Source organism: Schistocerca piceifrons, chromosome 4 (genome assembly GCF_021461385.2).
Source record: "Schistocerca piceifrons isolate TAMUIC-IGC-003096 chromosome 4, iqSchPice1.1, whole genome shotgun sequence".
Classification (NCBI taxonomy): domain Eukaryota; kingdom Metazoa; phylum Arthropoda; class Insecta; order Orthoptera; family Acrididae; genus Schistocerca; species Schistocerca piceifrons.
The window spans coordinates 298,301,030-298,373,118 of NC_060141.1; positions in this window are offsets into that span (position 1 = coordinate 298,301,030).

The following is a 72,089-nucleotide window of genomic DNA, read 5'->3' on the forward strand; positions in this document are numbered from 1 at the left end:
AAAGTAACTTGCGACCGACGGAGCACGAGGGACATAAAAAGTAGACTAACACAGGCTAAAAGGTAATCCTGGCCAAGGAAAGTCTACTAGTACTATACATAGGCCTTAATTTGAGGAAGAAATTTCTGAGATTGTACTTCTTGAGCACGGTATTGTTTGTAGTGGAACACGACCTGTGGGGATACCGGAACAGAAGAGAACAGAAGCTTTGGAGACGTGGCGCTACAGATGACTGTTGGAAGGTGGACTGATAAAGTAAGTAATGAAGAGGTTCTCCACAGAATTGACGAGGAAAAGAGTATATAGAAAACATTGACAAGAAGAAGAGACTTGTTAACACTTCGGGAAATAATTTCCATGGTACTAGAGGGAGTTGTGGAGGATAAAAACTGTAGAGGAAAACGGAGATTGAAATACATACAGCAGATTAAGGACGTGCTACTCTGAGATGGAAAGTTTGACACAGGAGAGGAATTCGTGGCTGTCCAACCCGTCAAATAACTGATGACTTAAAAAGATGATGCGTTCTGAGACGTCAACGAAACGTCAACTTGTTACTGGAAGTAGTGGTGGTCTAAAATTTATTGAAGGAGACCAATATTCGATTGAAATAGGTAGCAGATAGTTACATTAGAATTAAACCTTCCACGCGACAGACAAATGTGCTGCATCAAAGTAGTCTTCGGACTGAAGATAACAAGAACAAAATATACAAAAAATCAACCGAAAAATTGACAACAGTCACTACATAAAATAAAAGAATGGTGTTCACCAGCATGAGAGTTTTACTTAGGACTAAAGTTGTACATACGTGTCTGCAGCCCTGCAGCCCATGGCTGTGGGAGCGACGTTGTTGCTTTCAGTCATTTTCGCCTATTTTACAGAAGTTATCCTGTTGTTATTATCGTAATGCAGGTTCTTTCCCTTTTCCTACTCAACTTCTTGTGCTTTGCCCCTTATGCGTGTTGAATCACGAACCTTGTCAGATTTGTTGTCAGCAGTAGATATGGCTACCCCCTGAATGTTCTCCTTCCTCTGGCTGGAATGTTCTCTGAGGGCTAATGCCCACCCAGGTGTTCAGCCACGCACGTGACCAATATAAATGTGAGCTGTGTTAAATGTAGATTGTAGTTTGTGTGATGTCCAGCCAAGCAGCCTCTCACTTAACTATTAAATATCTCGCAAACTGAGGTAGATGGGCGGGTGTGAAAAAATACATGTTTCGTGTGAAAGTTGCAAGAACTTTATACAGATGTTTCGGAATAGTTCGAAAAGCTGCTAACTGACAGCGCTGTAATCGCAATATGTAGTGCCTGTAAGTAGTACTCCGTAAGGAAGGAGTTGACATCACCACTGAACAACGTGTTTTTCTGGTACTGGAATATCACATATTAGAACAGTCTTTCGGCGACAAGGAGCAGTTTTCAAAAATGACTTATTTCACCTTGTACGTTAGTGTTTATGCGTAGATTTTTACAAGACAGGTGAATAGGACACAAACAACGTCTCTGTGGAAAAGAACTCTCTGAAGCCACAACTGCAGTGAAAAGAAACGCTCACGACCTAGCGCTAGAGTAGGACTTCCTGGTGGATTCCACAATTCAATCCATATCTGCGATGTGTCAACCTGATAAATCTCGCCTCCTTTACCCGGTCTGCCCTCGTTCTGCCGTTGTACTTTAACTGGCAGCACACACACAGTCTTTATGTGAATTGTGGGCACGAGAGGAGCTTGGTTGCCCAGGAAACCAGCACCTACACTTTCAAGGCTTTGGTTGTGCATCATACTAGAATTCACAGAACCTACCAATTCAAAGTAATCGTCTCCCCAACGTAACACTGCCAAACTAACGACCACAATGGGATATCAAACAAAATATGTTGCCATGTGGGGTCTTATAAGAGAAACTTGAGAACAGTTATGGGACTGCTTAACACCTCGACAACCAAGATTCTCCACCAAAATTAAATTTTCACACACAGTCACTGCCAGAAAGTCATTTGCTACTACTTACCGCAACACTGACTATATACACAGTTGATAGTAAGCACAGGCAGCATGAGTTTTGATGATCTAATCTAACCACACCTAGACCTATAATTATTGTCCCAGTTACCAATATGTCTTGCGACCAGCAGCCAAAGTCACATTCTACGCCACTGCACACTCAAAGAAAGAGAACTGTTCGTACGGAAAATGGGAAAGTCTCGCAATGGATATTCTCGGCGTATACAGCCACGTAGAAATTTTTGGAAAGACTTTCGCCCGTTAATGCGTGTTGCATCATAGCGGCAACATATTACCATACAACCGAGACATACTATACACCACATTGCAAATTAGTACCAACTAAACATTATACACGGAAGTAGGTCCTTAGCATGTCAACAGCGATTGCGAAAAGTAAAGTGATTTTACCGACAGCGCTTGATGCTGCCTGAAGATGTTAGCGTCGTTCTGCAAGCAGCCCTCAGTCAAAGTACCTGATTGTCACTAGTTGAACCACAGTTCGGTTCCAACACATATACGACATTTTTTTAAGATCCAATTGCAGAAGGAGCCAACGACCTTTCTATGATAATTTCTCTTGTCTTGATGAGTACACAATGGACCATATTATTTCTAATCTTTAACGAACCCAGTGTATTAGGAGCTAAGAAATACTATCAAGAAACTCACAAAATTATAGGTAGAATTATAGAAGTTATTTTATAGAAACTCATATAGGCATCAAAATAACCAATGACGGACGGAGCAAGGACGACATCAAAAGCAGACTAGCACTGGTGAAAAGAGCATTTCTGGCCAAGCGAAGTCTACAAGTATCAAACATAGGCCTTAATTTGACGAAGAAATTTCTGAGAACATACGTTTGAAGCACAGAATTGTATGGTAAGCAAATATGGACTGTGGGAAAACCGGAAAAGAACCATTTGACATGTGGTGCTACACGATGATGATGATGATTATTATGATGATGTTTGGTTTGTAGGGCGCTCAATTGAGCGCTCATTAGCTCCCGTAAAAGTTCTAATTTTTACACAGTCCATTTTCTTTCCACAATCGAATCTAGTCAGTCTCACAAATGATGATGATGATGAAATGATGAGGACAGCACAACCACCCATTCCCCGGCAGAGATAGTCCCAAATCTGGCCAGGAATCGAACCTAGGACCCCGTGACCAGAGGCAGTAACTGTGGTGCTACAGATGAATGCTGAAAATTAGGTGGACTGATAAGGTAGGGAATGAGGAGGCTCTGCGCAGAATCAGAGAGGAAAGGAGTATGTGAAAAACACTGACGACGAGAAGGAGCAGGATGATAGGACCCTTGTTAAGACATCTGGGACTGATTTACATGGTACTAGACGGAGCCGTAGAGGGTAAAAACTGTAGAGGAAGACAGAGATGGGAATACATCCAGCAGCTACTTGAGGTCGTAAGTTGCAAGTGCTGCCCTGAAATGAAAAGGTTGACACAGGAGAGAAATTAGGGTGGGTCAGTCAGAAGACTGATGAAAAAAAAAAGTGTCATGACTTGCCGTTGGATGCCAGTATTGTTAGCGCCATGTTGAGTTGAAATATAAGCACCAGTGTGCATAACAGTAGCAAAACGCCAACATGGGTCTGGACAAGGTGACCAGGGCTTTACTCGTAAAGCTGTTTTACCAAAACAACAACAGTACTGCTGCTGCTTCGCGTACGTACCCACTCATTATTGGATCACTGAGAAGTCATGGAGACTACGATCCGATATTTCGAATCAACTAGCAATTTTAGAATTGCTCCTGGGAGAGGTTGACGGTGAACTAGACCACAAATTACTGAAGAACTGCAGTTTTCATGGCTGAGAATACTGGCCACAATATTAAATCTTCAAGAACTGAATCATGAAAGATGAACATTACATGGTCCACCGTTCGAAAAATGCTGTTCAAAAATTGCTGCGGTTCCAGGCTGTCGTGAATGCAGCTGGTAGACATACGGAGCGATGTTTGTAATCTGGAACGTAAACATGGTACGCAGTTACACGAAGGTTACCTTCCCATGAACAAATTAACATGTGTTTCTGTCAATGATTTATCAGTTATTTCTCTTCCGCGTGTCCTTACAAATTTTTCCACATAGCTTCAGCGTCCTACAATCACTTGTTTTACATGGGTGAGGGGTGGGTCTCTAGAGTAGCGAAAGTTTCTTTTCTTTTTTTTTTCTTTACTGAATTTCGATTGAGCCCCACAGGGGGGCGGGCTGGCAGCAGCGTTATATCCCGCTCTACAGCCAACAAAAGAGGAGATAACAAAACAATAAAAACAGGCGATGAAACGGTGACTGTTTAAAAATGTAACATGGCGAAAAGTTGCGGATTGAAAATATAAAAACAAAGGATTGGTGATGCCAATTAAAACACACATTAATTAGACAGGCACAATTAAAAAACACAGTTACAGTCTGGTTTCTGTTTGCAAGAGTTAAAAACACACCTAGCGACAGTATGGTGTCTGTTCACAACACTTAAATAGGGGACCCACAGCACTGAACACTCACTTAAACACTACACTATAGAGTAGATACGAAGGCTGGTGGGGGGAGGGGGGGAGAGGACCCAGACAGATAAGAGGGAACAAAGGGGGAGGAGAGTAAAAGCAAAAGGGAGGGAGGGAGAGAACTCCGAGAAGGGGGGCAGGGTGGACGCAAGAAGGAGTGAGGAAGGCAATGGAGGGGAAAGCAAAAGGAGTCAAAGAGATGGTAGGCAGGGAAAAAACAGGATGGAAGTTAGGAAGAGGCAGCCCGGGAAAAGGACAGGGGGAGGGAGGGGGAGGTGAGGATGAGTTTATATGAGGAGCAATGGAGAGGGAGAGGGCATCATCTGAAAGGGGGAGTTGATGGAAGCCACCTTGGGAAAGGAGATGAAGGGTGTAGAGGTAGATGGTAGGGGGGACACAATGACACAGATGCAGCTGTGGGAGAGGAGAGGAGCGACCAGAGGATGGGGGGGAAACAAGTCTGCGGTAGGTGGAGATGCCTCTGATATGTTCAAGGAAAAGGAACAGATGGGGGACAGGAGGAGTATATGAAAGGTGAGGCAGAGTGCATGGTGTTTGAGGAACTGGAGGGACTTATAGAATTGGGGGGGGGGGGGGGGCAGACATCCAGAGAGTACTGGCATAATGAGGATCGAACAGATCAAAGATTTGTAGGTGTGGAGGATGGTTTAGGAGTTCAACCCCCATGTCAGCCCAGACAGGAATTTAAGGAGACAGAGGCGGTTGTAGGCTTTAGATTGGATAGAGCGGATATGAGGGATCCAGATGAGGTGATGGTCAATGGTGAGTCCAAGGTAGATTGTAAGGGGAAGATCAAGAAGGAGGGAGTGGTATGACCTACGATGATTGCCTGGGGCTTGGAAGGATTGATTTTTCGGATCCACTGGTTACACCATGTGGCAAAAAGGTCAAGGTGATTCTGGAGAAGGCGTTAGGATCGTTGCAGGGTAGGAACAAGAGTAAGGAAGGCGATGTCATCGGCATACTGCAGGAGGTGGACTGGCCAGGAGGTGGACTGGCGGGGGTTTTGAGGCATATCAGCTGTGTCCAGGGGGTAGAGGAGAGGGGAGAGGACAGAGCCCTGGGGCACACCCGCAGAGGGGTAGAACGTGCGGGAATCGGCGTTAAGGATGGTAACGTAAGAGGGCGGCAGGAGAGGAAGGACGCAATCAGACAGACATAGTTGATAGGAATAGCGTAAATATGGAATTTTAACGGGAGACTGGGATGCCATATGCAGTTGTAGGCCTTTTCGAGGTCAAGGGAGACAAAAAGGGGGAGCAACGGGAGTTAAGCTGGAGGGAGAGGCGTAGAAGTTGGTCGTCGACTGAGAAGGAAGGTTGAAAGCCACATTGGGTGTTGGTAAAGAGGTGGTATTGGTGGAGATGGTGATGGATGCGCTGGGTAAGAATGGATTCCGAGAGCTAGTTGAACACCTAGTTGAGACAAATAGGGCGACAGGAAGAAGCATCAGATGGAGGCTTGTTAGTTTTGTGGAGCATCAGGACGCGGGAGGTTTTCCGCAGGTCGGGGTAGAGGACAGCAAGGACTGCAAGGTAGGAGGGAGGGTAGTGTTTGAGATGGCGGTAGGAAGCGCGGTCGTGGCCGGGAGTGGTGTTGCGTATAGTGCGGATTGTGAGGCTGATGTCTTGTCTAGTGATGCGAGTGTTATGTTCTGATGGTGATGAATGCCCCAAGTACTGAAAGCTAGGAGCAAGGGGAGGAGCGGAAGTATGCCTACGTTCGATGACGTTGAGTAAGAGGGAATAATCAAATTAGGGATCATCTGGAATGAAAAATACATCGGATAGGTGGTAGAAAGTTTCATTATAACCAACCTGCATTTAAAAGTGTAATGTTCTTGCAGGGGGTGTGGTCTCACTAGCCTTATGACCCTCTTGCACTAGCGACTTTGACAAAGAGCAGAACAGCTTCTTAGGACGAGAGAAAATAATTCGCTCTGTGCCATACGTTGGTCCCTTTAATTCTGTTACAAAGTGGTGGCGGGGTAAGCGAGTGACGCTGCCACGCTGCGCCCTGTCGTCCTACGGCGAACCGCGTGGCCGGCTAGAGGGCGTGCGGTGCACTTCTGGGCTGGCGGCCCGTCCCCAGCAGGCCGGCCCGTTTATCGGCCAGCCGCGGCCGCAGATTGAGTGGCGTGGCTTGCTATGGCGTGGGCGGCGACTTGTCCCCTCCCCTCCCCAGCCCTGCCAATGCCCACCCCTCCTCCTCACTTCCCCTCTCCACGCTCCGCGAGGCCTTCATCATCCTAGACCTTTTCACCGGCCGCCTAATCTCATTACGTCGTTCGCGTCCTTTCAGACAAAATCACCGCCTCCGTCACCATCGTCGTCGTCGTCGTCGTCGTCGCCCAACTCTGCCGAGCAGAATATTAAATTTCAAACTCGCTCAACTGCAGATACTGGCCCATTGATCGAGTTTTAATATTCCATGTTAAACGGACATATTTATCTGCTTTCTGAGTGCCGCGCCGTCCTCGCAGAAAGACAGCGGTGGCAGCACCGGCATTGCCACAAACGATAGGCTCGCCATTCACTCGGCAGGGGATATGTGGCAATGAGGCTGGCCGTCTCACTCGGGTGTCCCCACCCCCCATCCCCCCTCTCCGAGAGGGAAGCTCTTGTTCTTGGTTCAACGTCCGTCGTGAGCCCTCGAAGTGTAATCGGAATTGCAACAGTGCAGATTTGTTCTCATAAACAATAGCTTCTTGGGAGCTAATACTGAAGCAACTGCGCAAACAAAACGAGTCCGACCGGCGTATTGAGGCTGTTTGAAACAGAACTGACCAAAAAAATATTATAGGTGAAATAATAACTTGAAAAATATTTATACACGAAACCGTAAATAGCGTAATGTGTATGCAAATTTTGAACTGACTCGCTGGACTGTGTCCTATAAAGCAAGAGTAAGCGAAACTAATTTTCCTGCATAACCGGGAAGCTCTACACAATCACAGAAAAACACGAACCTACAGTCAAGAAACGTAATAATGCTAAATAAATTGAAAATGTATCCAGTGTCATCAAACAGCAATGTTCTAAGAAAATCGACCATCTATATGTGCGAGAATATTAAGAATGAAGTGGGAAGCAAGAAGTCTGACCACTGAATGTGCTTTGAAATAAAGCGGGACGCAGATGGCTTCAATAAGACTTTTATCATATTTTTTTGAGGGACATCATATTCGCCGTTGGCAGTAGACACTATTTATATTACTATTGCAATTTCGGTTTTTGGGCAGTTATCGAGTGATACTACAAATGATTTTTCTTCGGCACATGTGAAACTTTAAAGTATTCTCACGTGTACACATGTTATAGTCAGAACTCATCCTTTTGAATGTATGAATATAGTATAATCAAACGAGGGAGAAGCAACGTACTTCTTGAAACGATGTAAATTACGTGAACTGTTACCAGTGTCGATATTCTTAACGCAAACCCCTATAAATAAAAAATATAGTCTGTTCTATCAATGATTTGTAGTGTTTGTGTTAAGAGTGTTCACATTGGCAATAGTTCATCTAATTTACATCATTTCACGATGTACACAGCTTCGCAATCATTTCATTTTACTGTATTCCAACAGAAAAATGGCTTAGTTCTGACGATGACATGTATACATATGGGAGCATTTTAAAGTCTGACATGTGCTGAAGCAAAATCTTTTGCAGCACCTGTTGATAATAGTCCAAACGTCGAAATTGCTACAGTAAAATAAGAGTAAAGGCATGGAAGAAGTTTAGCAGCAACAGAACAACAGAACATGGCAAGATTTCCAAAAAGTCGAAAAACACTCCTCGAAGATATTAGAACAGTGAAAAGGGCATACGACAAAAATAGACTAAATGAAATCGAGGAAAACTTCCAGAAAAGTAATACGAGAAATTTCTGCAGAATATCCAGGGAAAATATAATGGGTTATCAGCCTCCAAATATCTGTTTCAGAATAATAGATCTCTAGAAACAAACACCAAAGAAAATAGCACTATTCGTAAAGGATACTTTGATAAACTCCTCAAATGTGAGAAGCCCAAAGAAAAATTACACTTCACGACAACACTACCTATCCCAGAGTCGAAGCCGCCTACAATCACATTGGTAGAGGAGGTTATGAAATGACTAAAGAACAACAGATCCCGAAAGAAAGATGGTGTTATCGCCGAGGTCTGGAATCTCACAAACCAAAATACACTCCTGGAAATGGAAAAAAGAACACATTGACACCGATGTGTTAGACCCACCATACTTGCTCCGGACACTGCGAGAGGGCTGTACAAGCAATGATCACACGCACGGCACAGCGGACACACCAGGAACCGCGGTGTTGGCCGTCGAATGGCGCTAGCTGCGCAGCATTTGTGCACCTCCGCCGTCAGTGTCAGCCAGTTTGCCGTGGCATACGGAGCTCCATCGCAGTCTTTAACACTGGTAGCATGCCGCGACAGCGTGGACGTGAACCGTATGTGCAGTTGACGGACTTTGAGCGAGGGCGTATAGTGGGCATGCGGGAGGCCGGGTGGACGTACCGCCGAATTGCTCAACACGTGGGGCGTGAGGTCTCCACAGTACATCGATGTTGTCGCCAGTGGTCGGTGGAAGGTGCACGTGCCCGTCGACCTGGGACCGGACCGCAGCGACGCACGGATGCACGCCAAGACCGTAGGATCCTACGCAGTGCCGTAAGGGACCGCACCGCCACTTCCCAGCAAATTAGGGACACTGTTGCTCCTGGGGTATCGGCGAGGACCATTCGCAACCGTCTCCATGAAGCTGGGCTACGGTCCCGCACACCGTTAGGCCGTCTTCCGCTCACGCCCCAACATCGTGCAGCCCGCCTCCAGTGGTGTCGCGACAGGCGTGAATGGAGGGACGAATGGAGACGTGTCGTCTTCAGCGATGAGAGTCGCTTCTGCCTTGGTGCCAATGATGGTCGTATGCGTGTTTGGCGCCGTGCAGGTGAGCGCCACAATCAGGACTGCATACGACCGAGGCACACAGGGCCAACACCCGGCATCATGGTGTGGGGAGCGATCTCCTACACTGGCCGTACACCACTGGTGATCGTCGAGGGCACACTGAATAGTGCACGGTACATACAAACCGTCATCGAACCCATCGTTCTACCATTCCTAGACCGGCAAGGGAACTTGCTGTTCCAACAGGACAATGCGCGTCCGCATGTATCCCGTGCCACCCAACGTGCTCTAGAAGGTGTAAGTCAACTATCCTGGCCAGCAAGATCTCCGGATCTGTCCCCCATTGAGCATGTTTGGGACTGGATGAAGCGTCGTCTCACGCGGTCTGCACGTCCAGCACGAACGCTGGTCCAACTGAGGCGCCAGGTGGAAAAGGCATGGCAAGCCGTTCCACAGGACTACATCCAGCATCTCTACGATCGTCTCCATGGGAGAATAGCAGCCAGCATTGCTGCGAAAGGTGGATATACACTGTACTAGTGCCGACATTGTGCATGCTCTGTTGCCTGTGTCTATGTGCCTGTGATTCTGTCAGTGTGATCATGTGATGTATCTGACCCCAGGAATGTGTCAATAAAGTTTCCCCTTCCTGGGACAATGAATTCACGGTGTTCTTATTTCAATTTCCAGGAGTGTATTACAGAGGAAATACATAAAATTCGCTTGGAAATATAGAGTACAAAGAAAATTCCACGGGAATGGAAACGCGCACTTATTCACCCACTCCACAAAAAAGGAGACAGGACAGACCCCAATAATTAGAGAGGAATGTCATTACTACCCGCCACTTACAAAATTCTATCCAGGGTGTTACTGAATAGTTAAGAAAGGGAAGTCTTTGTATTGAACAAATTTGGAACCCGCGAACACTCTTGAAGGTCAGAAAAGCGAACAACACTTCAGTTACATTTGCGGACCTTAAGAAAGCCTTTGAATACATTGGCAGGCAGACTCTCTTTGACACACTAGAAGAATATGGAATAGACAGAAAAACTAGGGCACTGACAGAACATCCAAAATAAAATTTATGGGAGAAATCTCAGAACCATTTGTTATACATATAGGGGTCAGACATGGAGATGGTCTCTCACCACTTTTATTCAACATAGTCCTGGACAAAATTATCAAGCAATGGGAAGAAAAAGTAAAAGGAATTCAGTTAGGAAGAACACGTGCATGAAAGACAATCATAAAATATCTAGCATTTTGACAATACTCAGCAACAACATTTAGGAAGTAACTTTTACTATATTCGCAAAACACGGTCATAGCCTACTTTATTGTTATAACAGCCCCTGCGGAAAGAAGGAGGCCAAGAAACAAGGAGGGCAACAAGATAGGTACAGTTCAGGCTCTACTGGTCTACGTGCTGATAAGTTAATGTTGCTTTAGATTAAATCTTGATAGTTGCGAAAATTATAATTTACGTAGCCTAGACTGGCTGAATAATAAGCAGATTAGTTAGTCGCATTTCTAGACATCTCCACAAAGACCGAGCGATGTGGCGCAGTGGTTAGCACACTGGACTCGCATTCGGGAGGATGACGGTTCAATCCCGTCTCCGGCCATCCTGATTTAGGTTTTCCGTGATTTCCCTAAATCGTTTCAGGCGAATGCCGAGATGGTTCCTTTGAAAGGGCACGGCCGATTTCCTTCCCAATCCTTCCCTAACCGAGCTTGCACTCCGTCTCTAATGACCTCGTTGTCGACGGGACGTTAAACACTAACCACCACCACCACCACCATCCACAAAGAATGGTAATTCATAAATGTTCTCTCCATTAACCTCCATTATGCAACGTGCACTGCAACGTCTTCGTTTCACAACTTGAACACAGAGATCTGCCTCAACTACTCTAGCGGCTACTTACAGCTGTCAAGAACACCTGTAGCTTTCATCAAATTTAGCTCTTGATAAGTAGGACGTGTGACAAACGTTTGTGTTCCAAGGGCTGTGTTAAACCCTCAGCGACCCTCCAACGTCAGGCTACGGTCAAGCGTAGCTACAGACCTAGCAACATCGGCCTTGATAGAAACACTGAAGTATCTGCGGTCTTCTCGAGGAGACAAGTTGCGGTTCGGGCAAGCCACTGGCGAGAGACTGGGTCGCTGGAGTGTCAGGAAGCCACAAGAGTGAAGCAGGCTGCGGCATGTCAAGAGCGGTTTCAGTGTAGAAGAGGGAGGGTGGCATTCCCTCTTCCACGACCAGGGGCAGGTTACGACATAGTTCTTGTGAATTTATAGCCTGGCCGCAGAGTTCAGGGCACTGCCCGAAGTACTTGGCAGGTTGTCACAAAGGTAATACGGGGACATAGTTCTCGGAATGGGATTGCTTCACAACTGTTCTCAGCACAAAGGAGTAGAAGCTTGGGTAAGAGGCAATTCAAGATGACTGTTGTTTGAAAACTAATGAGACAGGGAAATGGGAACACTTGCAGATATATTCAGCATAAAACATCATAATTATGATGATGGTTTCTGTAGTTTGTAGAAGGATACCTTATAAGTTCCAAATAATTAGAAGCTGCTTTTATAAAATGGCTCTGAGCACTATGGGACTTAACATCTATGGTCATCAGTCCCCTAGAACTTAGAACTACTTAAACCTAACTAACCTAAGGACATCACACAACACCCAGCCATCACGAGGCAGAGAAAATCCCTGACCCCGCCGGGAATCGAACCCGGGAACCCGGGCGTGGGAAGCGAGAACGCTACCGCACGACCACGAGATGCGGGCTCTGCTTTTATAACTTAATTATTGTTACATATATGTTTTTAGCTGATGACAGATGGAATAACATATCTCTCTTGATGAGCTTTGAAGGAAGCAAATCAGCCATTTACAGCAGAAACTTCAGCTTTCCTGTTCAGCATTTATCGCAGAAGCGATCAAACTTTGTTGCCGCGACGATTCATATACTAAAGGTTAAGATACGTAGGATAAATTCACGATATAAAAATTACGAAGCACATTTTCGCATTATACTCCTACGGGGCTGACGGAAATATTCAATTATGGGAATCCTGAAATTTGAATAGGACAAATCTAAAAAGTACATAATTTAGAGTTTTTTCTCGTGAAATTCTTGCTTGTATACTCATTTTCTGTTTAATATTTTTTACTTCATATTTTCTTTTATTTATCAGGTTCCGTGGGGCTATGCGAGCCAAATCTGGACTCAGATAGTACAAGGTTTATAGGAAGTGTGTTATCTAAGTGCTTATGGTTTATTCCGTGTAGTGGTCCCCAAATGAATGATGAAGATCCTTTGATAAGTCAGTACTGTCAAAATAAAATCCTATAGTGAAATTACGTACAGGGACACAGTGTCAGAATCCAAAGACACCTGAACAATGTCCTGAATAAAGTTTACAATCCGACACAGCAGATCAATGCGATCACCGTTTCCTGTTCTAAATTTATTCTTGCTGAGCGTACAGAGTTATTACGAGATGAAGAGGTTTGCACAGGAGAGGAATTCGTGGAGCGCGGCATCATATATATATATACTGAGTGATGGGATACCTCCTAATATCGTGTCGGACCTCATTTTGCTCTGCGTAGTGCACCAGCTCGACGTTGTTTGCGGTCAACAAGTTGTTGGAAGTCCGCGGCAGAAATATTGAACCATGCTGCCTCTTCAGCCGTCCATAATTGCGAAAACGTTGACGATGTAGGATTTTGAGCATGAACCGACTTCTCGATTACGTCCCATTAACGATCGATAGGATTCGTGTCGGGCGATTGTGTGGCTCAATCATTCGCTCGAAATGTCCACAATATTCTTCAAAACATCGTGAGCACTTGTGGCCCGGTGAAATGGAGTATTGTCATCCATAAAAATTCCACCGCTCTTTGGGAACATGAAGTCTATAAATGGCTGCAAATGGGTTCCAAGTAGCGGAACGTAACCATTTTCAGTTAACTATCGTTTCAATTGGTCCAATGGACGCAGTCAACCTACACCACATGAGCCACCATCATCTTGCACCGTGTCTTGTGAACAGCTTGTGACCATAACTTCGTAGGATCTGCGCTACTCTCGATCCCTGCTATCAGCTCTTACAAACCGAAATCTGGACTTACCTGACCAGGCCACGGTTTTCCAGTCGTCAAGGATATAATCGATACGGTCGTGAACACAGAAGAGGCGCTACAGGAGATGTCATGATGCCAGCGAAGGCACTCGCGTCAGTCGTCTGCTGCTGTAGCCCATTAACGACATATTTCACAGCACTGTCATAATGGATATGTTCGTTGTACGTTCTACATTGCAGTGTGGCTTGTTTGTTGGGTCTGACATTCCTACGCAAAAGCCGCTGCTCTCGGTCGTAAAGTGAAGACCGTCGGCCACTGCGTTGTCGGTGATGAGACGTAATGATTGAAATTTGATATTCCGTTCACACTCTGGACACTTTAAATTTTGGCATACTGAAGTCTCTAACTATTCCCGAATTGAAATGTCCCATGTATACACTCCAACTACCATTCGCGTTCAGTGTCTGTTAACTCCCGTCCTGCGGCCATAATCACAGCGGAAAGCTTTCCTGGTGAACCACCTGAGTATGAATGACAGCGCAGCCAATGCACTGCCCTTTTATACCTTGTTTACCGATACATCTGCCATCTGCATACGTACACATGGCTGCCCTAGGACTTCTGTCACCTCAGTGTTGAGTGAAAACAAGCAAAGGAAAGAAGTGTTCTAGTTTCAGTGTCAGCGGCATTGGAGATCATTCTTGCACTTAAGGTAACAGAATTGAGTTCTCGCAGAAGATCTTGCGCGTTCTACATCCGAGAACGCCTCTCATCAACACGCAACCCTAAGAATTTCAAATGGTTGATTTGACTGATTGTTTGACTATTTGACACCCTAAAACACGTCCGCCCCCATAGCTGAGTGGTCAGCGTGACGGACTGCCGTCCTAAGGGGCCCGGGTTCGATTCTCGGCTGGGTCGGGGAATTTCTCCACTCAGGGACAGGGTGTTGTGCTGTCTTCATCATCATTTCATCCCCATCCAGCGTGCAGGTCGCCCAATGTGGCGTCGAATGTAATAAGACCTGCACCAAAGCGGCCGGACCTGCCCCGCAAGGGGCCTCCCGGCCAATGGCGCCAACCGTTAATTTGCATTTACCCTAAAATACGGTTTAAGCAGGAATTTAGCGTTAGAATTGTTGCAGTTAAGCGTTGATTCCTTGAAAGCCAGGCGCAAATGTTACTGACTTCTCTCTGAGCTACACCGTTTGTATTTGGGTCCACGACTTTGATTATGCAAACGGACAAAACTTTGAGGCATTCTTTCATAATGCAAATATAAAAAACTTTGAGTCATCTGTCATGTTTAGCGGCAGATCATTGATGTATATTAGGGAAAGCAAAGAACCATAACACAACACTCTGACACTACTCTTCCCAAGTTCCTTCCACTTTTCACAGTCAGTTTCAACTTCTTCCCTGTTGTTCACATTGGAGGAATACCTACTCCTTCCCAATTTTGAGGTGTGAAGTGAATCATAGTTGAGATTTCTCCCTAATCCCATAATGTTCCAATTTGCACAGGAGTACTACGTGGACCACAGAATTAAATGCCTTTGTTAAATCAAACAAAATACCTTTTGTCCCAAAATTGCATTTTCTGTATATCCTCATATCCTGAAGGCAAACTGCGAGTCTGACAACAAAGTATGCGTTTGAATTATCTCAGTTTGAGAGTACTGAAGGACGATCATTTTTAATTGTAAAAAGCATTCAACAGCTAAGATCGCATAAAACATTTCTTTATTCAAGACAACCGGTTTCGACAGACTTTGCTGTCATCTTCGGGTCTGTAAGAAAGTGCATGTACATGGAATATGTATCTTAAGTTAAGATGTAACATTTGATGTAAAAGTTTTAGTTTGGTATTACAAAAATCGGAAGTGGACCTGCGCATTGCATACCCTAAAACGTTTTACTTGTAAAACATGGTCAGTTTCAGCTGAACGTCACGCACAAGATTTCATGTGAATAAAAATCGGCACATTTTAAACGTTCGTTATCGATAAAATATTCGTTTCTTCATTGCATGTTCCCCTATGCCTCCCTCCCACACGCAACAGTGAGCTCATGCGCCTGACGCGTTTGCGGCAGGTAAGCGCCACAACAACAATATAAAAAAAAAATTGCAGAGTGAATACCTTAATTTTCCTATTATGCTTGGAGTAATAAGAGCGCGTGGAGAGCATTGTGAGAATTCAATATGTGTTACAGTTGTTAGTAAAGCAGAATTTCGTATTCTTTACTATTCTTAAAGGCTACTCAGTACACCAGTTAATTGTGAATATGAAAATAGAAGTATTTGCGATCTGTTACATGATTCGGATACAAGGGCTATCTAGTGGCTGCAACACATTATATAAATGTTATCTTTACAAAAATACCTGTCAGTTGTACCTTATACGCCACTTAAAGTGGATTCGCACTTTTTAGAATATGTTCAGGATGTGTAGACAGATGTGGTATTGTATTTATATAATGTAACAAGCATCTGTGAGATACATGTACGTGGACATGGCCTTTCGTACGAGGTGCTTTAGGGTGTTAAATATTTTAGCGATGACAAACCTTTACAACGTGCCGATTTTTATCCACTTGACGTGATGTACGTGAGGGTCAGCGTCAAATGAACATGTTTTACAACAAACAGATTTTGAGGTGTGTGAATATACAGGTCCACTTCCGATTTTTAGAATACCAAACTAATATTACTACAACAAATGTTTCATCTTAGCTTATGAGACATATCGTATGCACATGAACTTTCTTACAGACCTGACAGTAAGGTCTGTTGAAAACGACTGTCTAAAATAAAGAAATATTTTATGCGATCTAGGTAGTTGAAAGTTTTGTAGAGTATCTGTACTGAGATACGCCATCACTCTCCTTTATCAAAACATTTATGTAGCAGTGTGTTACGGGAATCTGAAAAAGGGGAGTGGTGGGGACGAAAGAGAGGGTGGGGTCGGAGGTGGGGGCGGAAAGGGGGGGACATACACCTGGGACGCCAGCTCCGAGTCCACGTCGGTGCAAAATGTATCGGAATTGCGCAACCTGTGGGTAAACATGGGGTGCTGCACACCTCTACCTCCGGAAACCTCTCACGGACTTGTCGAGAGCCGGCCGCGGTGGCCGACCGGTTCTAGGCGCTACAGTCCGGAACCGCGCGGCTGCTACGGTCGCAGGTTCGAATCCTGCTTCGGGCATGGATGTGTGTGATGTCCTTAGGTTAGTTAGGTTTAGGTAGTTCTAAGTCTAGGGGACTGATGACCTCCGATGTTAAGTCCCATAGTGCTCAGAGCCATTTGAACCATTAGAACATGTCGAGACCGTGCCACGCAGAATCGCTGCTGAATTGCTTTGACAAGGTTTGAGCAACGCGCTCTTAAGCAGGTGGCTATAATTTTCTGCTTCGTCTGTGTATTTAATTTATTTTGAGTTACAGTGTGTCAAATTTTACTTCTTCTGTTTGTATCACTTCATTACAACGTTAAGTGTATTTGTATCTAAAATTGTGTTTTACTTGTATTTTCCTTTAGTGCCTCCAACCGTGGGTTCTTGTAGTGTAAAGTACTGTTAGAGTGAAATTAATCTGCAATCCACACCCAAATTGGCATAAAATTATATTATTTCTGTACATCGTAATTTACTACTTCTTCCCTTTCTTGGGTTCCTAGGACTGAGGTCATACTTTTGCCTGGATATAAATGGAAACTGTAATAATAATGAACTGCCTTTGTTCGGAATATGAAACCTGTACTTTTTTCTGTATGTGTACATTATAACATATAACTGAATCCGCGGATTCCGCATGTCACGGATTCCTCTTTTAATTTTAACGTGAAATCGAACTTTTTAATGTTTTCGTAGCAGGGAAACTATTTCTTTTCAACTACGGAACTAGCACCTTTTAGCAAATGTAATAGCTGTGCTTGCCTTCCGTGATGTTTGATACGGTGTATAACAACGTTTTAACTTATTGGAAAGGAAACGCTTAGACACCTACGGAGCTACTAAAAGACCGGCCGTTGTCCTGCTCGGTTTTACGACAGCGCAGCACTCTACCTAGCTGCTGCCTCGAGTTGGAATTCTCTCCAAAACTTGATGAGGATAACGGGGCTCGATCAGCAATTTCGGCACACAACAAAGGGTATCGAAGTGAATACACTGTACTGCCTACCTTGTAGTTTTATCCTCTCACAGAGCGAGGTGGCGCAGTAGTTAGCTCATTGGTCTCCCATTCGGAAGGACGGAGGTTGAAACACGCGTACGGCAATATTGATTTAGGTTTTCCGTGATTTCGCTAAATCGCTTCAGGGAAATGCCAGTATGGTTCCTTTGAAAAGGCAATGCCCACTTCCTGCCCCAATCTTTCCCAATCTGATGGGACCGATGACCTCGCTCTTCGATTTCCTCCCTCAATCCAACCAACCAACCAATTTATTCTCGCCACAGTAGCGAACGAATTGTAGATTCGTATAACATTACCGTAAGACAGTCCCTCTCGAGATAAAAAAAGAAAACATTAATTCAAATAGATTTGTGATCACCAGCTCTGAACCAGTAATTTAATTTTACCCTCTCAAAAATTATGTAACTGTTACTGAAGTGAATTTACTTTATTACGATTAATTTTCCATATTCTACTTGGAATCAAGATTGATGTATGTTTGAGATTCTTTCACAGGCCAATGGCTACCATCTTAAAATCTGCAGTTACGTATAAATGAAAATTACATGAAAGTAATCTCGAAATCTGAACCATTAAATGAATTAGCAATGTGATCAGATAGTTTTATACTGACAATATACATTTAAAATTGTATTTTATAGCTAAATATACTTCGGACTGTCTTGCATTGTCGTAATTATGAAATTGATTTACACGATCTTTTGACAACTTGGATATACTCAAACTTATTTAAACACACTGACAAGAAAATTAGGATTAGGTTTGTGACTATAGGATAAAGTTTGTAACGTCATAACTCATTACGCTTCTGATTACCTAGATTAAATAAAAAGTCTTGCCTTCCTTATCGTAGCTGCTGTGGTCCATATTTGAAAATTGCTGAATGATAATTGGCTAGGCCCTCCACGTGTCTTGTAGAACGAAATAGATTCATTACTACCACGTCGTATGCAGTAGCCAATTTCCTTGAAGCATAGCCTCCAAATTCCATCTTACATTAATAGTGGGTCTTCTTGCTTTCCAGGTACTACGTTTTTTAGAGACGACTTTATGACACAAATACCGCTGCCACACTACCGTTCACTAGATTACGCGCAGTTTTAGCACACAAAATTTTTACATCGCCAGAAATGGCACAGCTACGTACACAAGCCTGCTGCTGGCTTTTCGTTTCGCTCCGTCCTTTCCGCACCACATAGTGCCTAGGTCATCCACACAACAGCAGTTTGATAAGCCGAAGTCGATTCCTGAATTTCGTGTTTGCTTTGTCAAAAGTAATATACATATTCAGCTAACCTATAAATATTAAAGTCGTTATAATTATAGCAACCATTCATTATTCTGCTTTTAAATTTTAGCCGGCTGGAGTGGCCGAGCGGTTCTAGGCGCTACAGTCTGGAACCGCGCGACCGCTACGGTCGCAGGTTCGAATCCTGCCTCGGGCATGGATGCGTGTGATGTCCTTAGGCTAGTTAGGTTCTAGGGGACTGATGACCTGAGAAGTTAAGTCCCATAGTGCTCAGAGCCATTTGAACCATTTTTTAGATTTTTAAGTAATATCACAAACTCCGTTTACTTTTAACACATCGTCAATGACATTTAACTTCGTTATAAAACATCTACACACTTAACATTATTGAAAAACATTTGCACTTTTAGGGATCGCTTTTTATAATCAATATTCAATCGAAGAATTTTCATAAATCTTTTGACCAGGTTCTATGCTGTTACGATGCACATTGAGATACGCGTAATTTGTGAGAACTGCGGTGCTGTATTAGATGATCTAAGCATCGTAATCGTGAGAGGTTAATTGAATTTTCTTCTAAAAATGTTAGAAAAAATTTTACGTTTGTTCAAATTTTCGTTGGCTTTTAATCGCTAAAAGCCCTATTGGATTAAATGGCAATCTAAAACTACAAACTTCACGTGCTCATCGGGAGGTCGTCACCTTCGACAGCTGCAAGACACATGAATCAAGGCCATTCCTTTCGTAGCATGAGAAGAAACCCTTCGAAATACTGACGCTATGTCTGACATTGAAGGGCTACGATAGAACCCGCATGTATTTTTTGCACTGCGTGCAGAACTCGATTATATGCTGAACAGACTGTCACTTGACTCCGTGACAAGTGTTGATGAACATCTCTGACTTCGTCGTATGTTTGACAACAACACGATTTTGTATACTACGTCCCTTCTCGCACTATAGTGCAGGTTCACCTACTGCTCTACTTGGCGCTTTATTTCCTGATTTCCTAAAGAACGTAATGGCCATGCGGAAACCAGAGAAAGATGAAAAGCCGTAGAAGATTCCTGTGCACCGATTCTACGCACAAAAGTACAACACCCACTGATACAAGGGCGTGACGATAGCTGCTATAGTCTGCTTTTTTTCAAATGTTGATTTAAAACACAGCTTTCATGATAATGGGAAAGATGAAAACTTCCGATATCAATTATCGGAAAAAGCTTAGACTGGAAGTAAATATTTATATTATCTCGGATGTAGCAATTAATCGACGCATAATGAAGCGGGTTTCTTTGTGACGGCCGGGGGCCGGCCCGTACTTCATTTCTGCTGGAGGCGCGGCGCGCCGTTCCGGGCCGCTTTATTAAAAGGGACCCTCTGCTCTGCTCTTCTCTGCTAGCCAACGGGAACTCTTGACATGGCTCTTACGCTGCCTTTTGAGGAGGCGAAATTAAAAAGATAGCGTCTTCTGCGCTTCAGGTACTTACTACTGCCGCAATGGGAGCTTGGCTTGGGCACCTTTAGTTCAGCTGCGAACGTAGTATAAGTATATTACCGTGGTTTCTGCGATATAAAAGTATATCAGTACTGTGCGACACATGAGCAAGAAGCCATCTTAAGGGATAATAATACCACATTTTAGCCGGCCAACCACAGAAAGTTTACGAGACAGTTTCAGTTTTTCGTTGAAATGTTTCGTGATACGTATACGCCTCAGTATTTGCTAACGACAAACCCCCACCTTTGAAAACCGCAAAAAAATGATAAACCGTAAGGCATAAACGTTACAGCAGCTCTGAAACCAGCAATCAGATTGTTAGGGGCGAAATGCAGTTGAATTCGTCTCTTTTAAGAATACGTTACTAAGAACAGGCTACTGGAAACGCGAAAGTGATGCCGATGTCACTGTAATTAATGTAGGTATGAAAAGAAACTACAAGGAGTGGAGCAAGGACCTCTCAGAATTCACCTTGGTGAAAACAGAATTGCAATATCGAGAAACATTCTGGAAATACGAGGGGCGTTGAATAAGTAAGGCAACACCTTTTCTCTAACGCTAAACAGGTTTTGTTCAGGATTCCCGTACACCATATTCTTCCTCACTGCTTTGGCTGTAAAATTCTAGTTTTGAATATATTCTCCCTTGAAGACGACGGCCTTACGCCACTTTAGTGAGAGGACCTATATGCACTCGTGGTCCGCCTTCTGTTAGACGTTTAGGAACCCAGCTGGCACACACCTTAGTGTACCCCAACCAGTGGACGAGTGTGGCACCACTATCAACAGACATGTACAGCTGTGTAGCGAGGTGTTTCACTGCTATCCGTCGATCATCTCGAATAAAAATGACAGCACATTCCAAAATTGAAGGAGTCGCAACTATGTGTGGCTGGATGGCTCGCGGAAGACCGTACGCGTTTGCGCGATCTTTCGATGATGACAGACACGTCGCCCAACGACTCAACGTGCTTTTGTTCACTGACAGGTCTCCGTAGGCATTCAGTAAGCGTCTATCAATATCTTCGATGCTGGTTTTCCGCCATTTATCGAAAATTCATGAAACTATACGGGCTGAATCGGAAATATTCCATGATGTCCCACAACAAATTCTGCATATTTTCAACCGAAAATGGCCGAGAAAAAAATTTATTGCGTTACTTACACAACACCTCTCGTACCTGAGGTGAATAGCTTAACTGACGCACTCTTTATATTTATGGACTGTCAATGCTAATTTAACAGACCTTCCTCTACAGTAACTACTGATCGAGTACAGCTTCCCACAACGAAATAACATGACATGATCAGAAACCCAAGTGAATTAAACGGATCTGACAACAACCACAGAAGCCGCTGAACATACATGACTTTTGTAAATCAGCAACCGTGTGAATTTTTAACACTGGTTTAGCCTAAGTCAATAGCACACTTGTAAATTATCACACATGTTTAATATGAATAAGATGCAGTACCACTGAAGGGATGCCGCTCTGTTTGATTTAGCGCATCGCCGCTAGCATAGACGTAATATGACACGCCACTAGTACCCACGATTCATTCGAGAGTGTAAGTTTCACAAACTGATATTACATATGGCCTCATACTCTTTTTACCAGTGTAGAAGAGAATGCGGTCTTGTCGCCATTGTGGTGAAACAGTAGAGTGAAATATCCATGCTGTGTTGTGTCTTGTGAATTTGGAATATTTGTGACTCATTTGAAATTTTTAATGTATGAAGCAATGACTGAAACGTGGACGAATGTTTCCCACTGCAGCAAAAACCGCATGTGTTTCTGAACACTATTTTTCAGCCATAACAGTGAAATGTCAGCCCATTTACATTCTTATTGAATCGTAAGCTGATGTGAAAGATCAACACGAACAGGAAAGGAATATCAGTTTTTAGAGTTAACAGCATGATGGAATTTCTAGATTCAGTAAGGCAATTCGTATTATTGAAATATGGACTGCTAAATGATACAGAAAACTTATTGAATTCCCTGTACAAAATGAATCTCGAAGAGATCCGGCCAAAGCGTTAAAATTTTCCTTCATTTGTCGAATACCCAGGGCTTACGTCTATAACAAATGCAGCGGAGCGTCTCTAGATCACAGAACTGATGTTATCCGATATTATTCTGACGCAAAAGAACGATGGACTAACTTTAAATGCGAACATTTTTAGGTTAGGCTTTACCGTGACTGTTACTGACATTAAATGAAACAACAAGTTTACTGTTACCAGTCACCGTTTTTTTCTTCCACGACGCGTTTCGATGGTTTAAACCTCCATCATCGGGTGGATTTACATTAGTTAGTATTACATATGTGTGTATGTTGTGTTACGACATTTGGAGGAACTTGTGGCACTGCCTAGTGGAGAAACAAGACACTATTTCAGAATACGGTTTTGGATAACTTTTGACAAAAAATTAAACTGATATTTAATGGTAAACTTTAATAAGTAAACTAGAGTACCTCCAGTGGTCACAGGTTCCTTTTTCTGTCGTAACACTTCACATGTATACTGCCACATTTGTAAACAAATATGGCGTCTGGAATCAGCTGGGTACAAGGTTCGTACAGCAGAAGAGAAGACATAATCCCAAAGTGCAAAGAATATACATTGTAACAACATTATTAGAGAATAATCGTTTAAACCATTTGGAGATGTTTGTTTTGAGGTGTCAAATATATGTGTGTGTACTTGAGGTGGTATATAAATCTAATTTTGAAAGGTTAAAACAGCTAAACATTCGTACTCGTTTATGCAATCAGGTGAAATGTTAAAATGGTTTAAACTTCATACTTGCTAATAACAATTAGGTAAAATGTTATAGGCTTCAATTACAATGATCATATTGGCTACAGCAGTAAAATCATACATAGATTACACTCTTTGAAGAAAGAGAGAGAGAGAGAGAGAGAGAGAGAGAGAGAGGAAGGAGTGATTATATGAGAGCAAACATTTACATGGCAAGGAGTCTTAAGATTACATGTTGCATATATTAGCTGCCTAAAGGTTGGGGTAATACACTGGTTAATGTTATAAAATATGCAGATAGGTATACATTTGTGCCAGTAGATGATGTACATACAGTTTTAAGCTGACAGGGGGTACAAGCTGTTGGTGTGATGAATTATCTGTGAATGAGGTCAATCTCTTGTACTCTTGGCGGCTGTCAATATTTACGGTAAATATTAGGATATGTGCACGTGTGTGTGTGTGTGTGTGTGTGTGTGTGTGTGTGTGTGTGTGTGTGTATTTTAAGAGTGTAGGCAGTTGCTGAAAACAGAGATGATACTATTGTAAATATTGTCATTTTTGTCATTTAAGATGGATTCTGGTTGTTTCATTTGGTGTTTGTATATTTGGAGTGTTTCAAGGATCTCTAGTTTTCTGCCTTTTGTTTGGATGTGCAGGATGCTAATACTTGTGTTGTTAACGTGGTGTTTTGTTTCATGTAGGTGGGTAGCTATTGCTGATGTGTGGTATTTTTTTGTTTTTTAGTGCTGCCATGTGTTCCTTGAATCTAATCTCAAATGATCTGCCTGTCTGGCCTACGTAGAAGCAGTCACAGTCCAAACATTCAATTTTGTACACACCTGTGTGATGAAGTGGGTTTCGTGTGCCGATGTTGTGGGGTAACTTCTGTCCAATCTCGTTGTCTGTTGTAAAGGATATACTTATGCCTTTCCGTTTGAAGACATTAGCAATCTGGTATGAAATGTTACCCAGAAAGGGGATTGTATGCAAGACATTATTTTCTTTTTGTTTTTTGTGTTGTGATTGCTTTGCCGTTATTGAGTGTTTTAGAGTGTCTATTATGGAGTTGTTATAGCCATTTTCAATAGCTGTTCGTTTTATTATTTCAATTTCTTGATCACGTTTATCTTCTGAGAGTGGTAGTTGGATAGTTCTATTAATCATGTACCGGTATGCTGCCATTTTGTGTGCTGCGGGGTGGCAAGAGGAGTTGTGGATTGTAGTATGTGTTGTGGTAGGCTTCCGATAAATTTCAAACTGATGTCTGTTATTCTTTATTGTAATGGTAAGGTCTAGGAAATTTATACTGTTATCTTTTTGGTGTTCGACTATGAATTTTATGCTTTCATGGGAGTTGTTGAAAAACTGATTCAACTCACTGATGTCATCTTTAGGGCCTTTGATTAAAATTATGATATCATCTACATATCTGTAGTAGTAGATGGTATTTTTGAGGAGGTGGTGATTGGAGTTCAAGATTTTGTCTTCTAGGTTACTAATAAATATTTCTGCTAACAATCCAGAAAGATTTTAGCCCATTGCCAGACCATCTGTTTGTTTGTAGATTTTATTGTTAAATTTAAAATAGTTGTGTGAAAGTGTGAATTCAAGCAGGTCCATTAGTTCTTTAATGTGAGTTGAAGGGATTTTTTTGTGTTTATGTAGGTTGGCATTAATTATTTGTAGTGTGGTATCTATTGGCACTGATGAATAAAGGTTTTGTATGTCGAATGAGGCAAGTGTGGCTCCATCAGGTACTTGTATGTTTTTGACATATTGTGTGAATTCTGTTGTGTTTTTAAGTGTTCTCTCATTATTGAATGTGTATGCTTGCTTGAGAATTCTGAAGAGTATTTTATTGAGCTTGAATGTTGGGCTGTTCCTACAGTTCACTATGGGTCTGATGGGGGTCCCATCTTTGTGTATCTTAGGTTGTGACCTAAGACAAGGTGCTTGTGGGCTCATTGTTACAATGTTTCTTGTTTCTGGGATGGTGAGTAGAAAGTTAATGTTGTTTGAAATGTGTTTAATCTCCTTTTGTATTCTGGCTGTTGGATCTTTATGTATTTCAGTTATGTTGCTGGTTTGGAAGAAATCTAAAGTTTTTTCTATGTATGTAGTTCTGTCCATTACAGGCAGATCATTTGAGATTAGATTCAAGGAACACATGGCAGCACTAAAAAACAAAAAATACCACACATCAGCAATAGCTACCCACCTACATGAAACAAAACACCATGTTAACAAGTATTAGCATCCTACACATCCAACCAAAAGGCAGAAAACTAGACATCCTTGAAACACTCCAAATATACAAACACCAAATGAAACAACCAGAATCCATCTTAAATGACAAAAATGACAATATTTATAATAGTATCATCTCTGTTTTCAGCAACTGCCTACACTCTTAAAATACACACACACACACACACACACACACACACACACACACACACACACACACACACACACACACGCGTGCACATATCCTAATATTTACCATAAATATTGACAGCCGCCAAGAGTACAAGAGATTGACCTCATTCACAGATAATTCGTCACACCAACAGCTTGTACCCCCTGTCGGCTTAAAACTGTATGTACATCATCTACTGGCACAAATGTATATCTATCTGCATATTTTATAACATTAACCAGTGTATTACCCCAACCTTTAGGCAGCTAATATATGCAACATGTAATCTTAAGACTCCTTGCCATGTAAATGTTTGCTCTCATATAATCACTCCTTCCTCTCTCTCTCTCTCTCTCTCTCTCTCTCTCTCTTTCTTCAAAGAGTGTAATCTATGTATGATTTTACTGCTGTAGCCAATATGATCATTGTAATTGAAGCCTATAACATTTTACCTAATTGTTATTAGCAAGTATGAAGTTTAAGCCATTTTAACATTTCACCTGATTGCATAAACGAGTACGAATGTTTAGCTGTTTTAACCTTTCAAAATTAGATTTATATACTACCTCAAGTACACACACATATATTTGACACCTCAAAACAAACACCTCCAAATGGTTTAAACGATTATTCTGTAATAATGTTGTTACAATGTATATTCTTTGCACTTTGGGATTATGTCTTCTCTTCTGCTGTACGAACCTTGTACCCAGCTGATTCCAGACGCCATATTTGTTTACAAATGTGGCAGTATACATGTGAAGTGTTACGACAGAAAAAGGAACCTGTGACCACTGGAGGTACTCTAGTTTACTTATTAAAGTTTACCATTAAATATCAGTTTAATTTTTTGTCAAAAGTTATCCAAAACCGTATTCTGAAATAGTGTCTTGTTTCTCCACTAGGCAGTGCCACAAGTTCCTCCAAATGTCGTAACACAACATACACACATATGTAATACTAACTAATGTAAATCCACCCGATGATGGAGGTTTAAACCTTCGAAACGCGTCGTGGAAAAAAAAAAAACCGGTGACTGGTAACAGTAAACTTGTTGTTTCATTTAACGATGGACTAAACTGTATCAGACTTCCAGATATTTAATAATTTCTACTTGAGAGAGAAGCCCTACCGATTGTATCTTACAAGAATGCTATTAGCTGCCTCAGACAACTCTCTAAGAAGCAACTTAGCAAAAGAAAACTTTTCAGGGAAAAAAATTCAGATCTTTTCTCAGATATCGGCGAATGGCAGCATATTATGAAGTAAACATTCATAACTATCGCAGTAAAAGTGGTGACATACAGCGAAATGAGACAAAATGGGGCGGTCTACGTACACCTGTCTAAAAATAGATTGCTGATCACTTCGTACAACTTTATCGGCAATATTTTACTATGATCTTCGTCACAAAGACAGCAGGAAATTTCATGTGCATACGATACATTCAATCACCAGAATATCAAGACTGCTATTGTACACTGCCTGAAAGGTATTTCTCCCCTGTTTGACGAAGAAGTGATGAAAACATCAAAGACATTTTTCATTATAATGCAAACCTACATCTAAAATGAGCGTAGGTATAGAATTATCTTGGTAACAAAATACCCTTCTGACCTTTAATTACGATTTGTGTTTACGATGAAATAGCTATATAGAAATTAGGCTGGACGGTCATTTCTTCTTCTTTTTTTCTGCACGTCACGGTTTAGGCACTTGTGCCTATTCTGTATTTATATTTCACTCCACCTCTGGGCATTTCTATGATCCTTCTTCCTCTCAGTTGGTACTGCATGGCTTAACGTATGATTCTCTCGATACTCACTCCTTTTACGCGATGTTTTGATAATGTTATATTTTTTCAATCTTTTCATTAATATTATAAATATCTAGTTGAGTCTTAATATCATCAGCTGCGACATAGTCGCGTATATGAACAGTGATCCAATACTGTCAAATGTTTTTTATTCCAGTCTTTGATCACAATATCAATTCTTTTGACAATCACCGGTTTCAGTCCGTAATGACCATTCTCAAATCTTTTCTACACCACGTCCTAAAGTGATAACGACATAATGGCATCATTAAAACGTATAAATATAGTCAGGACAGCATCGTCACATAGATCTAAAATACGGTGTAGAATAGGCCACATCGTACACACAGTCATTATTGCAACTGACTACTCATTGAGTTCTGTTCCGCACCCATAGGCAGCACACCGCTCCTGGTACAAGCGGCGCTCGGGGACCACAGCACAGCTACGACACCTGAGGAAGGGACTTATAACAGACCGAAACCGGTCATGAAAATAAAGTAATTTACAACTGAAGCGGTATTTTCAACCTCTGCTATAATGCTCAGTTGCGGTTGTTCTTCCAACAGGATTGTTTGTTCTTTGACCTTGTTACCACGTCTGATAATTTTTAAGAATTTGGAATTATACAGTAGTCCAACATTCATTAAATAAATGTAATAACCTAGAATAATAAAGGGGATCAGCATATTTTAAAAGTTCCATATTAATATCATCCGATCCACACGATTTTCTGTTTCTTATACGTTTTAAAACTACTTGCAGTTCTTCTGTTGTAAAAGAATCCACAGTATTTTTATGTAATGTGTTCTCCTTCATCTTGAATTCTAAATCATCTATTCGCCACAGTCTTTTATAAAATTATTTCCACTGGACTTCGGTAATTTTATTTATTCTGCTGTACGGAAGTGTTCCGTTAGTTTATAGACTAAAGTTTCCCTCCCATGTATATCCTCTTCTACTTCATCTATTACATGATCTCATGACAATTGGTGGGCAAACATAGTTATTGTTCAGCATGGTTCCGTTTTTCTTTCATTTTTGGCTTCTGGTGTTTTATTCTGGAGCAGTTTTTTTTGTAGAAGAAAGAAAGGTTAGAGCTCCACCTACATCGAGATCATTAGAGAGAGAAGAATTTTTTGTGTGCGCTGTCTTTTCCTATCTTTTGCAGTGTTGTCATTCCAAACCCTTAGCCCTTTTACTTTTACTTAAGTGCTCCTTTTTCCCAGTGCCTCTTTTGCGCCTTGTGTATGCATTCTTTAATATTTTTTCATTATTTCTATACAACCTGGAAAGTTCGAGTCCTAGCAAATGTTTCTGTAGCCGGGTTAGACGAAAATTTCTAACACATTCTTGTTACATAAAATAAACTTTAAAGAAATCGGCAAGCATTTTTTTGTCTTCTTGACCTGTTTCTTCCACTTAGCAAGCGTTGTATCTGTTGCGATGACTAAATAGTTGTCAGAACAGATATTGCTTCCTCGACTTGCATGTACATCGTGAACTTTCTTTCATGTACTCTCGTTTGTCATTACGTAGTCTGCTAAACACTTACAGTCCCTAGCACTTCAAGTAATGTTACGTACCTCTTTTTTTTCTAAAAATATCTCAGCGATCTTAAGCTGGTTGAAGGCTCGAGACCAAGTTCTTCGCCATATTTGATGGAGTGTTATTCAGAAAAGGCATTCACAACTTCTCAGACAAGTATGCTGCTTACTCTATATATGACAAACTGATATATCACTTATTTACTTTATTTAGGACCGTTTGCAGTTTGTCTTAGAACAGTTTTGTTTCTAAGTAAATTAGATAGTTTTCTATTTTGTCCATGTAGTGGTACTGAACAATAGCGGACCTAGCACCCTGCGGCAACATGGCTCGAATTTGCTAGTTTTGTTTGTGTTTGCTTTCCTTCCTTAGATGCTTATACACCAATAATGACTAAATATCCTCAATGAGCTTTAAATACACATGTGACAATTCTTTCATTAGTAACGGATGAGTCTATAATTCCACTAGTTACTTTTTAGGATTGCCACCACACAACTCACCCGTGCTTTTTGTGCACTCATGTGTTTATCATAAGTACAGAAGATCTACTGTGTCTGTTAACCTCTCGTTTGTTTCTGTTATATAATACACTCCTGGAAATGGAAAAAAGAACACATTGACACCGGTGTGTCAGACCCAGCATACTTGCTCCGGACACTGCGAGAGGGCTGTACAAGCAATGATCACACGCACGGCACAGCGGACACACCAGGAACCGCGGTGTTGGCCGTCGAATGGCGCTAGCTGCGCAGCATTTGTGCACCGCCGCCGTCAGCGTCAGCCAGTTTGCCGTGGCATACGGAGCTCCATCGCAGTCTTTAACACTGGTAGCATGCCGCGATAGCGTGGACGTGAACATTATGTGCAGTTGTCGGACTTTGAGCGAGGGCGTATAGTGGGCATGCGGGAGGCCGGGTGGACGTACCGCCGAATTGCTCAACACGTGGGGCGTGAGGTCTCCACAGTACATCGATGTTGTCGCCAATGGTCGGCGGAAGGTGCACGTGCCCGTCGACCTGGGAGCGGACCGCAGCGACGCACGGATGCACGCCAAGACCGTAGGATCCTACGCAGTGCCGTAAGGGACCGCACCGCCACTTCCCAGCAAATTAGGGACACTGTTGCTCCTGGGGTATCGGCGAGGACCATTCGCAACCGTCTCCATGAAGCTGGGCTACGGTCCTGCACACCATTAGGCCGTCTTCCGCTCACGCCCCAACATCGTGCAGCCCGCCTCCAGTGGTGTCGCGACAGGCGTGAATGGAGGGACGAATGGAGACGTGTCGTCTTCAGCGATGAGAGTCGCTTCTGCCTTGGTGCCAATGATGGTCGTATGCGTGTTTGGCGCCGTGCAGGTGAGCGCCACAATCAGGACTGCATACGACCGAGGCACACAGGGCCAACACCCGGCATCATGGTGTGGGGAGCGATCTCCTACACTGGCCGTACACCACTGGTGATCGTCGAGGGGACACTGAATAGTGCACGGTACATCCAAACCGTCATCGAACCCATCGTTCTACCATTCCTAGACCGGCAAGGGAACTTGCTGTTCCAACAGGACAATGCACGTCCGCATGTATCCCGTGCCACCCAACGTGCTCTAGAAGGTGTAAGTCAACTACCCTGGCCAGCAAGATCTCCGGATCTGTCCCCAATTGAGCATGTTTGGGACTGGATGAAGCGTCGTCCCACGCGGTCTGCACGTCCAGCACGAACGCTAGTCCAACTGAGGCGCCAGGTGGAAATGGCATGGCAAGCCATTCCACAGGACTACATCCAGCATCTCTACGATCGTCTCCATGGGAGAATAGCAGCCTGCATTGCTGCGAAAGGTGGATATACACTGTACTAGTGCCGACATTGTGCATGCTCTGTTGCCTGTGTCTATGTGCCTGTGGTTCTGTCAGTGTGATCATGTGATGTATCTGACCCCAGGAATGTGTCAATAAAGTTTCCCCTTCCTGGGACAATGAATTCACGGTGTTCTTATTTCAATTTCCAGGAGTGTAGCTGCATCACTTTTTCTATCTCTTAATTTATGCTCTAGCTCTATTGATGTGTCTCCAATCTGTCTTAAGTTCCACGTAGCTATTTTTGTACTGTTTATGACACCCAATCATTTATTCATGACTTGTCTTCGTCGTCTCCCTGATCCTTTCTTTTTCATTTGAGGCTGCGTATTTTGGACACAGCCAGCTTGTATAGAACCACCTACCCGAGTTAAGAGCGCTGCGCAGCTTAGGCTTGGTGATGGGGCAGCCACCTTACAGTTTCCAAGCCCACTAATATTTCGGATTACCACTCCTACGCAGACCGCTTTTCGTAGGCTTTAAGCTCTGCCTACCGTCGAGAAATGTCTTCTGCCACTTGTATCATTGGGATGTCTGAGCCGTCGATATTCTCTTCAATCATCATCATCATCATCATCATTTAAGACTGATTATGCCTTTCAGCGTTCAGTCTGGAGCATAGCCCCCCTTATAAAATTCCTCCATGATCCCCTATTCATTGCTAACATTGGTGCCTCTTCTGATGATAAACCTATTACTTCAAAATCATTCTTAACCGAATCCAGGTACCTTCTCCTTGGTCTGCCCCGACTCCTCCTACCCTCTACTGCTGAACCCATGAGTCTCTTGGGTAACCTTGCTTCTCTTCAACAGAAAATGAAAATGAAAGATAACCTCCGGCCGTCGAATACTGTCAGGATCGAAAAAACAAGAGTCGGTCAAGAGAGGCCGATAGGAAAAAAACAGAATATATCTCAATAAGTAAATGGAAGCAATGTCAGACAGAGCTATGGTCCCATTTAGTTGTCGCCAACATTATCCCCATAGGGGACAATCCAGTGGGACTATTCTTTGCTGTCCCACCTACTGACCAGTAGGACACAGATCACCCTGCCAGTATCAAATCTCCAGTCACCATAGCTCTATTGATCATTGAGATACATAACCCACCTCACCACGTTAATGTGACAGTCCATGAGAAGGACACAGTCCTTTCTTTACTATAATAGTGTTGCAGCGTTACCGAATATTCAAGAGTGACTTGTTCTTCAACGTAGATGCAAGAACAGGGTTTGGATTTTCCGTTTGTAGGTAAAAACCATCCTCTTGTTGGGTCAAATTCACGAACATCGATATACGCACAGGAGAGCGACAACCTTCCCACAAAAGTGTTTTGGCGTTTCTGTATGAACATGAAAATCACTGTTTTGTTGTTTCATTTCCACACCAGTGAACCCTGAATATCAGCATATTGTTCAGGATATTACTCTCGACTGCATGTAACTTTTTACAAAAAAATATCTTTTTGTCTTTTTTTTATTTTTCATCAGTCTTCTAACTAGTTTGCTGAGGCATACCAGGAAATCCTCTCCTTTGTCAAGGCCGTCATCTGAAAAGTGATACCTCCTCACGACGACCTTTAATATTTGTTAGATATATTCCTGTTTCTCTCCCCCTTGCAGTTTCTTCCGTTTACAGCTCCCTCTAGTACTCACTGACTTTGCTCAAAACCTCATTTCTTGTCCATTCTGTCCACCAAATTTTGACCGCCCATCTACAGCACCACATGTCAAACATCTTCATAGACTATTTTCCGGTTTCCCCACAATTTTGATTCATCTCTTTACAAGTCTGTGCTCCTAAAATACTTTCTTAGTAACTGTTTCCTCATGTTAGTGGGTTTCTTTTGTCCAGGAAAGCCTGTTTGCATCAACTAGTGAGCTTTTTAAGTCCACCTAGGTTCGTCTGTCATTTGTCAATTTGCTCCAACGAAGCAAAATTCCTTCACTTCGGGTCCTTCATGGTCCCCAGTTTTCAAGCACAGGATATCGTTAATCTCGTTTCTGCTGCTCCTCATTACTACCTTTGGTTTGGTCACAGTGTGTGCTCATTACAATGTCTATTCCAGTCAACAGGTTCTTCTTCTATTCACTTCCACAGATGACAGAAATGCCATCATAAAAAATCATCATTGATATTCTTTCGCCGTCAAATGCTACTCTTGAACCTGAATGTACATGCTGTGCGACTAACAGTGGCGGACTCCACTGCTGTTCGTCACAGTCTCCGTCACACGTTCGCAGCCTACAACGCATGTGCAGTATGAAAATCGAACAAATTAAAAAGCAAGTACTGTTTTCCACGAACGCTAATTGCTTACAGGAGACAGTGGCGGAAATAAACTACAAAGAGGGCCTATTAAGTCTCTATATAGCTTTTTAACAACGCATGGGCTGCAAAACGAGGTGCCAGTTTGTTAAAAATGTGCACCATAGAGCCTACGCTTCATCTTTCCCTCAATGTCAGTTGTAATCGATGTAGTAGGATACACGTTCTGTAATATAGTAAAGTTGGGGTAGGTAGATTTGCACACGACTATGGCGGTTATAACGCATTTGTTATTGCTACCTCAGCCGTAGCATTGATTCGTCATTCAGTGATAAGGCATTGGTTCACAGTGGGCTGCGTGTTTCATGACAAAGGTGTGGCGTGAGGAATCTCGTCCCTTATCTTTCGAGCTGTGCGCTGTAATGACTCTCCATTGATTTTCAACAATCTATGGTATACGCATATCTTAAAATTTTTGGTGTGACCCTTGCTACACGTGGGCCTTCGCATCCAGCAGATGTATAGACGCATAAGCCGTAGTCACAATGCTATACCTGGATGCTGTAGTAATACATGGGAAGGTGTCGATAGGCCGCCAGAAAGCTAGCAACGGCTGCAATTCCACAGCTGAGTAAGTGAGTGGAGCGTACCACGTGCAGAAACATATCCGGGTGGAGGAAGTATCCGTAGTCCTAGCTCCTCCGGTAAAATTTGTAGTCTTACTAGGTGGACCCTTCTGATTCCTGCACAGTAGGTGCATAGTAGTGAAAGACAAATTTGTGCTTCATTTGTTAATCTATGTCTCCATATTTCAATATAGTTGTTGCCGCCAATATCAAAGTTTGGTTGTGTTACGTCAGTAGAACAGAAGGCTGAATCAGCGCTTCACGTCCATGCTGGCCACTTGTCACAACCGCTGATGCAAGACCCAGCAGGCTGCTTGACAGAAACGTGAAGGTGACTGGAGTTAAAAGTCAGAGCGACGCGGGTTGCTGATGTTACAGGCTCAGGTGGACAATGAGCAGCCCTGCCCCTGCGGAATTTGTTCGAAGCCTGGAACCATTAGGTTGGCTTGCTGGCTAATTCATAGACATAGTTGCTGAGGACCTTTGTTGACCACCCTTACATTCGAAAGATGATCGACTGGAAGATGGCGCCAGAAGAAGATAGGATACCGAAAACTTCTAGGCGAGCCACGACAATTCATATTCCATCCGGATGGATGTTTTCTGAAAGAACTCCAGCTTTGGTCATGTAGTCCGCTGTGGAAACGCCACCCTATGCTACAACATATAACAACACAGCTTTCTACCGTCGGTAGAATGCAATGTCGCTTGTTCCCTACCGACCTGACGATATCTAACGCTACCATATTATAGCCTGCAGAAATATAATTGGGACTACTATTGACCTGCTCATAACTCGGCTGGATGCTAATGCTTGTTACGGCCTGAGTCGTAACAACTTCCTATTAATAATAAAAATAGTAATAATAATAATTGTAATAATAATATCAATAAAACCCGTGGAGGCCCAGGAAAAGAAGAGGCCTCCGGTATGTCCTGCCAGTCGTAAAAGGCGACGAAAAGAACAAACCACTAATGGGGCTAACCCCCATTTTAGTGTGATTAGTTGGTTCAGGACGGAACTAATGAAGCCTCGGACAAGCGCTGTCATGGTCGGGGACGACGCTTGAACCCTATGCCCATCCAAAATGTTAACGGCACTGCTAGCCACACGGGAAATGATTTAAATCCAAATAGAGGTGTTTTGCAGGATATTCTTCCTGCAACCGGTCTAGAAGGAAAACAGAGACAGAGGATGAGGTGGTCAGACGAAGTTAACCGAAACCTCATATTCTGTTATTACCAAGCAACAAACTTAGGAATCGACACAACTGGATACAGATCACAAGTATACACAACATTTATTACCAGATACCCAGAATTAAAATTTTTAACAGAACAACGATTAGCTGATCACAACCGTGTAGTAATCAAAACTAACAGGATACCCCAGTCAGAATTACAAAACATCAAACAACAAGTACAACAAATACTAAAACAAAATAATGTGCAATCAGAAGAAGAAGAAATATACAGTAATGGACTCAAAAATACCTGAGCAAACAAACAAAGAACAACACATATCAATTAAACAATCAGAGGAAAACGAAATCTTAAGACAGCCAACAAAATAAGCACAAATAGAACACTAAGTGACACACATGTTAGCTATAGAAGAAAAATTTCAGCTGACATATATAGAATACAAAGACACAAATACAGACATTAGACCATTCTTGCATAGACCACAAAATAACCCACAAGTCGAAACAACAATAATAACTATCAACACAATCATACATAGCAAAACACATGAAAATACAGCAATGGAAGAGTTACAACTACTGGTTTATATAGGAGCACTCACTACACTAAATATAGACACTAGGCAGATATCAGAACCAACCAACACACAGAAGAAACCCACAAAATCAGCATGGCAACACAGGCTACAGATAAGAATAGAAAAACTGTGAAAAGACATCGGACAGCTAACACAATTTATAAGAAATGAAATATCAGACAAAAAACGAAAAAGATTAGGTAAAATGTCACAACAAGAAGCGATAGAGCAATTACATGAAAAGAAACAGAAATTACAAGCATTGGCCAAACGACTTAGAAAATACAAAAAAAGTGAAAATAGAAGGAAACAAAACCAAACATTCAACACAAACCAAACATTACGAGACAATAGATAACACACACATTAAAATAGACAATCCACCAAACATTACAGACATGGAACACTTCTGGAACAACATATGGTCAAACCTGGTACAACACAACAGACATGCACGGTGGATACAAACAGAGACAGTCACATACAAGATGATACCACAAATGCCTGAAGTGTTAATTTTGCAACATGAAGTCATTGGAGCAATTAATTCTATGCACAATTGAAAAGCCCCTTTAAAAGATAAAATAGAAAATTTCTGTCTAAAGAAGTTCACCTCAACACATTCACATCCAACCAAATTGCAGTTACATTGCAGACCCATACACAGTCCCTGATACACTTACACAAGGAATAACTTATCTGAAACCTAAAGATCAAGCAGACACAGCAAACCCAGTAAAATATCGCCCCATTACATGCCTATCAACAATATACAAAATATTAACTTCAGTCAGTACACATAAATTAATGACACATTCAACACAGAACAAAATTATAAATGAAGAACAAAAAGGCTGCTGCAAAGGAGCACGAGGATGTAAAGAGCAACTGATAATAGATGCAGAGTTGACATATCAAGCTAAAGCCAAACAAAGGTCGTTACACTTTGCATACATTGATTACCAATAAGCTTTTGATAGTGTACCCCACTCATGGTTACTACAAATATTGGAAATATACAAAGTAGATCCTAAACTGATAGTTCCTAAACATAGTAATGAAAAATTGGAAAACCACACTTAATATCCAAACAAATTCAAATAATATCACATCACAGCCAATACAGATTAAGCGAGGAATATACCAAGGAGTCTCATTAAGTCCTTTCTGGTTCTGCCTTGCTCTGAACCCACTATCCAACTTGCTAAATAATACAAATTATGGATATAATATTGCTGGAACATACCAACACAAAATCACACCTTTGCTATACATGGATGATCTAAAACTACTGGCAGCAACAAATCAACAACTCAACCAATTACTAAAGAAAACAGAAGTATTCAGCAATGGTATAAATATGGCTTTTGAAACAGACAAATGTAAGAAGAATAGTATAGTCAAGGGAAAACACACTAAACAAGAAGATTACATATTGGACAACCACAGCGACTGCATAGAAGCGATGTAAAAACAGATGCCTATAAATATCTAGGATACAGACAAAAAATAGGAATAGTTAATACAAATATTAAAGAAGAACTAAAAGAAAAATATAGACAAAGACTAACAAAAATACTGAAAACAGAATTGACAGCAAGAAACAAGACAAAAGCGATAAATACCTATGCTATATCAATATTGACCCACTCATTTGGAGTAATTAAATGGAGTAACACAGACCTAGAAGCACTCAATACAATTATACGATCACAATTGCACAAATATAGAATATATCACATACATTCAGCAACAGAAAGATTCACATTAAGGAGAAAGGAAGGAGGAAGGGGATTTATCGACATAAAAAAAACCTACATTATGGACAGGTAGACAATTTAAGAAAATTCTTTCTGGAACGAGCAGAAACTAGCAAAATACACAAAGCAATCACTCATATAAATACATCGGCTACACCATTGCAATTTCATAACCACTTCTACAACCCTTTAGATCACATAACATCAACAGATACGAAGAAAGTAAATTGGAAAAACAAACCCTGCGTGGCAAGTACCCATATCATCTAACGCAGCCACACATCGATCAAGACGCATCCAACACATGGCTAAGAAAAGACAATATATACAGTGAGATGGAAGGATTCATGATTGCAGTACAGGATTAAACAATAAACAACAGATATTACAGCAAGCATATTATTAAAGATCCCAATACCACAACAGATAAATGCGGACAAATAGAAACAGCAGATAACATCACAAGCGGATGTACAATACTAGCAAATACAGAATACACCAGAAGACATTACAATTAGCAAAAATAATACATCAGCAACTTGCCGTACAACATAAACTAATAAAACGACACGTTCCCACATTCAAGTATGCACCACAAAATGTTCCGGAGAATGATTAATACAAATTATACTGGAACAGAACCATTAAAACAGATAAAACAACACCACATAACAAACCTGACATCGTACTCACCAATAAAAAGAAGAAATTAACACAACTAATCGAAATATCCATACCCAATACAACAAATATACAGAAGAAAGCGGGAGAAAAAATTGAAAAATACATCCAACTGGCAGAGGAAGTCAAGTACATGTGGCATCAGGATAAAGTTGACATTATACCAATTATACTATCAACTACAGGGGTCATACCACACAATATCCGCCAGTACATCAACGCAATACAGCTACATCCAAACGTATATATGCAACTACAGAAATCTGTAATTATTGATACATGTTCAATTACCCAAAAGTTCCCAAATGCAATGTAACTGATACTGTAGAGTTAAAAGGAAGTCACGCTTGATCAAGGTCCGCGTCACATTCTATTTTTAACCAGACGTAACGTCTGAGGAAGGAAAGAAATAACAATAATAATAGTAACAATAGTAATTTCGTGTGGCTCAGCGCTCAGGTGCATGTATTTTATTAAGACGTGCCTTTGATGACGTAATCTAGCCCAGTTTAATAGCCGATTGGGGGGCCTAGAGTTTAACGTGCAATCCGAACTACATGTCGTTCCTGGTAATTCTTTACATCATTGGGAGGATAAGGATAGACTAAAGCAGACTGAAAATTTCTCTGGTCATACAGGCATTCAACCCTGCTAGGCTTGGTCTGCAGGCACACGCTTTACCAGTAGATTAACAGGCCCAACAACAGTATGATGAAGAGAGGATATAGTCCTTTAAACCAGTTGTTTTAAATGTACTTGTAACTACCCATCTCTTTGGAAACGGGTGATGTTGCTAACGCTGATGCAAAAATTACAATGTGAGTTGTTTGGAACATCATTGGTGGAAAATATGGATGGTTACTTCTGCTTACAATTCATGTTTTCCTCTGGGTATTTAAAACCTGAAACAAGGCCATCTCTCCTATCATGTTGCTAGTGGAGGCATATACCACTATGATAAAATTTTTCCGATCGTCACTTGTTTTTCTCATGAAACGAAACATTTTAATAATTATAATTGGTCTTTGTTTATTGTTTCGTTTTTGTTTACCTTCTGAGTCAGGGGCAATTTCCTGGTTATTGCATAATGTCTGTAGACCATCAGTTGCGGGAATAATGGCTATTGTCTTCGCTGCCCTTGGGTAAGCTTTGCTAAAAGTGAGCCTGCGTATTAGGTTCCGTTCTGACTGATACTAAGCATCAGATTCCGTAACGTCATGGTGAAATTAAGATCAAACTATTGACTCGGACGCAGTTGACGTGATTATAAAAAGAATTTTAAGACAGACAATTGAGTAGGCGGGGGAGCTTAACAACGCCAGAGAAATGAGAGCTTCCTTTGAGTCAATGAAAAGATATACAGTGATCTTGAAAGTTACATACGAATCAAGCATACCAGCTGAGGAAAATCAGTACACTGAAATGGGTAGCAAAGAGTGGTTTCTTCATTAAATCGAACACAAGAATAAATTTTTCATATAATGTTCAGATAGGTGGATAAAGAAACTCGACGGTAACTAATAGCATTATACGATGAGGTGAGCAAGAGAGAATCATTGTCAAATAATTTTTACAATTGCAGTAGAATATTTGCAATACCTGAACAGTAAAAAAGATGTTTTCATGGTTCGGCGACGATAGTATGTTCTAGCAACGATTGTTAAACTAGACTAAGAGTCACTGCGAGTAACAGCAAAATGGTTCAAATGGCTCTGAGCACTACGAGACTTAACAGCTGTGGTCATCAGTCCCCTAGAACTTAGAACTACTTAAACCTAACCAACGTAAGGACATCACACACATCCATGCCCGAGGCAGGATGCGAACCTGCGACCGTAGCAGTCGCGCGGTTCCGGACTGCGTGCCTAGAACCGCGAGACCACCGCGGCTGGCGAGTAACAGCATGATGGCTATGGTTGCTCATCCAGATGGTTGCCTTTCTTATGCATCCTATGCTTCGGTCAAGAGGGCCCCAAGACTGCGGGTCCATGTAACATGGAGGTTACCTATTTATTCATTAATACATTCATTTATTTAACCCGAGCAGATTAGGGAGATAACACCCAATTTTACACCTGACTGTAAACTACAAATTTTTCATGACAATCACTATGATGAGCTTGTTATAAATTCCATCTGTGGGTTCCCCCATATAAGCAAGCATTCGACACATGCGTTGATCATATCTCCTCCTCCTCCTCCTCCTCCTACTACTACTACTAGTACTCCTGCCCCCTGTGCCCATCTCTCCTTCCTCAGTCTGCCCAACTTGTCCTGCCACGTCTCTCTATTTCCTCTGTCTCACCATCTATATCTCTTTCTGTCCTACGACCTCAATTATTTGCTGGATGTATTCCCACCCTCCGTCTTTGTCTCCAGTTTTTACTTACTGCAGCTCCCTGTATTACCACGGAAGTTATTACATGATTTTTTGTCAGATACCCTATCACTCTGTGGCTTATACTCGTCAGTGTTTTCGTTATATTCCTTCCCTCCACAATTCTGTAGGGAACCTCTTCATTCTTTACGTTACCAATCCACATAATTTTCAACATTCTCCTCTAGCATCACATCTCAAATGCTTCGATTCTCTTGAGTTCAGATTTCCTCACAGTCCATGTTTCATTACCATCCAATGCTGTGCTGTAATCGTACAGAAATCTATTCTTGAGATTAAGGCCTATGTTTGATACTGGTAGATTTCTCCTGGCCATGAATACCCTTTTCGAGTGTGCTAGTCTGCTTTTTATGTTGTCCGGGCTGAATCTGTCAGGTTATTTTGCTGCCTAGGTAGCAGACTTTCTAACCTTCATCTACTTCGTTTATCCCAGTTGCAATAATAAGTTTCTTACTGTTCTCATTTCTGCAGATTCTCATTACAATTCGCTTTCTTCGCTATACTCTCAACCCATATTCTGTACTCAATACACTCTTCATTGCGTTCAACATAGTAATTCCTCTTCACTTTCACAGGGGATAGCAATGTTGTCAGCGAATCTTATGGTTTACATCCTTCCACCTTGGATTTTAATCTCACTCTTGAACGGTTCTTTTATTTTCGTCATTGCTTCTTCGATGTATAGACTGAACAGTAGGAGTGACAGATTACATCCGTTTTTACATCTTCTTTAATCACACCACTTCGTTCTTGGTTTATCACGTAGCTATACCTTCTGTAAACACAGTTTTTACACTTTCTCACGCACCAGATGTTTACCACTCGCTGCGCCTAACGCACAAGCACGAAGTACTGTACAGTAGAGAGAGTACATTATTTATGAATTCAAAGTATCTTAGTGTGCGGTATTTAACATGCAGCTGCTGCAAGAGGTCTCTTTGCTTCGAACATTCTTATGTTAAGATTCGCAAATGCAGTAAAAATGAATGAAACGACTTAGAATTTCATTAAGGAAGTAGCACAGCACTATTTAATTATTATTAACGTAACTGCTGTGCTTTATTATCTTTCGATATTGAAGCTAGCACTGTTTAAGTGAAGTACAGCATATTTACAGGAGATGTGTGATACTTAAATTGTGAATCGAAAATGACTAACCACATTTCGCAACTATTCTCCATTCCCTTAGGAATCTTCATTTTGATTTTGAAGCGAGTGTATAGTTGCAGTATATATAAAAATAAATATCAGCACGGCATTGACATATTTCATATTACATAGTACTTGCCGTTTCTCGCGTAAAATAATGTTTTCTCGAACAAGGTTTCAAAATAAATGGGGCTAACGTGTACACCATCTCTCTCCTCTTTCTCGCCGTCGACATACCACAAAGAGAAGGTCTCTGGTTGTCACTCTGCTGAACAGTGTTTCACGCTAGGACGCTAGCTGGTTGCAGGGAGGCGGAGAGATTGACAAGAAACTGGAGGTAGTAACTACATATTATCAGAGCTATGGCCCAAATTTCCGCATGCGATCGGTTGCTATGACTAACATCTTGCAAGTGTGCTTTTTTCGCCTTGGAATGCGAGATCGAGTTGGTGAAGTTTTCTGATAAGTCACGTTGCACATCCTGTGGAAACATGTCCCGAAACTTTTTAAGGACGTGGGAGGAAACGGATTTCCTCCTGCATGTGGTGGCAGTATTTTCATCCCAGTTGAGAAACTCATCAACATTGCACCCAAGTACTAACTGTTTTTGGTAAGGTATTGAAATATCCCCTAGAGGAAATATTTATTTCGAAAGCGGGAGAAAATTGTTCCCAGGCTGCCAATTTCTTGGCGTCAACAGCATTATGTATATATCTAGAACGCAAGAGAGACATACGAAAATTTGTGCTGGATCGGGACTCGAACCGGATTGGCTGAGTATGAATCGGTCAAGGAGCATGCATCGACATCCGAAGTAGCTAAGGGGACCACCCGCAATTAGTGAGAAATCGGGGTTTAACTCCCGGCAAAATGTTTCGTGTGTCAATATTGGGTAGTAGGCCTATACCTAAAACAATTGATGTCAAAGAGTTCGCAGTCAAGGAATAAATTTTGAAGCATTACATACAGATATAGATCGTCAAAATTGTATGTCCTTTGAAGAATGCATGTAAGTATCATAAGACTAGGAGGGCATAAGACAATAATAACATTGGTCTCCATTACTCAAAGTCTCAGTCTCCCTGCAGCAGTAATCCAGTAATGTTACGAGCATTAGATAATGAACTTAGTGGACTACAATCTAAGGATGTAGGCAGTGTGACATGTAGAAGTTTCGTTCGGTCCAGGAGCGTGCACAGGCAGACGAAGCGATTAAGGCAACCGCTCGCGATAAATGAGAATTCTCGTTTCGAGTCCTGGTTCAGCACAAATTTTCATACCCCACTATTGGGTAGTAAATCTGTACATAATACAGCTGATACCATTGTATTCTTAGTTATCGTATTACCTTAGAAGTAATTCGACAGCTGAGGATCGTCAACAGTCAGTGTCCTTCATCATATGCATGTAAAACTGGGTGGGACGTGTATGCATTTAGTTGAAGTGGCATGATGTTTGCTCATCGTATCACCAAAGACAGATGACCATTCATCCGGGCGATCGGAGTATAGATGTTTCCAAGTCTAACGTGTAGTTCAAGCTTATTTTCGCCGAAATGTAATTGATATTTGAAGAAGAACCCACAAGGAAAACAATAATTGGCAGAGGAGCGACAAACGTGAGACTCCTGACAGAATATGCTTCCGGGACGGAATATCATTTCCACAGATTACATATTGCTGTCTATTATTCATGTACCTTTCAAGTCACTTCAGCTTAGCATCTGACAGTTTATGATGTCGCCATTTTCTGAGAGGCAGGTCAAAGTATACCTTATCGAATGCTTTGCTGAAGTCTAGGATTGACATTATTGTGGTACACAGTTATCAATGGCATATTTCAGGTCATCAGTTACCTTAATTAGTGTAGTGCTTTTTCTATGATGCTTACAACGCCAGACATTTTTGCAGACAAGATGAATTTGTGTAATTGGAGAGTAATGGCTGATTGTACTGATCATCGAAGCACTTATGGCCTCGTTGAACTTCATCTAAGATGCATGGATGTCTTCTGCCTGGTCCTAATTCTGAAATGTCCCCGTCTAGGGAGTCATCCACAAAAGAACGCAAGATCTCCCAAATTTATTGATAAACTCAGTTAGAATACTTCTGAAGTTCTTGTGACTCCGAATGGAACAAAAGTCTTCAGAACGCAAATATATGAAACTTCTTCACCAATGAAATTAGTTTAAAGCTCCAAGTTCACAAAGTAAGTATGTAAGTTCCATGATGCTGGAAATAGTCAATCACTTTAAGTAACCAAATAAAGCCCGCCCGGTTGGCAGTGCGGTCTAACGCACGGCTTTCAGGGCTGCGCAAAATTAGTTCTCCACGTACGCGTACACCACCATTACTCTACCACGCAAGCATAGGGATTACACACCTTTGGTGTGAGACGTTCCCTGGGGGGTCCACCGGGGGCCGAACCGCACAGTAACTCTGGGTTCGGTGTGGGGCGGCGGAGGGGTGAAGTGGACTTCGGTAGTCGTTGTGGGGTTGTGACCCACTGCGGCCGCAGCGGGGACGGAGCCTCTCCGTCGTTTCTAGGTCCCCGGTTAACACACAATACAATACAAACCAAATAAAGCAATATTCAGAATTTCAACTTGAACAGGAGAAAAGCTTTCTGCAGCTCTGGTTTAGTAAACCGGTCTGCAGTCAGCTACTATTTATAGAAAGAAAATGCACTTGACGAAATCATATACAGTTACTGCACTTGCTGAAGTTTCAAGAGTCCAACAGGAACGAAAATTTATAAGTCCGACTGAATTAGAAAAATTTAGTTCTGACTCTGTCTTGACGGTCAGTAGAACTAACTCCCAGCTGTGGCTTGGCCTAACAGTGCAGTGGAGGCCTCTTGCTATCCAGAGCGGAGGATGAGTCCTTGGCGCGGTGTTCCTCAAGGACCTCCGGCTGCTGGCTACGACGGAGCTGCCGTCCAGAGCTTGTGCGCAGTCCTAAATAGCCAACTAACGGATGGATTCCTGGAGGCCTATTTCCTGCCAGTGATACGGCGGATGCCTGAAGAGTGCAGCTTCTCAATTACCTCTATCAGTCATCGTGGCCTGACTGGAGCGCTGTTGATGCCATTTGCTGGTCTTGTCATTGTGTTCCTGGCTTTCGAGTCTGAACTGTAGTGGCTGAGCTTGGTGCAACCCGCAAAATGTATTGTTGCGAGTGATGTCATTGGCACCTGCTGTCTAGTGCGATACGGCACTTACTAAATGGAACAACAGCTGACTGACGTCAATCTCATTGGATTTTGTGTCCACCTTAAGTGTGTTCCTTGAAGCCAGTACTGAAAGAAGCACACTGAAATATTAAGTTCAACAGCTCTAGCGCGAATTTTTTACCTACAATTTCTCTTTACAGTTGTTTCTCAATGCTTGAAGGCCGTACGCCCTGTTTTAAAGAATTGCCGTCTTAACGGTTATTTGCATCACACCATCAAATATTGACGCGTAAAAAAATAGGAGCAAAAAAATCGTGTGTAAAAAAAAAATCGGAGCAAGAAAATCGTGTGCCTCAGCGTTCCAGGAGAGGAATTTGAAACTATGAAGTATGACAACGACATTTTTATTCAGTCAGAAATTGTCAAGGACTTGAAGAGCAATATGAACAGATTGTTGGATGAACATCAACAAAATTAAACAATGGAATTTAGTAATTTAACGACAGTACGGTGATTAAATTAGGAAATTAGTAAATGAGTCTCCAGTCTTCAGACGGAAGACTAGAACAACTATAAACTGTGGAGCTTCAGTATGTTATCGCCATCACTCGGTAACCTCCAGTACGTACATAAAATTTATATTCAAAGATTTGTTTGCAATCATTTACAACGTTGTTTAATAAATTTATGGCACTAATCCCATTCTCCAGTTACTTCAAAAAATTTATTGATTGCACATTCAGTATCTCCACTTCTTATGGCCTTTGCTTTGCCCACCAGGAGATTTTATGAATTAATTTCGTATCCAACATCCACTCTAACTTGCTGGGTACTCGTTGCACCGTCAAACTAAGATTGTAAATTCACTAAAATAGTAGACAGTGATGTCGATCGCTCTCACAATTACAGTCGCTGCCTGCAGTGATATGTACAAAAGCACAAATGACATATACATCCACCATAAAATCTACAGCGATTGTATAGACCCCACTTGGAGATCAATGTATTACATCACTCACGTTTGGGAAAACCTAACTCCCTTTTCAGTTTCCTTCCATTTGTCGCCTCACAGTTATTTATAACACCATGCAGCGTTTTTCAACGCATGGGGAGTGTTGGTTACGTGAAGATTTGAGTGCACTGCGACTAACGCGTAACTGGATTGTTCAGTAGATAGAAATGCTGCCTGCTGTTGGAGGCATCTTAATGAAAACACGCAGATATCCCTATTAACTGAATGGTGATCTGGAGGGTAAATGTTTTAGCTTATTGTTGTGTTTCGGATTAAAGATTTTCTGTTTTATATTGCGACTGTAAAAAGAAGGTGTCGCGTAGACTGTTATAATCAATGTAGAAGTCAAGATTACAGTTTTAATGCTAATAAAATGCTATTTAAATAAATATTTGGTGCTCTATATAGGCACAGATTGAATGTTTTTCTAATTTGTTGAGTCTGTTATGTTGACAGTAATAAAAGTGCATTATAGACGCAAAAGAATGAAGAGTAATATGAAACACCATTACCCTTTGTTCGTCTCCCTGCATAACTTCTCCTTTTCCTTCAGGAACATCCGATCTCTTGGAAATGTTTTTTGAAAAGAATGGAGAAGAGCTCCAGCTTTACGAATCTTGCCAAGAACTTGGAAATAATGAGATCAGCAAAGGGCTTTAACTTTCTCGACAAAGGTTAAACTCCTGGTACTCGTTTTGACAGCATTCAGAATCGGACTGACGGCTGCTAGAACCGAATTACGGCGAGGATTTCCTGGCCCTCTTACATGTTCCTTAGCCACAGACAGCTAAATACCAAGAGCAGACATAATAAAATTTGTGTCGTCTGTTTTATCTTTTGCACAGTTCTCGAGTAAAAATACGTATAGCAATGTGAGTTTTATGTTATGATTCTGTAGAAGACTCTTGTCTGAAACTGGAACGTTTGCTCTTAACTTAATGCACAAGCTACGTTCTTTCACACGCACAGGCGCCGTATTTACGCCATTGCCCCCACTCACTCTCTGATAAATAAAGGCTACCGTATTTCAAACGTCACAGCTAGCGTCACCTACATCGATCAACGCTCTAGCAAACTTCGTGAAGAGTTTCTAAATAATTCTTTATTAAATATTCCTTCATAAAGATTCCTAAATCTAAATCTGCGCATAAACTTAGTTTGCTTTATGACATTCGTTCTACTTTATGGGCTATGAACAATGTAAAGGTATTTTGTGTAACGTTCTACATGAATGTTGACATTTTAAGAAAGTAGAACAAAATAAAAAGAAAATATTTTAAGGATTTGTTGAGCCATTGTGCTAATTACACTAATTGAGAATATTTTATGGTATTGTGATGGCTCGTGCGTAGCTGAAACTAGTAATCAAAATGAAAAGTTATTTACCACTTCGAGGATTTTCAATCCTTAATATAAAAATTACGACAGATCGCTTGTCTCAGTGATTGCCAACGTAAAAAGCATAACTGAAGACTTTACACTGGCAAAGGGAAATGTTAGCAAGTATTTTTAATATCATGTCGTACGATTCTCACATTCGGCAACAGATTGTTGACCCATATGCTTCTTTACAAGCGTAATCTCTCTTATTCTTAAGACTTAACACTGGTGAAGGGAAAGGTTAGCAAGTATTTTCAATTTCGTGTCTTGCGATTCTCATATTTCTCGACAGATAGTTGACCTATATGCTTCATTACAAGCGTTTTTTTTTTTCTTTTTTGGTCATCAGTCTACTGACTGGTTTGATGCGGCCCGCCACGAATTCCTTTCCTGTGCTAACCTCTTCATCTCAGAGTAGCACTTGCAACCTACGTCCTCAATTATTTGCTTGACGTATTCCGATCTCTGTCTTCCTCCTCAGTTTTTGCCCTCTACAGCTCCCTCTAGTATCATGGAAGTCATTCCCTCATGTCTTAGCAGATGTCCTATCATCCTGTCCCTTCTGCTTATCAGTGTTTTCCACGTATTCCTTTCCTCTCCGATTCTGCGTAGAACCTCCTCATTCCTTAACTTATCAGTCCACCCAATTTTCAACATTCGTCTATAGCACCACATCTCAAATGCTTCGATTCTCTTCTGTTCCGATTTTCCCACAGTCCATGTTTCACTACCATACAATGGTATACTCCAGACGTACATCCTCAGAAATGTCTTCCTCAAATTAAGCGTAACCTCTCTTATTCTCACGATCCATACGTGTTATATACGACGCACGCAAAATAATTGCCTCACATCCTTCCCCGGACGAGGGTCTCCTACATATATCCAGTAGTGTTGCGAGTGTCTACAGTCACACTGAATTGCAGGACTAGTACTGTAGGATACAAGCTGTACTAGCCGCTGGTAGGTATGTGGGTTCCTTTACGTATGATCAGGTACCTTACAGAATTTTTCCGACAGTCTTCGATTCACCTTGCACACCTCCTATTTTGCGCGTTGGTCTCATTTCTATTCGCTTCAGGTGCTGCCCTACTCTGAATAACCATTACATGCAGTACCCTTCGGAATGTTCTCACAGAAACTGGTTGAGGTGGACCTACAGTAGCTGACAGCAATTCCCGTCGAGTCTGAGACCGTTTGACAGCGAAGAGATATGACGTCTCCGATCTCTGCCACTTTTTTACGACTACTGCTCTCATGCCGGATAACATTGCTGCGTGTGGTACACGACTCCTTGAAAACACATAAATAGTCCGCGTTGATACATCATCAAATCGAGCAACTTAATTAACGTTATAATCATGAGCGCTTGCAGAGACGTAACTCTTTACCTGCTATGCTAACACTTCTCTATGTTCAACCACCTTAGGACGCTGATGCCATAAAACCGACTGACACGTACACACCACTTCACTGCCCTGACTCAAGTTAACTGCCATCTGCAGTACTTAAAGCGATCCGTGTGCTGTTTCAACGGGCTGAGTAGTGCAGGGTGGGGCAGATAAAAGCGGCCTGGAGAACATGGTTCTGGGCATAAAGAAATGCAGCAGACGATAGGAAATACAGTATTAACCTGATCAGCGGATGCTGCTCAGATAGTTGCTAACGGCCGAAGCTGGACTACAGCAATTTTCTGCTGCAGTTCTCGAGGACTACGAGGGTTGTTGCGGTACACCCCTACCTGAGGACTCCCCACACAAGGTTACGAGGCAATCGCACACTGACAGGGGACCCGGGTGACTAGCTAGGGTCGAGACAAGACTAATCTCTTCTGTTAACTCTGTTAGCCATGAAGATTGTGTAAATGTGCTCCAAGGTTCGGCCGGCTGTACGGGCAGTTCCTCCACCCTGTTGGAATCTGGTGTTAGAAGTTGGTGCTGCTGTTGTTATATGCATACAGTCACGTCCAATAGTATCCGCTAGTAAGGGCTATTTTTGTATGTTGGGCTTATGATACCAATGTCAGGCACAGAGGGAGACCTGTGACTGTCGAGTAATATTTTTGTATCGAATGAATAAGATGTTTGTAAGCTACGTCATTTGAGGATGGACTGCATGTCGTGAGGATTTTCCTAACGACGGTTATCTGCCCTACCTTACCCACCAATAGTCTTATATCGTCGTTCCACCTTAAACCTCTCTGTACTCATACGGTCAGATATTTAAACGATATGACTGTTTCCAATTCCTCGCTGATAATTATTCAGTAATGGGTGTTTATGGTGTATATATAGTGTTTCGTTCGCTATTCCGAATTTGGTTTTTGGGTTATGTAGCTACAGCCAATTTAAACAAAAGCTGCTCATTACTACTTTCATGCCACTCCCTTTACTGATGTTTCCTTTTATGAACAAAAATAATTTTAAAGCGGAATTTTACATGGCCATCTGATAGGAAAACCACGAGTCAGCAGCGACTGAGCGGCGGTAACAGACAGCACTACCGGGGTGCAGCACGTTCGATGTTCGAGTACTCGCTGTTCTTCGTGCTTTAATTTCCCTGTTAACACATATAAATGGAACGAACATCCAACAGTCCGCGTTGATAACCCAACAAATTTGCAACAAATTGGGTATATACTTTACTTCATTTCAATCTAATAATTATAGCCATCACAAGTTGTATGGTTTTAGATTGACTTGTACCACCAAGTACTTGTGGCAAAAGCAAGCCGTTAACGTTTATTTTTCATGGGTAGCAGGTCAGGTGCTGAAGAGTGTATATGTTTACTGACGGGGCACTTAGTGGGCCAGTACGACTGTACAGAAAACATCAGATGAAAAGTTTGTGACGTGTTTGTGGAAAGACTGTTCGATGCAGAGAAAAAAAAAAAAAAAAACAGCTAACACCAACATTATGTGTACATATTAAGGTACCACTTCTAAAAATATTTGCACCCATCACTTCCTAATTACATCACATGGTGTAATGGGTATAAGTGCAAATATTTTTATATGTTGTACCCTAATATGTACTCACGTAAGGATGTTGGTCGTTCTCTCACTCTCTTTCTCTCTCTCTCTCTCTCTCTAAGGTGATTCAGCTGTTCAGCTGTCCCTTTCTACACGTAAGCAACCCATGACACCTTGGAACGCAACAAGCGAGACTTTTCATGCTCTCTCGCCCACCACATGCAAACTGTTAGACCCACAGAAAGGTTGAACAGGACCATTTGGTAGGAAATTGAACTTAAGTAAATTTTGTACTGCTACATTTTCACTGGAGGCCAGCGTTACTCAAGAAAAGTTATCGAAATTTCCTACAAAAATGCCCTTTTTATTTTTTCTGTGGGGCTAATAGTTTGTTCGTACCAAGCGAGAGAATAAGAGCACAAAACCCATAGAGAGGCCTAGCTGAACCATCTTGTATATGTGTGGTGTCTCTCCTAAAAAAAAAAAAAAAAAAAAAAAAGAGTCGTCAGGTGGAAATATAACGCCCTTAGGTACCACACACACCATTTTCATATTCTCTTGCTCACCATGCACAAACTACTAGCAAACAGAAAAAAAGGAACGGAAACATTTGTAGAAGAGTTAACGCAGTTAAATTTTGCACTGGGATACGTTTTCGACAAGTGCCGTAGTTTTCCAATTATTCAAGGAAAACGTAGAGAAGTGTCTTTTAAGTGCGTTTTTCTTGAATAAATCTAATGCGGTGGCTTCGAGCGAAACCGTATCCCAGTACAAAATGTAATAACTTAATTTTTTCTATACGACTAATAATCAGCACGAATATGAAAACATCAGGTATGGTTTTTAGGGCAATACACGTTGAATAAAACACAGGGGTGGAGCCTGCTGAGCAAAAAGTGTAGATGTTTTTGTTGGTGACCGAGGGCTGCGTATATTTTTAGCTTGGTTAGTGCCTCCTAGTAACAGATGAAGGAGCATCGATTAAAGCGTATTTTCCCTTGCACAGCAGGTGGATTCAGGACAGTTCGTCTATACTAGCAGATGTAATCCACTTAGTGCAGTACTACCGCGCAGAAAATATCAGCTCATAAAGTTTGTCAGGTGTTTGTGGGAGGACTGTTTGATAGAGAGGAAAAAAAATCAACATAATGACGTATGTTCATATTAAGGTACACCCGTTACACCAAATATATATTAGAATAGTTCAGTTTCAAAAAATACATTGATATTAATTTCCTAACTGACACACCTACGAGATGGTGTCACACATCGGTTAGCGAGAATTTTCTTACAATTCTTCTTGGCAAAACTAACATTAGGATATTTTAAAGAATTCATTTGGTCCATTTTTTATTTTTATTTCCAAATAAAATCCTCAAAATAGTAAATACATACAGTCGATGGAGTTTTACTCCTAAAACCAAAAATTACGATTTCTTAGACAGTTCCTCAAATATCTAAGGTGAGCGGCTTAGCTGGATCGTCCCGTATCTCTCAGCCCCCTCCTGCGACGTCTCGGTAGGTAGCGAGCAGTACGAGAGAGCCTTCTGCTGTGCAGGGACAGACGTGGGGGAGACATTTGGCTGCGGATTACAAGCCCGAACACGGCGCCCCAGGTGTGTAGCAGTGGGGCGCGATATCGCCTGCTAATCGCGACTGCAGCGCCGTTATGCGGGGGAAGGCCTGCTGTTTGCGGTCGTCGCCTTCCCTTGGATCCCTGCCGACGCAGCTGCTGCTGCTGCCGCCGCTTCTGTGTGTACTGTACGATGGTAATTAACGACAAATGAGCCCCGTAGGGGTACCGCACCAGGCAGTACTAACATTTCTTTTGCTCTACATATGCGTGGTGTTAATCACCGTGCTATTTGAAAAATTGTAAACGGTCAGCAGTTCTATAAGTAAACACCTGTCGCCTCCATCCGCTTTAAAGATCTTCCTGACGTTTTTATATGCCGTTACCACTAACAAGTCACTAAAACATTTATTAGACTGTAACTACTCTCGGCATTATTCTTTTCTCATTTGTTTATTTAATTTTCTTTTGGAAAGGTCTTCTTATACATCAGGCTACCACGAGAGCTATTTTTCTTATCACGTTTTTATTGTTTTTTTTTCTGTCTCCGTTTCTGTTCGGCACAAATTTTGCAAATGATTTTAAAGTAAATTCTAGATGATCTACAGACTTGAAAATTTGAGTATTCCTCAAAACTGGGCGATAATGAAATATTAGCTCGCATTCTTGCCTGCAGTGTGACGGATAGTATTCTGTGTACCACTATAATTCGCCCTTTTCCTGTTGCAGTCGCAAATGTTTCGCGACGACGACGACTATTGTTAAGCCTCCGCGTGAACTAGATTCTTTCGTTTTTTTACCTTCACGATCCTTTCGCGAGATCTGCGAAGAAGGACGCACAACACTAGTTGACTCACGTGAAGAGAAATTATATTGATTGGCTACTCCATAGTGTCCTGTGCACTACGACCAGATAATGGGTATACTTGAAAGGAGAGACAGCATTGGTCGTATATTTTTGTTTACTATCGCAAAATCGATTTTCGGTCACTTAGTGACCATCTTCAGTGCTAGAAGTTAAAAAATTTTTCACATTACGATCAGAAAGTATAAAACAGAAAATCACAATTACATCTGCATATGAACATAACACTTGTTAGGAACATACCTGTAGTATATAACTTAAATTAGTAAGCACTGGTGTCAATAAGCTTACGGCGATCACATAGACTGCTAGCTTGCCCAAAGGGACAAACGAGACGTACATCAGCGTGTCGGTTAAATATGATAACAAAATTGTTTATCCACACCTACAAACATTTTTGTAATCAACATTGTGTCACGGCATTTTAATTATTAAGTAATGGCAGTTTCGCACTGTTATTATTTTTATATATTTGACTCCTTAGTCTTAACGTAACATTTTACGTAAATCACGAACGTTGTACTTCTAACTTCCCACGCCAGATGGTGGGTATTATGTTTTTTTAAAAACCTGTGTTACACCTCATTTCATGTTATTCATTTATTATTCTTTTTCATTATCTTTTGCTCTTTTATATGTTCTGCACTCTGACAACTTATCATCGATCTGTTTTATGTTTTATAAGTTTGTTTTTTTAAAACAACAACACGCCAATGTATTTTAGATATTTCCTTCCCCCTTCGTCTGCTATGTGTTGTACGTACATTTTAAATTTGAATTACTGCACGATTCACAAATGCACAAGAGTTATTTAGTGTTAATATCTCGCAAAACCAGTAATACTATGTCTTCACGTGACACATGTCACATAGAGGGCGTGTCAAGCCCCGTTACACCGAGGTCTGCTGAACAAGTGCATGTAAACAGCGACCTCAGTCTATGTGATTGCCGTAAGCTTATTGACACCAGTGCTTACTAATTTAAGTTATATATTACAGATATGTTCCTAACAAGTGTTATGTTCATATGCAGATGTAATTGTGATTATCTGTTTTATACTTTCTGATCGTAATGTGAAAAATTTTTTAACTTCTAGCACTGAAGATGGTCACTAAGTGACCGAAAATCGATTTTGCGATAGTAAACAAAAATATACGACCAATGCTGTCTCTCCTTTCAAGTATGAAGAGAAATTGATATAAACCTGAAATTTACCACATGCTTCAATTTTAATTTTACCGAAATGTTTGAAATCTATTAAAAATTTCACACAGACGTGACTTAAAAGCAGAAAATAACTACTTACATAAAAACTTTTTCGTATAATACGTTTTTAAAACGGACTAAAATCTATAAAATAATGTCTCATAGATCCTTACAGATTCCTAACCTCAGACAGACACTACTGAAAATTTGCGCTTCTGAATTGTTAATAGCTATGACAATTAAAACTTAAAACAAATAACGTAGGGCACATGCAGTAGCTGATAGGAGTGTATAGATTGGCTGCCCTTGAGAAAAATCACACAACATTTCATATCATTTGCAGAACAATAAAATTGTTAGTGACTTAGGTTAACTATTTGTACATCGCTGATTTATATTGGTCTGTGGAGCGTGCTTGGCTGGCCTAAGTGGTAAGGCGGCCGCTCGCGATAAACGGGAAATCAGGGTTGGAGACCCGGTCCGGCACAAATTTTCATATGTTGCTTTAGGTAGTACGTCTACAACCTTTACAGGTACCTCGAATTTCGGGGATAAATTTCAATATTGCATGTTCCTCAAGTTTTTCGTTTTTAATATTACAAATATGGTCATAGTTATTAAAAATTCGTAAATTTTCGACTATCTGTATTGGGTTAGGAATTTATGTGGAGAAAGAAAATATTACTTTATACTGTTGTACGCCCGTTTCAAAAACATGCTATATAACAAAGTGTTTATGTGAATAATTATTTAATGACCGAAGGGGCTCATAATTAAGACGACAATGAAAATCCGATGAAACTTTGTGCAGATGTGTTTTGTTGTGCCTGTAATCTGCCCGTCTTCAGCGTCACATCCATCGCGTCACGTCGCACTTCCCAGTTCTGAGAGCAGACAATGAACACACAAAGACGCAAGGAACAATAGTGTCTCTCACCAAGTACGAAGTGCGTGCTTCATACTGAGGAGGTTCTGCCTGGTTTCACGCAGCCCACATAATGTGATTCTCATATGTTACATCAGTGTGCGGTAATGGTGCAGGAACTTTGAAACAGTACTTACAGACGTACATGATACAGTCGCCCAGTTAAAGAAACGAGTGTCATCCGATGATCCTGTTCAGCGAGGGGAGCAGGCGATCCGTCAAAATCATCTAGGAACGGCAATTCTGAAAAAGCGAAGAGGAAATTTGTCAACAAACAGTGTCGTTCTTCATGACAACCCTCGGATCCACAGTGCAGCTGCAACAAAGACGCTACTGCAGCGTTTTCGTTGGGAAGTGTTTCGTCACCCACCATATAACGCGGATTTGGCTCCCTCTGATTCTCATCTCTTTGTTCACATGAGTTGCTTTCTACGATGACAGCGTTTTGGCACAAACAACTGGCGCCAGACCAGAATAGAGAATTGGCAGATTCCGGGGATGGCACTCTTTTCTTGCTATGGTCCTTCCGGACTTTCAGTACACTGCGACAGTACAACGCAGTACAATGCAATAGCTTCGCCGTGCGGAGTGGCCGCACGGTTTGAGGCGCCATGTCACGGATTGCGCGAAATCTCCCGCCGGAGGTTCGAGTCCTCCCTCAGGCATAGGTGTGTGTCTTGTTCTTAGCATACGCTAGTTTAAGTAGTGTGTAAGCTTAGGGACCGATGACCTCAGCAGCTTGGTCTCTTAGGAATTCACACACATCCGAACGTTTGAACATTTGAGCAACAGCTTCTATGACGAGAGTATTGAAAAGTTGGTACAACGCTGTGCCCACAGATAAAGACATTTATTTCCAAGAAAATATGTAAGTTTCGTTTTAGATGTATCCCCAGTATATGGAATTGTTGTACCACGCTGAATCACTGATATATGGACTGAGTTCTGTTAGTTTTAATTGTTGATGAATAACGAAACTAGGCACAGAAACCATTACACTCTTTTATTTGAATGTTATAACAGGTTTCGGGCTAGCCTGCACACCTTCAGAGAGCTAAAGTTTGTGGTTACGTTGATGTTTTAGTCACTAGCATGTGATCCGCTCCTGCGCTGTACTAGGCTATTTTAATGTTGAATGCCACTTTATATGTTGTTTCGATACTAAAACATGCTAATGTGTCTTCATTGTTTTGGGTATAGCGTGAAACAACTGTATACACTTGCATATGTTCCAGGGGATGGCAGTGTTCTTGCTATGGTCCTTATGGTTTTCCAGTTCCGTAAACAAGATTTTGCAGCGCAAACACACACATGATCTACATAAACCTTTATGGCCCATAAACACTTCATTCTGTTCTTCATGGCAACTCGAGCTTCGCACTTGTGCCTTACATCTAACGTGTTTGTTTACAATGCAAGTAGTGTCAATTAAGCAATGATATCGCTCGTTTACTGTTCACCAAAGATCTGAATAAAAAAAGAAATCTTTGAGAATTATAACATGTTAATAACAGAGAAACACACATACTGCAAGAATGAACTTATTATTAAAGTTTTATTGAAAGTCTTTGTTTAGAGCAATTCTTTCCCAACTGCTCCCAGGGGAAATTCTGTGGTATTTGGACAGATATTTGCTATTTGGTTTTGCAGTGGGTAGCTGGAGTCGGCCAAACAGTTCACTATGTGTTCCATGCGACACCAAGTGTCAATGAAAAGCGCCTGTTTGCTTCCCATTACAAACAAAATTATTTTTAAAGCGGAGTTTTACATGCCCGCTAGATACAGCGGTTTCGAATTAGTGCGATATTTGTTTCATCGATGTTTATTAAAGGGGACAGTAGAACACGAAAACAAAGCACTACTCCAGCAGCAACTTACACGCTGCCCTGCGCCCGCTGACAGCTTCGTCCCTGCAGTACCGCTGTTCAGTCGCAGCTGGTGTAAATATTATTCTACTTTTTTGCTACCCAAGTGAATACATATCAGTAAAAAAAACATCACCTAAGACTGATTTCGGACTGCTCAATCGAATGGGCATCGAAAATTCCGTTTCAAAAATGATGTTGTTTGTAATGGTATCAAGATTTTTCGTTACCACTAGACGCCGCGTGAAACAAGTAATGAGCACTATCATGTTTGGTCTGATTCCATCTACACATTGCAAAAACGAAGTTGCATGTACCCACGACTGGAGGAGATTGCAATGTAACATGCAGACTCTTTATAAACACAGACGTTCAAATCATTCGTATATGTTTCGACGGGATAAATGACTTCCATGCTGCATGGCATGAGTGGGGCCGCCATTTTGACAAGTATTGTCGCCAAATTTGGCCTGTCTGTTTCATGATGCCAGCTGTGGGACTTTCCTTACATCATTGTTGACAGTACTCTCTACTTACAGATCAAATTCCCTAATATTTAGACATTTAATTACAGTTTTAAGGTTTTCATTTCACTCCGACCCGTGGTTATACGACAAATTACCTCCTGGTATCAGTTCTACCATTACAAGGTCAACAGCGATCCATGTCCACCACTGTGCTGCTTGAGTGGCGGACTATAAGCCTGCAGGGTCCGGCGCGTAAAACCGGCTCGTCGTACGCAACGTCGCACGCGCATGGGTCAGTATTAATGGAAAACGAGAAACGTCGGCCAAACAGTCGCTCACGGAGTAACCATTTCCCCTGATGTACCGACACTGCGTGGAACTTTGTTGATGTGTAAGGCAGCTGCAGCCGCAGCTAGTGAATCTTGTCGAAAGCAGTTGAGAAAAAAGCACAAATCAGCTGCATCATTGTCCCGTGAGCAAGAGATGCTTACACCAGAGAGGACAATCAGCAAACGCTTGTCAACAAATACATACACAACTGAAAATCTCAAGACCAGGATACACGATGTTATCAATAGCATGACAACAAAAGAACTGACAACAGTACGAGTGAATCTCCTCAAGCTTGATCACATGTGTGCTGAAGTGGGCGGAGGACACTTTCAGCACCTACTTTGAAGGTGAGTAATCATATTCAGTGCATTACATTTCTTTTTATGTTTATGTGTTGACTTTACGGACCGGTTTTATCTGACCGTTATGTCTTGTTCGATTGCGAATAAGACGGAGAAGAGGAAACCAGGAGTGCAAAGTAGATCAATAGCGGCGTCTTCTCGTCACCGAAATTGGAGGTATCACTGATAAGGTCGCCATAGATGTGTGATAAGACATCTTAGCACCTATGTATGGCCAGCCATTTAATCCCATGCGTTCAGCAGGGAAATGGGCCAGTCGTGTTTTGGACCAGTATCCCCTATTGATATCTAACGCTCTCTAGTGTAATTTGAGGGCTCTCTAGTGTCCTACTAACATTACAGAGATGGGTTCGATTTTATAGACGATAATCATTCCATGTAGGCTTTCACGGCCGGCGTCTTTATCAGTAAACTCTTCCGGGCTAAGTTGCCGTGGTCGATCTGTAGAACTTCTTCTCCCTGACGTTTCGTTCTCAACTGCGGAGAACATCTTCCGAGGTGAGTCGACGACTGGCTGCTAGGAGCTGGGGCCGCCGCTTATATAAAGATCGTAGGGGGCGCCACCACACGTCACATGGCGTCGATGTGCAGCTATCTCTGGCTATCGTCTGTTCTCTCGATTGCAGGCAATCGATTGTCACGTGATTGATGCAACGTCGACCGCCATATCTTATCCAATTTTAATCCTTCTTCTTTACGATTAAAATTGTATTGATGTTTGTGGATTTCAATTGCCTCTCTGTACATACGTGTATAATAGTGCGACGTCCTCGCTAGCACGCTTGTTTCACCAAATTTTATGTCGTGATCTCCATCCTTAAAAACATGTTCCGCTACTGCCGATTTGTCGATATGTCCCAAGCGACAGTTTCTTTTGTGCTCCGTCAACCGTGTATTGATGCTTCTTTTGGTAGTTCCTATGTAAACCCTGCCGCAACTACACGGAATTTTATATACCCCTGGGGTGGCTAGGGGGTGACGAGCATCTTTTGTTGATCTTAGGCATTCACTAATTTTCTTAGTAGGTCTAAAAATGGTCTCTACCTGAAACTTGGCTAGTACTTTTCCAATGCGATCCGTGATATTATGGATGAACGGAAGAAATACTTTTCCAGCTGATGGTTGTTGCTGTCTCCCATTTTTAGGCATTTTTCTATTTGAGTGAAGTGCTCGATTAATCTCGTTTCTTGTATAACCATTTTTCGCAAAGGCCATTCGTAAATGATTTAGTTCTTCTTGTAAGTAGCCTGGTTCACAAATATTATTGGCCCTATCCACTAGTGTTTTTATGACCCCCCTCTTTTGCCTAGGGTGGTGGTTTGAGTTCTTATGGAGGTAGCGATCGGTATGTGTACCTTTCCTGTAGACCTTATGGCCTAAGGTCCCATCCGCCCGTTTGATAACTGATACATCCAAGAAGTTAAGTTGTCCATTCTTCTCCTTCTCCATAGTAAATTTAATCTTTGGGTTGATGCTATTTAAGTGTACCAGAAAATCATTCAAGTCTTCTTCCTCATGATTCCATATTACAAAGGTATCATCCACATACCGATACCACTTCGAGGGGCTTTTTTTGGCCGACTGCAATGCTTGATGTTCAAAATATTCCATGAATAAATTCGCAATTGCGGGACTTAGGGGACTTCCCATGGCTACCCCATCGATCTGTTCATAAAATTCACCATTATACTGAAAATAGGTTGAGGATAGACAGTGTTGGAACAAGGCTACTATATCAGTAGGGAACATATTGGCTATATGGGAGAGAGCTTCATCAACTGGAACCATCGTTATAGACGATAAGTTACGAGCAGAACTCCGCCCACCTCAGGAACATTTTCGTACAGCAGTCAAAATAAATAATCCAAATGGAATACTCCAAAGTACCTGTTCTAAGGCGGCGGGGCCCCTGTTCATAAAATTCGCATCGACCAAGACAGATTTCGTGAGCATGAGAATGAACGGTCGCATCTGCCCAGCCCCCACAGTTTCCAGATCATAATATTATTTGGCCTTTTTCATCGTTAACTGAACATGCCTCTATTTTGCTGGAAGAATGGTGTAAGATTCTCTTGAGAATCTTACCGGACCTCTGATTACCCGTTGGAGAAACGTAGGGATGTACGAGGATAAAGTAGCATAAAAACATTTGGTTGACCTATTTTTCCGGATATCCCATCGATTTGGGAGTCTTACCACACTGTATTAACCGTCTTGGTATCTTAAGGTGGGAGTGAGAGCCATATGGAGACCGCATCAAACTCTGGTGGGAGACGCTACAGGAGAGGCATTGTCCTTCAGGGAGAAGTGTACTGTTCAAATTCCGAGAGCGTACGGCCGTGGAAAAGTCGCGCGAATTATTACCTCCTGCAGCACATGTCTCGCGAAATGATCGCAACGAGAAAATCAGAGAAATGGGAGTCTATACGGGGCTTTAAAGACAGTTTGTTTTCCGACACACCATTAGCCAATAGCACAGGGAAGAATTGTCACATGCTGTCAATGGTTAGCAGAGTAACGATGTTTGAGTAGATACATTGCCAAAGTTTTCCAAAGTTTGAGGACTGGTGGTTGATGCAAGGACTGGAGGTTGATTCTCAACACTTCTAAATGTTATATAAATAAAAACGTACAGCAACCCTTTACCGTTAATTTAATTTTGAGTCATCAGTCTTCTGACTTATTTGAGGCGGCCCTCCACTAATTCCTCTCCTGTGCCAAACTTTTCATTTCACAGTAGCGCTATCAACCGACGACCCCAATTATTTTCTGGATGTATTCAAACCTCTGTCTTCCTCTGCAGGTCTGTTTTTACTACAACTGAAGTTATTCCCTGATGTCTTCACAGGCACCCTGTCATCCTGTTCCTTCTTCTTGTCGGTGTTTCCCATGTATATCTCTCATCGTCGACTCTGTGAAGAACCTCCTCATTCCTTACCTTATCAGTCCACCTAATTTCCAACACTTCTCTGTAGAACCACATCTGAAATGCTTCGATTCTTTTCTTTTCCGGTTTTTCCTCAGCCCATCTTTAAGTAATACAATATTGTGCTACAAACGTACATCCTCAGAAATTTATTCCTCAAATTAAGGCCTATGGCTGATGCTAGTAGACTTCTCTTGGCCAGGAAAGCCCTTTTTGCCAGTGCTAGTCTGCGTTTGATGTTCTCTTTCCTCCGTCCGTCATGAGTCATTTAGCTCCTAGGTAGCACAATTCCTTAACTCCATATACTTCGTCATTACCAATCCTGATGTTAAGTTTCCACTGTTCTCATTTCTGCTGCATCTCATTATTTTATCCTTTCTTCGTTTTACTCCCAGTCCATATTCTGTACTCATTAGACCATTCAGTCCATTCAGATGTTCCAATGTGTGTGAAATCTTATGGGACCTAACTGCTAAGGTCATCAGTCCCTAAGCTTACACAATACTTAACCTAAATTATCCTGAGGACTAACACACACACAGGCCCATGCCCGAGAGAGGACACTAACTCCGCTGGAACCAGCCGCGCAGTCCAGGACTGCAGCGCCCTTAGACCGCTCGGTTAACGCCGCGCGGCTCAGTCCATTCAGTAGGTCCTGTAACTCTTCTTCTCTTCCACTCTGGATAGCAATGTCATTAGCGAAACTTATCAGTGACACCCTTCCACCGTGAATTTAAACTCCACTCTAGAACATTTCTTTTATTTCCGTCATTGCTTCATCGATGTATAGATTGACCAGTAGGGCTGAAAGATTGCATCTCTGCCTTACACATTTCTTAATCAGAGCACTTCTTTCTTGGTCTTCCATTCTTGTAGATCCCTCTTGGCTTTTGTACATACTGTACCCTATTTTCAAAATTTCAAACGTCTTGCACCAACTGACACTGTCGAACACTTTTTGCAGATTGACAAATTCTATGAATGTGTATTGAATTTTCCTTAGCATTGCTTCCTTTATCAGTCTCAGTGTCACAATTACCTCTATGGTGCCTTTACCTTTCCTAAAGCCAGACCGATTATCAGCTAATAAACCCGCAGTAATTTTCCATTGTTTTGTATGTTATTCTTGTCAGCAACTTCGATGGGTTGGCTGTTGCGCTGAGTGTACTATAGTTCTCGCACTTGACGGCTCTTGCAGTCTTCGGAATTGTGTGGATGGTGTCTTTTCAAAAGTTTGATGGTTTATAGCCAGTCGCAATCATTTCGTTTTCAGTTTCTTTAAATTTTTGATGCAGCCATGTCGGGTTAGCTTCCCTACATTTCCTATTTAATGTATTCCTAAGTGACTTGTATTTCTGTATCCCTGAATTTTCACGAACATTTTTGTAATGCCTTCTTTCTTTCATAGATCAGCTGAAGCATCAGTGTACCTGCTGTTTTCTTTAAAACATTTGTGATTGCCATTTTTAGATATGTCCATTCCTCTTCAACTGAATTGGCTACAGAGCTATTTGTTATCGCAGTATCTATACCCTCAGAGAACTTCAAGCGTACCTCCTCATTCCTTAGTACATTTCGTATCCCGTTTATTTGTGTATTGAATCTTCCTGACTCAACACTCAAACTTCAGCCAACTCTTCCCTGCTATCTTTTCCCTCCTGAGTACGTCTTACAATCCAGTATTTGACTTTGGAATCTCTCTTTGACAATGAAGTAATCTAATTCCCGTCTCTCTCGGCCTTCCCAAGTGTATCTCCTCCTCTTGTCATTGTTGATCATAGTATTTGCTCTTACTTGTTGAAATTTATTGCAGAACTCAATTAGTCTTTCTGCCCTCTCATTCCTATTCGCATGTGAGTATTCTCCAGTAAACCTTTCTGTTATTCCTTCCCCTATAACCACATTTCAATACCCAATGTCTCCCTTTACGTACTGCATTGCCTAGTCAATATCCTGATTTACTCCCTCTGTCTCTTCTTCTTCTTCGGGTTGCGACCTCGGAATGGGAACCTGAACTATCGTTGTCGGTTTTGGGTTGCTGTCTACTCTGATGAGAACAAATCTATCACAGAATTGTTCACAGTAAGTCATTCTCTGCCCTTCTTTCCTATTCATAGCGAATTATACTCCCGTTGTACCATTTTCTGCTGCTGATGAAATTACCTTATACCCACCTGACCGGAAAGTCTTCCTTTCTTTCAGTTTCAGTTCACTAACCCCCTTATATCAAGATCGAGCATTTGCATTTCCCTTTTCAAATTTTCTAGCTAGCCTACCACGTCCAAACACCTGAAATTCCATGCCCAAAGTTGTAGAACGCTATCCTGTCATTGGTTACTCAATCTTGTTCTCAGGGTCACCTCCCCCTTGGTAGTCCTTCCCCCGAAGATGAAAATGGGGGACTAGTCCGGAATCTAATCGATGGAAAGATCATCGTGAATTTCATTTTTCTTTCTTTTCATTTACAAGCTACATGCGCTGTAGATACACATTATGTGCATTCCATTCATCATTTCTGATTCTTCCGCCTCTTTACGCTCCTACACCACATTTGCAAAGCCGTTGGCCGAATGAGGGTGACTTCTTATGCCGAAAGTCTTCAGCCGCCATTGCTGATGTTTTTGTTCAATATTTATGCAGCGGAGGGGTTCGATCACGGAACCGTGACTTTCTGTTTATTAGTCAATGATGCCTCCCCCAGACAACTGGTCACGGCGTCCCTGTTCTATGCAAAATAGAAGAAAAAGGGAGGACCCTCTTTTTAATACGAGCGTTTCGTTCTTTGTCTTCTAGTCTAATATTCCGTCTTTGCTCTTGTGCATATTGTATTACCCGCCTTTCCCCATAGCTTATCCCTATTTTTCTCAGAATTTTGAACATCTTGAACCATTTGACACTGTCGAACGCTTTTCCAGGACGATATATCCCATGGACGTGTCTCGATTTTTCTTCAGTCTTGCTTCCATTAACAACTGCAACATGAGAACGGCCTCTCTGGTTCCTTTAACTTTCCTAAAGCCAAATTGACCCTCATCTGTCAGGTTCTTAGCATGTGTCAGAGTCTTATATTCCTTCTCCATTCACCTGCACATTATTCTTGTCCGCAACTTAGGGACATAAGTTGTCAAGCTGGTTGTGCCACAGCACTAGTCGGCTTTTCCTATCTTCGAAATTGTGTGAATTATGTCTGTCGCTAAGAGTATCTGAGGCGCCAGCCTCAGATATTCTGTGAGGAGGACGAAGAGCTGAGGAACAAAAATTCAAATGCATCGTGCAATATGCCCTAGCCAAGCACGTTTCAAATAAAAGTAGCTCGTTTTGTATTATCGCGAAATAGGGCAGAGAGGGTCACGAACATACTGGCAATTGTTGAGACAAAGACTTTTTCGCTCCATCTTTTCACGATATTTCAATCACAGCCTTTCTCCTACGAGTGCGTAAATATTTTACTGTCGTCAGTCTACGCAGGGATAAATTATCGTCGTAATAAAATAAGAGGAAGTATTGATATCTTTCACGCGCTGTTACAGAGAGTGGAGCGGTAGACATATCGTCTGAAGGTGATTCGATGAACCCTCTGCCAGGAATTTAAGTGTGGATTACAGAGTAGTCATGTTGAATTAGATATAGATATTAGAAACAGATTGCACATGAATGTCTTCCAATAATAAACAAAGCTCAAATGAGCACTTGTATCCATTATTGATCGAATGATTGTAAAATGATTTTGTGAGGAAAGGAATACACGACGAACTTAAGCTCAGTTACTCTTTACCTAAGTGGACTCAAAATATCATTAAAAGCACGTGTAAATGTTCACTGGGAGAGCACGTGGCTGTGCAGAACCACACAACTGCAAGCGACAGAAAAATAAACCCGTAATTATGATAATTCCCGTAATGTAATGTGCAGGTCGACCCATATGCTTGGATGACTTAATAAGAAATAGATATTGATCTCCGTGCATTCTAATAAAGATTCGAATCGGAGAAAGAGCTACCATTCCGCTCACAAACAGACTACTGCAGAGTATATTCCACGAATGAACCTGAAAAGTCGTGTAGCATAGAATTAAGCCACTGCAACCTGAGCGAGCAACCGTCTCAGCGTCCTGTGTGGTTACAAATGCCCACCGCAACTTCACAAGGAAACTGTGTGTTCTTTAATTGGCAGCAGACGAACGACATTCACAGCGTCAGGCGGAAATTCAGTGGAGAGAAAATCATATCGGAGAAAATACTCGTATTTCACTCATAGGAAAGTAACAGAATGTATTAAAAACATTAAAATGAAAAAGAAATGTAATAGCAATATACAGGGTGATTCAAAAAGAATACCACAACTTTATGAATTTAAAACTCTGCAACGACAAAAGGCAGAGCTAAGCACTATCTTTCGGCGAATTAAGGGAGCTATAAAGTTTCATTTAGTTGTACATTTGTTCGCTTGAGGCGCTGTTGACGAGGCGGCAGCGTCAGTTGATGCTAAGATGGCGACCGCTCAACTGAAAGCTTTTGTGTTATTGAGTACGGCAGAAGTGAATCGACGACAGTTGTTCAGCGTGCATTTCGAACGAAGTATGGTGTTAAACCTCCTGATAGGTGGTGTATTAAACGTTGGTATAAACAGTTTACAGAGAATGGGTATTTGTGCAAAGGGAAAAGTTCTGGACGGCCGAGAACGAGTGATGAAAATGTAGCACGCATCCAGCAAGCATTTGTTCGCAGCCCAGGAAAATCGACTCGCAGAGCTAGCAGAGAGCTGCAAATTCCACAATCAACCACATTGGCACTTATCTGTCCGTAACTACCTGAACGTCAACTACCCAAGGCGATGGATCGGCCGCCAGGCAGCCCGTGACAGAGCACTTCATCACTGGCCTCCAAGACGCCCTGATCTTACCCTCTGCGATTTTTTTCTTATGGGGGCATGTTTGGGATATGGTGTTTCGGCCACCTCTCCCAGCCACCATTGAGGATTTGAGACGAGAAATAGCAGCAGCTATCCAAACTGTTACGCCTGATATGCTACAGAGAGTGTGGAACGAGTTGGAGTATCGGGTTGATATTGCTCGAGTGTCTGGAGGGGGCCATATTGAACATCTCTGAACTTGTTTTTGAGTGAAAAAAAAACTTTTTAAATACTCTTTGTAATGATGTATAACAGAAGGTTATATTATGTTTCTTTCATTAAATACACATTTTTAAAGTTGTGGTATTCTTTTTGAATCACCCTGCACTTTATAACCAACGTCCTTAACCACTACGCTATGCCGAAAACGTACAATTTTAAACTTCAGTTTTGTTCAGTGTAGTATCTCCTGAAGGTCTTCACCGTCGATGCATTATTAACTGACGCTTAATCATAAGAATTGTACCAAGGGTGCGGCATCACTCTCCAGTAAGCCGAGCGTTTCGTTAGCTTCTCTCTAGAGACTCCATGTTCTTAATACTGACTAAAGACGTGTCTTACATTGCTCAACCAGTGATAAGGTTACATTAGCGGCCGAAAACACTGACTATACAGCCTTTGAATCATACGACTGTTTCGAATCTTTCGTACTGATACATAACGTGAAAGTCACTTTTAGCAGAGGGCTTTCTAGGTGTTCCGCAACATGGAAAGCTTCACGGTTGAAATTCCGAAAGCGTATGTTCGAAAATGGAGAACAAAGGGCAAAGTGACCTAATATCGATTAACATTTTTAAATTTAAAATCACCAGTAAATTACTAGTCTTTAAATTGTAGAAAATGTGCTATACTATTACAAGGGAGTATTTAAATATTACCCTTGAAAAATATCTTCCGGATATTTTCTCGTTCTTTAACAAATGAACTAATAATTAGAATGTGAAATTTTTACCTCATGAAGATATATTTCTTAGTTTCGGGTTTCGAGTTTCCTAATCATTGGTTGTAAATAAACACTAATATGTAATGAACTACTTACATAGACTTAATACGCAACAAATGTTTGTTTCAAAAGCAAATAATGCTGCGTCAACAAATTATCTAAGTCACATGGAATGATGAAAACAGTTTCATAAGGGCAGTGACAAGTTTACGATTGTTGCTTGTCAAGTCTGTCATTGATTCTAATAGTCCTCGAATAATTCTGAGACATTGCAGGCGTTTCAGCCATAGCAAGAAAATTCAGTAGCCTTTGTGCTTTTTGGAAGAGAAGTGACATTTAAAAACTTTCCAACTGTATCGTCGACTCCTGCACAAAATCATATCACCAGTAAAAGCAACAGATGGACGTAATCCAGGTTTCCTTAGAGGTGTCAGTTGACCGTCACGCAATAAATGCACTCCACGTCCTCTTCATATTAAGATGATGAGTCTTTCATCATGGTTTCGTCAACGCTTGAATCGTGTTCTCCCTCGTCATGATCCTGCTGCTCCGTGACTCTCTGGTTCCTTCTTGCAGAGAGCTTCCATATGATAGCCCCAGATGTTTAAGGTGCACCAGATGCATCAAATGAAGCTCCTGCAGTAGGTTTCGTTGAAGGCAGTGTCTTCCCTATAATCCTGATACTTGCTTTCTTTCTCCCTTTAGCCAGGGAATTCTTTTTAAAAAAGAGGTGTCAGTTCTACCGCTTTATCTGCTTTTGTTGCTGGGTTTGACGCCGGAGATACAGGATGTGGGCTACTTTCAAAGGTAGATACATATTTTAACTGCATTCCATTAACTTCAGTCGACAATGGACCTACTGTCACTTCTGAGGCTTATTCGCGTTTGCTGCAGTTTGTTGACTTCGTTTGCTGCGACTCTGCAGTACGCTAAACCCATCAATGGCCCAACAACTTTGTCTTACAAACACTGCAAATGTGGCATCTGAAATGAAATTCGGAAAATCTGCTTGTATAAACTACCGCCAAACTTCGGGTACCAGAATAGTGGAACCATCCTTTACATACCTGGTTTAAGGAAAGTCCTCCATCTCAGATCTGTAAAAAATGCTTATCTTGACCGTATTGTAAAAATAGCTGTGGAGACCGAAACGGTCCCAAACTCAAAATAGCGTACCACAATGATCTTCGCTACTGGTTGTAGGAGCGGGCTACGGAGTATAGAACAAAGCAAGGTAGATATTCAGCAACCCTAAATTAGGCAACCACCTAAAATATAGGCACCTATCCTATTATCTCCTACCGACACCTTTTGTGAAATATTCCAAGCAAAGAAACACCAGCATTCGTAGCAGCAATTTAAAACAATTTTTTATTATTGCATAAAGATTTGAATCACAAAGTGATCTCTTCAGTGTTAAAATAAAACACAAACACACAAAGTCAAACCTGAAAGATGAATGCACAAACAAATATTTCAATTTGCAATAGAAAACGTTGAATTTTACAAGGTAAAATTCACACCAGGGCTAAGTCCAGTAAACCTATACGGTCATGAACGAAATATAACTTCAAATATAGGTGTTCATAGCGAAGAACATCTGAAATAACATGTAAGATTCAAAGTGAGCCAGCTGCTTACAAAAACCTATGCACCTAAGCTCCATGTTTGTGGTCGACGTCATCAGCGCTCTCTTTATGATACAGAGTATTTGTTTGTACAGTAGAAGTCAATAGATTGTACAGAGATTTATATTAAATGAAATGTAGAATTCTAGAGTTACAAATATGTTACCTTAAAAAATAGTGCAACAGAATTCTAACACTACTATCGCTAACTAGAATGTTGACTGGCATTACAGTAATTTCAATTTGCGTATGTTCCAATAGAATGCCTTTTTCTAGAAATATGTGTTAGTTAGAAACAAGATATCATCAATAAGACAAACATTCAAAATACACATGTTTCTTATTAAAATATCTTGTTCACCTGTAACTGAAAATCAAAACAAGATTAAACAATTATGCCCTATTGCATTGAAATCCACATGAATCGAATTCATTGTAACTTTACAAATAATTGGTAGTTAGTGTAGAAAAATTACAGATACAAGACTTTTTGCTCCTTTCAAAGGATCAAATCATATCACTGACCAACAGTCTTAAAAATGTTTACTTGCGGCTTCTGACCACTAGATGTATGATACAACGTGATTTTTTGTCGTTAATGTTAGTTTTTGATACTAACAAACGCACATTGTCGTTCAAAGTTACGAATAATAGGAATACAACGAAGAACAAGTTAGTGAAATAAATGTGTACAGATAAACTGTATGGAAAACCTTCTCGCATTGTGAGTAACTATCTTGGCACTGTAAAAGCCCTCATTTAAATCTGTGTTAACTTACCAGATCTAAATAGAACCCATCTCACCTCTCTGGTTAGTTATCCTTTCCTCTCCACTCCTCTCCACCCATAGCCTAAGGCTTTGTCCCGAACGGTACCGCTATTCACTCTGCCGAATCTGTCACTCTGCCGAATCTGTCCACAAAAACACGCTATTACGCGCTACGTTCCGATGATACCCCTCGACTCGGTAGTATAGGACCTCTAAGTCTGGTACCACTGCTCGCTTCACCTCTTGACACTGATCAACCAGAACATTATGACCGCTGACCAACTGTCGATATAAACGTCCAGGTGATGGCAGTGTCACCTGGCGCGGAATGACTGCAAGTCATAAATACGCACTGTGCGCGTAGTATCAGTGTGTGTGCTGTCCGCGCGTACTATGTGGAAGGCGCGCGACGTATCTGGGTTAGACCGAGAGGAAGCTTGTGATAGCCCGGAAGCCCGTCACGAGCATTTTGGAAACTGCACGACTTTCGGGTGTCCGAGGAGTGCTGTGATGAGTGTCTTCAACACATGGCGAAACCAAGGTGAAACCACGTGCAAATTTCGTGGGGTTGGGCGGCCGCCCCTCATTAGAGATGTTAGACGTATTAGGCTGGCAGACTGTTAAAACAGGGCAGGTGGCCAACTGTGTCGGAACTACCAACATACTTTAGTGCTGGGCAGAGTATGCCTGAACACTCAGTGCGCCGAACACTCCCGACGATAGGCTTCCGCAGCCGTCGATCCACGCATGAGCCATTATTAACATCACGACATCAGCGACTACGACTGGAATGCGCAGGCGACCGTCGGCACTAGACGCTGGCTCAGTGGCAGAGCGTTGCATATTGTGATGAATGCCGATATCTTCTTCATTAAGCCGATGGGAGGGTGCGAATCCATCGCCTTCCAGGGGAACAGCTCCTTGACACTTGTACTCCGAGACGGAGACAAGCTGGCGGCGGTTCTGGGAACGATCACGTGGGCACCCATGGGTTCAGTGGAGCTGGACAAGGCACCATAACCGCCAAGGAGTATCGTACACTAGTTGCAGACCATGACGATCATATTTGCTGACGACAGTGCCTTTTTTCAGCAAGATAATGCGCTAAGTCACGAGGCCAAGAGTGGTTCGACGAACACAGTGGCGAATTCCAGCTGATGTGCTGGCCCCTCAACTCACCAGCTCTGAACATATGGGATGTGACAGAACGTAGTGTCAGAGGTTATGCCCTGCCTCTTCCCTCCCTCTCCTGCTCCCAGTATTTACGGAATTTAAGTGATTTGTGTATGAAGATGTGGTGCCAGCTCCGTCCAACTATCTACCAAGATCTTATTGCTTCCTTGCAACGATGCGTCGCCGCTGTTATCCGTGCCGAAGCTGGACTTACCAGCTATTAGTTACATGGTCATAATACTCTGATTAATCTGTGCGTGACTTTAGCTTTCTCAGTCAACACCCCGCCTTTCTACCACTTTACCTTATGCAACTGCCCCTCTCTTATTTTTTGTGAAACTTTTATTTGCTATTTCATTTGTGTCAGTCTTTTAGTTAATCAACAAATCCGCGTTTTGTATTTTAAATTACGCAACAATATGTGTCTTTTATTGTGTAAAACATTCATTTTTTCATTCGCAATGTCCAATTTCATTATATGATTTAAACTTTTTCTCGTGTGGCGAAAGAACGGTGACTTGTTTCCGGTGACAGCCCACCACGCTCATATGGGGGCGAGGGGATTGAAATGACAAGATTTGTTCCCTAAGAAAGGGCGTGTTAGCGCCTTCCTAGGAAACGGATGGACTGCTCATTTTTAAACGTGAACAGCCAGAACTCCAAACATTGGGTGGTCTTCGTCATCATTTGCTTATTTAGCAGGACACTGCTGTCCGATTTTCGATCGAAGAATATCTCCATCTCTTCGAGGAGATCGAGATATCTGCCCGTAGTCCCTCTATACGACAGCTGAAACTGTGGCGCTAAGCCTCGGGGAGCACGTTGTGCAATGACCACGATGAGAACTTCAGGGAAATTATGCATAAACTTGTTTTTCGACATTCGTTGTTCCTACCCACCCTTCGCGAATGGAGCTGGGGAGAGGAAAAATGATAGTGCCACCACACCTATTCCACACATTTCAAGGCTGCTTGCTGATGTAAAAGTGGCATGCACTTGTGGGGAGCGTGGCTGGTAACCCGTCGTTTCGTCCGGCGTGTGCGGATGCTCGAGTCATTGCCGACGCGGCTGTGCCTCGTGTCGGCCGGGAGGTGACGCCGGCCAGCGGTTTTACAGGAGAGGCGAGCGAGTGGCGGCGAGGGCCCTCCACGGGCCGCTGTGAGAGGCGGTGGGGGCTGCGGGGGCGGAGCGTAATTGGCGTCCGTCGGCAGCCCGACAGACGCATTTGTCCGCCGCTGAAAGAGCGCAATCGGCGCGAAGCCGCTCAGGGAGCGCCTTTCAGTTGCCGCCCGTGCTTTGTGTCCAAACGCCGCGGAAATATATCGGAAAACTTTCTTTCTTCCTTTCACCCGCGGGAAACGAAATTAATAATTCCACCGAAGAACGCACATCTATGACTGCAGCGGCTCCATTCCGCTGCCTCGGTCTCTCCTTCTGTCGTCCCTCTCCATCGTATTCGGGAGGATGTCGTTTCGTAATGGCGACTCTGACGTAAGACTGAGTAGAAGCCAAAAGGCACTTTCCAAGGCTCCCGGCCGCTGATGACGTCGGTCGTCCATTGTTAGCTACGACAACTAAAGGAGAATATGTCTGCTGCTTGTAACTGAGGTGGTCGCAGGTTTCCCTCTGAAAATGTATTCTAATAGCAAATGAAACAAAACAGTAAAAAATACAGCGCTGTCCCAAAGTTAAAGACGAAAGTAAATGTCGCAGGATGGGTCAGTGTCACGTACCATATCTGGAAGAATCTTAGGCCGGCAAGGTAACTGAAATAAATGCGCAATGAGACGCACAGAAACGACTCTTTTTTCAAAGTCATTAACTCCGCTGAAGAGGGCACCACCATTTGCGATGGTCTCCTGGACATTAGAAACGGCGGGATATGGCCGGCGGGACACGCATGGCAGTGCATGATCTTCAGCGTGCTCCCACGTTCGCCACAAAGTTCATAAGTAAATACTGTGGCAAGAGCGTTCCATTTCTCCCACAGCGAAGTCAGCAACTGCAGG